The sequence below is a fragment of the Rhopalosiphum maidis genome, chromosome 1 (genome assembly GCF_003676215.2).
Source record: "Rhopalosiphum maidis isolate BTI-1 chromosome 1, ASM367621v3, whole genome shotgun sequence".
Lineage (NCBI taxonomy): Eukaryota > Metazoa > Arthropoda > Insecta > Hemiptera > Aphididae > Rhopalosiphum > Rhopalosiphum maidis.
In genome coordinates this window covers 58,356,697-58,417,644 of record NC_040877.1, presented here as the reverse complement: position 1 = coordinate 58,417,644, position 60,948 = coordinate 58,356,697, and the positions used below count along the sequence as shown (strand labels likewise).

Here is a 60,948-nt window from a genome sequence, read left to right as displayed (position 1 = left end):
CAAGAGACACCATCTCTATTAAGGCACTCTACTAAAAACGACATTGCTGTTCGGAGTGCATTCTGGTGGATGAAACAATTATGGATAATTTTTATCAGCACTTTTATCAGACTTTTGTAGCACTTTTACAATGATAACATTTAAAATACAGAAAACTCAAAACTTACTGTGTTCATGATCAAATGTTTGTAAACATAATATAATTATTTAATATTAATTGAACTACAGATTATATGGAAATTATTAATTGAACATTGATAAATTGATAATAATATTATATACAATCAACTATTCAAGATTCACCAACAATTGTATTTATAATAAATAATAGATCTTAGATATTATTTATTAATTATTTATCAAATATTATAAATAATTGATTACTAATCTAGTGAGTAAACTACTAATTGTATAATATAATTTTAAAGAATTATAATGTGTTATTATAATATTTTACTTAGTTGTTACCAATAAATTATAATTTACACTATACAATACATAATCTAATATTATATATTGCAGACAAAATAAGAAATATTAACAATATTGTCAATTTATATAATTATTGATAAATATCAAATTTAATTTTTGAATCTAAAATTGTTTGCTATGGATCAAGAGAGTATTACAGACCCACGAAAAATTAACTTTCAAAACAACCGGGTAATGATCATATTATTATAACTTAGTTGTAACTCATATAATTAATAAGTATTACATTCATTTTTGGCATGTTAATTATAAGCATATATAATTTGAATATAATCTAAAATATTTAAAGTAAGTAATAAGAAATTTCAAGTATACTATTGGTACATATATTTTGAATTGTTTTTGCATGTATATAGTATATAGTTATTATTTATCAATTTTAATTTATAGATATTAAAAAAATAATTATTATATTTAAGTAAATTTAATTATAATTTTATAACACATTGTTATATATAACATACTTTGCTTATTTTTATTATTTATACATTATAAATATATATTCAATATAAAAGAAAAAATTACAATTACAATTAATTAAATTGGTAAGAATAAAAATGTTTTATTGCATAATTTATTTTAATAGAATTTTAGATTTTATGGTTTCAGCAAATATTCTTAAAAATTTGCATTTTATTTTCCAAAATGATGTGCCTAAACTAAGTATTGTTATAATAATATCTATTTAAAACAATTAAAATTAAAATATTGATACTGAAATGTGTAATCTACTATATTGAAAACTATGTATTATACATAATAGTTAATTTAGATTTTGAGAACTAAAGTTTATTAAATATTGATAATTTAATTTTTATTATAGGATTTTTACATTAAAATTATTATATTATAATAAATCTAATTACTCGAGGCAAACTAGATTCCCTAATTCAAAACATACAATAATATGTGTTCTTTGATTCTTTCTCAATTGCTTCATATCCAAATTTAAGTTATTAATATTATTTTTTTCTATATATTAATTAAGTTAGGAAATAATTAAAAAATATGATTATCTAAGGTAAGTATTGATTTTTAAAAAAAATGATAACAATATACCTAACATCACAAGTAATAATTAATAGTAAATGTGTTTACACTTGAATGGGTTCATTCATACATTGATTATATGTTATAACTACGAAACCTTTTTATTTTGCTACTTATCAAATTACTTGGACACAGTATTTGAATATAACTTTAGGCTGACGTTTTAATGGACTTCCTCAAATTACACTTTTTTACACCAGAGCAATGTAAATTTTCATATGCTTTGACTGTCACAACGGTGCATGAAACTAAAGTTCTATCAAGTAGTAAGAATAAAAAGACTTAAATATATCTTGTAAGTGAAAATTGGGTTTTCCTTCTTATAATACTCAGGTGGAGGTGTTCATGATGAAAGATCTAATGAAGATAAATTATGCAAATATTCCCATCTGTATTATGCTGTTAATAGGGATTCTACTAAGTCCAAATCTCAGGTAACACGAGTAATAAGTACATTACTTAACCTAATCTAAAATTATTATATTTAAATTTAAAATTTGTTGTTGATTAGCAAGACTATATTATTACTAATATCAATTTAATAATGGGTTTAATTAGTTTAATTCTAAATATTGTATGAGTTAAAATTATTTTACTTTTTCATATTTAATATGTTACTGTCTTACTGACAAATATAATATATATTGTAATTGTAGAGTAGAGACATTTGTTGAGACCTTATTAGGTGATTTAATAGTTTACTTTTCTTATTTCCTATACCTAACAATCACTGATAAATAATTTATTAACAACCGTAAAGAATTATTTACTTATATAGTTCCCCAACTTAACAATCTAAATGAAGTGACTCCCTTCATACAAACATTGTATATTGGTTGTCATTACTACATTTTTACTAAATTAAGTGAAGAAATAGTAATATTATATTGATTTTGAATACCATATATTAATTATGTTTAAAACATGTATGTAATATTCACATAACACTAAAATAAAATGAATCCAGAGTTAATATTACAATTGTGATTGTTTTTCAGTTGTGTTATGTTGGCCAAGATGTTACAAGTATTCCAGAAGTACTGGGGAAAATGTATGGATCCAAAGTCAGGTCTTTAGATCTGAGCTTCAATAGTTTGACTACTTTAAATCATTTCGAACTATTTCCTGATTTAGAAGAGCTTGTTTTAGATAACAATAATCTAGATGATACTATTAAATTACCTTATTTACCACATTTACATATACTCTCAATGAATAATAATAAAGTAATATTTTAAAAATTACATATAAATAGTATACTAAAAATATTAAAATTGAATGTATTTTACTTGTTTAGATCACAATTTTAGATAACTTGGTTACCCAGATAAAATATAATATGCCTTCTTTAAGATTTCTCAGTTTGATTGGAAACAAAGCTTGCCCAACACAGTTAATAGATTTTGAAAAAGATGAAAACGATTATAATAGATATAGGTTATTAAAATATTTTATTAGAAATCATAAAATAAATAACACACTGATCCAGTGGTGTACGTAGGGCAAGTGTCAGGGAGATATGACACCTCCCTAAAAAATAAGTATCTGTTCAAATTATGAAACAAGGACTAAAAAAAAAAAGTCAATTTGTGCATATAATTATGATATGACACCCCCCTTAAAAAAATCCTGCGTACGCCACTGCACTGATCAATAATTATTATAGTAAATATATATTTTTGTTTTAGGTATTTTGTTTTACATTATTTACCAGAACTGAGATTTCTTGATTCAAGACCAGTTACTAATGAAGAACTAGATACTGCATTAACTAAAGGCGAATTCACAAAAATCATACGCCCAGTAAGTATGGTAGAATTTTGTCGTCATAGAAAATGAAAAAGTGTACATTTTTATTTATATTTTTTTAAATGTTTTAGCTCATATTAAATAATTGTAAAATTAAACAAATTTAAAAACCTTTACACCTTTATCACTTTTTATATGATGAAGAGAGATAGATAAAAACATTGCAGAAATTACTAATTTTATATTTTTATCTGATATATATATAAGTATTTATGAATTTTAATTAAGTAAAATATCTTTATATATACCATTTAGTATTATAAAATTAGTGTTTTCAATATTTAACTATAAAATTAATAAAAAAATATATAATGTTTAATTTAATTTTAGTGTCTTGAAAATGAACCACTTCGATTTGATTGGAAATTATCTCTTGGATCCCAATCTCGGACAGATACTTCAAGTATTTTTTCCCCGCTTTCTGTTTCACCAACACAAGAAATACATCATCAAGGTATTTTTACAAGAAAAAATATGGTTTATCTATTTGTCTAAAGTACACTTGCAATTTATTTTATTTTATTTACATTTTAATTAGCTGCATATGGTCGACGTCGATACCGTTATGCTGGAAAACATTCAGAGGGCAACCGTTTTATTTTAAATAGAGATTTATAAAGTTTTATAACAAGATTTTAACATTAATTTACAAGATTAAAGATATAATATCAATTTTTATGTATATTAACATAAATAATTTTGTGTAATTGACTTTCAAGACATATTAATTTATTTATAACCTTAATAATTATTATATTTCTACAGAATTATATATTTGAATTAATAATAGTTTGTGTAAAATGATATTGAACTTAAATTGAATTTATTAAAACTGTAAAAACTAAATTTTACCTAATCTATAGTTAATATATATTACATATCATATATTTAATAGTACAGATATGTTTAACTTATGTTTACAAAATCACACTTAATTGTTTTGTTTTGGTTATTTTTATCGTATATAATATATTTTTATTTTTGAGAATTATACATGTAATTGATCTGTAATATTTTTATTTAATACATATTTTAATTTTAAATTCTTTTTTATTTTTGGCTATCATCACGTATTAGAGCAGAACATTGTTTCAATTTTAAAAATTGAGTATGATTACTGGTAGCAAATTAAATCTAGTTGGTGTTTTAGAAAAAGTACTTAAAGTTAAAATCATATTGTCTTATTATCTGCCAAAGTATACCAAGTGCTTCATCCAGTTCAAATGAGAACACTTATTATGTTTAGCATGTTCTATACAAAATAGGGAAATATCTTCAAAATAGGAAATAAACAGTGGTGACAGTGGTGTGTATGTGTTGGTAATCTAATATTAAACATATATTTATTTAGAACAATATGAATGAGTGGCATTATTTGAGTGTATAATTTTTGTTCATAAAATCATATTATTAAATTTTTGAAAATTAATATTACGGGTTATTATATTGATTATGATTACACAAAATTCAACATACTATTTTAGTTTCTAAATTTTTAACATTTGGAGACAACATTTTTTTGTAGGTACCTGCTTATAAAAGTATATGGGTATTTAAATACAAAAAAATATCTTATACTAATAGTATTTACCTATACACATTTTTTACAAACTAAATCTTATATATTAATTATTTTAAATCTGTCTTTAATTTAATTTACACGAGTACATTTAGTGTATATTGAATGCATTTATTTTTGGTCAATTGTAAATAAAAACATAAAATTAATAAATTATAATAATATTATAGGTAATATTTATTCTTAAATCATGTTTTAATTATAATGTCCAAAGTTTATGTATCGTATTTCCGGTCGCTTGTCAACAATTTAATTAGGAACGCTGATTAGAGCGCCCTTTGTTGGCAGGTAAAACTAGGACACACAGTCAAATGCCAGTTGGTTGCCCAAACACACTTAGGTATATGCACATTTTCGGAGTAGCATGACAATTTATTATAAATGGCACAGTTGTTGAATATTTCGTTTAAGAAGAACGACCTTTACTCTTCTTGGGGTTTTCAAGTATGTGGCGGAAGGGACAGTTGGCGACCATTGACCGTGAGAAATGTGAGTAAAAAAATTCTTTTGATTTTAAAATAAAATAATAAAACATGTTGTAATAACATTGTTTAGATACAAAATGGCACTTTAGCGTACAACTATTTGAATGTTGGTGATCGTGTCTTAGAGATCGATGGTATAGACTGTTATTCGTTGACCGAGTCTCAGGCAATCAGTTTTCTTCGAAGACCGAGTAATTCGATTGAATTGTTGATACTAAAACGACGGGGTGAAAATGTCGTACCACCCAAAAGGTCATCGAGTTGTAAAGCTTTACAAAATTTTGTCTTTCCAAAACCACAAAGTATATCAAAACTTAGTACTCCTTCTCACCGCCAAATTATCAATAATAATAATGGTGAAATTTTAGCAAATTCGAAAAACCAATTGCGCGAACTTGAGGATTCGGAAGAATCTCCAAAACTGCATTTTGAAGAACCTAACAAAGCATTTATCTCAGCACCGATTAAGAATGACAATGAAGTATTACAGTTTTCTAACTTTAAACCTAGAAGGAATTCGTTACAAAAAGACGGTGAACCCGTTTGCCTTAGAAGTAGATCGAGTTCACCACAATTCTGGAAATTAAATGTGGAAACTTCGGTCACTGGACTACCTAATGATTGTAAAAGTTTTTGGAAAAAATTAGAAAAATGTTCAATGGAAGACTTGAGCGCCCGTCGCACTCCAAGTCCAATAAGACCAGCAAGTGTGGCTTTCTATCCCAAAACACCAGAACCTATTGTTCAGTCACAAGTTGAAATAGTTTGGCCAAAGAAAAAAGTAATTCATAACAATTAGAAACATATTATATAATTTAATATTTTTTTTTGCTGTACAAATACATTGTCAAACTTATAATATAGGTAACTTTCAGTAATGTATTGTTGGAGAGAAATTATTTGCAAATGGATTTACCAGATTTATCTCCTGGATCAAGAGTCGATGAAGAATTCAATAAAATATACAACAGTTCCAGTCAGGAAGAACAGTAAGTTTTATCAAATCATTAACTAAACATAATAAATTAATACCTATAGTACCTATAACCACGTGTCTATATACATAATATGTATTATATAATTCATATGAAAAATATAAATTATAAATTCAAATTTAGTTATATATCTATCAACTGACATTTTAAGAAAATACGTATCATTGTCGCATAAAATATTATTTTCTATAGACTTTATATCAATATAGCTACTTATTATTAGAAAGCCATTTTTACAATGTTGCTTGTAAAAAAACCTAGTCCCTCTAGACGTAGGGCATAAATTATTTTTGAACGGAATGATTAATAATTGTTTTTATCACAACAAATTTTTACGCTATCATGCATTCTTGCCCGAAGGTAAGCATAGTGGTTAAACTTTTTATATAGTATATAGTATATATCAAGCCGTCCCTGGTATAAAAAAATAATTTAAACACAGCTTATATTTTGCACGGTAGGTGTATAGTTATAGGTCAGTACAAATTTTATCTGCTGCTTTGGAATATAAATAATATAATATAACTAGTTAATAAGTTAATAAGCAAATAATGTAGATATATTCAATTAATATTTAATATAAATAATATAACTAAATTTCATAAAATTTTAATATTTTAATATTTCGTATATTTGTTATAAACAAATTATCTTGTGTCTGTTGTACGAAAATAGCGTTGCAAAAACTACGTATCAGGGCCAAGATGAATATGTTAAAAATAACGCTTTTAAATACACAACTGCCTGGTAGTGAAAACTGTAGTGGTGGTGGTGGTCCATTTTGGCTATTTTCAATGTCCAGTTGCAAGATTAGTCATTTTTATTAAAAAAAAAAAAAACGAGAAGAAAGAATATGTTCAGTGTTAATTTAGTTTAAATTTGTTTGTCCTATTAGACATGAGTTTAGGAGTCTCCGTTCCCTGGAGGTATATATAAAGTTTGTTTTTTTAATTGCTTATTATTCTAATGAATATTAAATTAAATTATCTGTTTTTTACTAATAATAACACATTCCTAACGAAATTTTGTGCGATCGCTATGGATTAAATTTAAATTAAGTCGCTATAGGTATGCTGTATTTATAAGGAATGCCATGTGATATACGATATCTTATGCTATATACAAGTCTTTAAGTTTGTTGTTTTATAATTCATAATATAAATTATATACCTAATATTTAAGTAATAAGACGTATGTGTGATGTTTGAATGATTATGTGTATGTTAAACACTAAAAAGATACAATACCCCACACACGTGTAATTTTGTTCAAGCCCTTTTTAATCTTTAAATAGTTAAATAAATACGATACTACATTTATAATTAAATCATTAATCAATATATTTAGTATTTATACGGATATTATAATATTGTGTGTATATTTTAATAATTCAATCATGGTGTATCTATAGATTGTAATTGTAATAGTTAGTTCTATTTTTACAATATATACTTAGTTCATATCACGTGTGAGACAGTGCCAAGTTTATATTTTATTTCATCTACATTTAAGCTTTTAAATCTGACGTTATTAACAAAAATTGATATTCAAAATAATTGTACAAAAACAATGTGTAGGATAGAAAAGAAAGATTTACAAAGATAATTAAAAAAGAAGTCTTAAAGTTATATATTATATAATATTGAAATATCAGTGGATTACCTAGTTACTATATTTTAGTATTATAATTATATTTACATTTACTACAGTAAACATTAATCATACGTATTTTAAATTAATAATTCAAAATTGGAATGTTAATCTAAGAACTATATAAACTCTGGCGGAATTATCAAATTGATAAAGTAATTAATAATTTAAATTAAAGTAAAATTTAAATTATTTACATTTCAATAATCAGAAGCATAACTACCAAATAACGTTTGCAGAATTGTATAGATAAAATAAAAATATTATATACATAGATGTTCTTATTCTAAAGTCTATACTCTATAGATATATAATATCTGTATATATTATTATATTATTATTATTATCGTGTGGTGATATATAGTATATTATGTTTATATAATATAATAGGTAGATATATATTATATTTATACTATATATAGTGTACAATATTAAAACATTCAAATTAAGAAGTATTAATCCAATAAATTGTTATAGAAAATGAATGAACAAATTAAAAATCTCGAGTATAGGTATTTTTATTAATAAAACATAATATACGTTTATATTAATACTTTTATGGTTGTAATAACTATTTACTAATAACTAATAAGTAATAAACTAATAATATTCTCGGCAGAAGCAAATATTCTTTTAGTTGCTTTTAGTATCTTAATAAATAATAATTATTAATTTAAACTGTGTGAAAACAATTATTCTTTAAAAGTTTTTTTTTTTTTTTAGCAATAATTGAACAATATTTTATTATTTTCCAACCATTGCTATATTAAAAATTCAAACAATTCTATAAGAAGTAAAGCTGATTATAATATTTAATATTATATAGGTATATATTTAGGTTAATTAAATAAATTTTCAGATTTTAATAATTATACAATAGACTGATTAAAAACTTATAAAAACTATGGAATTTTATTCAGATTTTTTATTATTATGGTTAAGTATTAAAAAGCAATGTCTTCAAAAGTATAAATATAAATATATTTCTTTTCAACCGTTAAAAAAATGTTACCTATACTATGAGTATGATAATGACACATATAAGTTGCGAATCAAAGGTGTATTTAGAGATTTTGAAGTATTATATGGAAATATAATTGTTTAGTTGCCTTCTTTACATTATAATAATAAACGTAATAAATTATAGTAAAATCGTATATTTTTAGATTCTGAGAGAAGTTCATATTGTATTAATTTTACAATTATGTGTAGTTTTTTTTTTATATCTGTCATTACCTTTTGAAGTAGCAAAAATATTCTGTCAATTTATATTTGCTAGTTAGTACTTTGAGGGTCAAAAGTAAAATATTCCTAGTATTTATTAGAATGATAGTAATAAAAAAAAATGTATGCAAAACCGATTTTATTTTTTTCATTCAACTCAAAATTTTGAGTCGAAAACAAACAATTGTCGGTAGATTCATTAAATTTTCACTGAATACATTATTAGTTTATCGTTAAAAGACGAAATTCGTTCAAATTACGAAAATTTACTAACTATTTCGTAGTAAAAAGTTTATAAAATTTTAAATGTTTATATCTAGCTAAGATTTGAAAGTTTAATACAAAGTAACTTATGAATAGATCATACTGAAACCAAAAAATTTAAAAAATATATAAGCACAATTTTTTTATAGATATTAAAGCTTAAATGTTGACAAAATTGTATATTTAAACGATGAATAACCTTGTGTTAATTATTTTGTTATAATTTAAAAACATTATTCGTGAGAACTTGAACTTTTAAGTATTTTACGAATTTTACTATTCACATTGATATTTTCAAATTGTATTGACAAACTTGTAGATATAATATATTTTTACAACAGAAAGGCACTCAAGCACTCTATTAAAACAGAGTGGTATCTTTTTGCCAGAATTTAAAAAAAAATAAGTTTTCAAAATTGAATTTTATTTTTTTATGAATACGTTTTTCATTAACCTAATTTATAGATCCTTATTTCTTCTTTTCAGAGCTGTAATAACAATACCTATCCATGATTAAATTAATTTAATTTTTATAAACATTACTAACTTAATAAATAAATACAATTATATATATATATATATTTATATATATATATTATATATTGTTGTTTTAAGTTATTAGTAGGTACCTTATAAAAATAAAAGATATCTGTCGTTAATTCTATGTTATACGACCACGGTCTTAGAATATGACGGTGACGAGTAGTGTATGATGCATCTAGTTATTTTATTTTAAAATCAATATTAATATTTAAGAATATGATTTAGAAAAAATTTAATAATTTAATTCAAGTTATAATTATCGAAAATTACAATATTATAAACAGAATGTTCAAAAATATTGAAAACAGTTATTAGCCTAATTAGGATTGATAAATAATAAATTGATATAATTAATGAAGTTGTTTAATATTTTACATAATAAATGTACAAAAAGTTATCTATTATCATTCTATGTTGAACGTAGATATTAAAATATGCATACAATGTTTTATTACTATAAGGCATACAGTAATTAATTTAGGCGTACGCAGAATTCGTTCATGTAGTGGGTGGTGGGATAAAACCCCTAACCCCCCTTTCAGTACTTCACTGGTAATTAAGAGTTTCCAAAGTTTTTGAAAACCTAGTATATTATATGTATAATATTCCAGGTGAAAATAAGATCAAAAACTTTGTAAACTCTTTTAAATACTATACATTTTACATATTCCTACTTTTAACTCATTTAAAAATTAAAGTATTGTATAAAACAAACAAGAGAACACAGATAATGTTTTTATCTTTAAGTTCGAAAATAGATTTATTCACTCTGATATTACAAAACTAACAACACGACGTTGAAATGGCTGAATTAAAATTTTCTATGTTATAAGTTTGTAAGACGGAGACAACACAGAAAGCAGTGTCTCATAATTTCTATATAAACAATAACATTTTTAAGATGTGTTTCATGCATTAAATATTTCATTATAAATCTATAGATAGTTAATAGTATTTAAAAAAAATATTGTATTAGTTCAAATTGTCGTTATTATTAATTTGTATAACTATGATAAAAATGGTTAAAATATTTATAAGTTTCTTAAATGCTAAATACCTATGTTAATTTTATAATAAGCGTACACGCTCCAGTTGAATAACTTATCGAGATCATAAAAAGTAAAAATATTTTATTCCGCACAATTTTTTCAGTGGATATATATTTAAAAATGTATGAAGAACAAAGAAAATTTCTAATTGTGTTTTTATTATGCTTTAAATTTTTAGAATTATAATAAATTATGTAATATTTAAACAATTAAACGAATTTTTTTAATGTATGAATTATTTTAGTAATATCGATAATTAAACCTTGAGAATATTTATTTTTATTCTGGGCGATATGCAATGACCGGTGAAAGACAAAAAGAATATCAAAAGAAATGCTCTAATGAGTCACCGCCGTACGGACTTCTTGGGTGCATATTATGCATGACCCTCCCACATTCCTATGCGTAAACATCCTAATAAATAACTCTAACATACATAACTGCTGCTCTGGACCAACTGAACCGATAGAAGGTATACATTACAATAATATACCTACTAAATAAAAAAACAGGTTTGTCATTTCGTTTTCGTTGGAATTTACTTTTAATGTAATATTTAATATACTTAGGTAACTAATTTTCCCTATTGATACTTATCGTATTGGTGATTTGTTTTTATCATTTATCGATTAAGTATAAGATTGGTTATACATTTTTCAAAAATAAATAAACAGTAAATTATACGATTTTGACATTAAAAAAAAAAAAAATTTAGTTTTTATGTTTATATCATTATAGATTATAGATATATTATATTGATAAAAAATTCAATTGTTTATGTATTTTATATAATTGTTAATACTTAAGACCAAAAATCTCGATAAAAATACAGTTGAATATTATAGGGTTGATACTTGAAAAGTGTTTTTTACTTGTAGGTATATTTGAAGTGGGATTTTATAAAATAAGTGCAGAGTGATACGCTAAGACTGGAATATTAAAGCATACCTTTTAAAAAGTAAATACTAATACACTTAATATACTAAACATAAAAGTTATTAATTTTTATAACATTATTATTGTGTTGGAATTTTAAAACCATTTTGAATAGTTTATAGGTACTTCTCTCGACCCACACATTTTTCTGAATCTGAACTATTAAGTATAATGATTTCATGTAATTAGTTTTTAATATGCTAAATAATAAGTACTAAATTAATATATTATAATAACTAGAAACCTAAAAAATATTTTTGATTTATGGAACTTCATAATAATAATAATATGCTAACTTTAATTTATCATTTTATGTTTTATTGTATTAGCATTGATATTTTATAATGACTAATATTTTATAGATAATAGGTATAGACAAATTAATATATTATATATTTATTTTTTATATAGGTATGGTATATATATTTTTTATTTATTGATATATTAAGAATTTAACTATAAATGTTTATATAGGTATAACTTGTTATATCCATTTATCAAATATTTAAAATACTATTGTTGTAACTCGCCCGTTTAAGGCCGTTGAGTATATTTAAAAAAGAAAATAGTTTGTTTTTCTTACAGGTGTATTTCAATCATCAACACGATTTGTCAATATATTTTTTAGAAACATTTATTAATTAAATCACTTGTTCACTACTAGAGTTTTAACACGATATATATTTTATTGAAAACTCGCGTACGACTAACTGCTTATACTACACATCTACATACTGTCTTGGCGATGTAGTTGTTTAATAATAAAAATAATATATTGCTTACATTTCTAAATTGTTATACTAAATATGCTCACTAATCTACTTGCAAGCCAAAGGGTTCTCAACGCTATTATTTATAAATATTAAATTATATTAATGATTGTATGATATGTATACAAACTGGTCATCATACTTAAAGTTTCATATATAAATAGTGGAACGGTAATCCATGTTATTTCAAGTTACAATACTTTAATTTAATATATCTTTGTGGGACATTTGGGACACGCATACAGATCAAATATAATTTAACACGGTTTGGCCAAATTTAAAAATTATAATTCATAATTTCGTGTACTTATTACTTACTCTTACCTGTTTAATAAAAGTCAATACTGAATATTAATAAGTAATAACTAATGATATTTAATTTTCATATATATAAAAATTATTAAATAAACAATTTATTTAATTATATTTCATTGTATATAAATACTCATTATTATTATTAAATAGTACATCATTATGCATCATAAATCTGTTGTATTTGTGTTAATTGTAAATATAATGTTTTTGTTGTTATGTATACAAATTTTAAATTATTTATCACACATATTTTATTAATAACAAGTTTAATTTAATGCTAAATTGCTAAACAAACAAAACCTCAGACCTTTAACTTTTTAATTGTTTGAAAATTATAAATTTCAACAAAATATTTTTATATTTCCGTAAAATAAGTTATAAGTTTATAACAATACAAAATACAAATAATAAACAATATAAAATACATTGAATTTTAAATTATTAATTGATAAACAGAGAATTTCAATAATTTTTTTCAATAAGCATTAAACTGTTTAAAGATATTATAACATGCTAGAACATACTTAAGAAAAAGTAAAATATAATACTTAAGTTAAAAATAAAAATGTTTACGAAAATCAGTTTTCTGCGTATCCCCACATAATACCCTTCCACCAAGACCGGTTCTACTATAGTGGGATGTCTCGTGAAGATGCGGAGAATTTCCGTGGCCCGTTTCTCTTGCTTGACAGAGCATAGACGCGTAAAGACTAAGGACGTGCATATAAGTTGTGTGAAAGAAAAGAAAAATTATATTATCGTATATAAAATAACAATAATAATATCAGTTAATCATAAAGTTTAATCGCAGATTTGATTAAACGTAATATATTTTATGGTTTTATTTCTGTGCAGTTGACATATTTCTAAAAATTAAAACAAGAAGCTATCCACTAATTGCTTAAACATGTTTTTGTTATTTAATCGTAAATTATCAAATTTTTAACTAAATAAAATATAAAATATCTGCTATTTTGTTTGTAAAATTATGTTGTTAGCAAATAAAAAATGTTTCGTTGTTTAAAGAAGAATATATCTATTATATAAAATATGCAAGACGGCAAATGTAAGCAGAAATGTGATTGCGAGTGGTTATTTTGTTGAAATTACTTACTTGACCGGTCAAAATTTTTGCCCCTCTATTGAAAACTGAAATTAAGCCACTGTTTGAAATTTACTGTTTAAATTTAAAAAGTACTTAATTGAAGTAATTACTTACATAGTTACATTGTTAAAATAAATCATTAGTTTTTTGATAATTAGTTGTACACTGTATAGATAATGTATATTATAACTAGTTAAAATAATATTATAATAATATTGCTATGCTTCAGTTTGAGTATAGCATTTGATTAAAATCTAATTTAAATTTTTTATGGAATTATTTTGATACTTAAGCAAGACAAGTGTTTGATGAAAAAGTATCCTTCTGATTTTTAAGTTATTTTTACAGCTTTAGAAATAATAACAGAGAAATTAATCTAAATTTAATCTATTTTATAGTCATAATCAAATTTTAATTGAAATAACATGTCGTTCTCAGTGCCGTAATGCACTATTATTATATAAATATATTCTATAGGACTGTAACAACGAACGACGTTACAAATTACAATTAATAAATATATATTAAATAACAATTATATTTATTTTTATTAAATTTAATATTACACAATTATCCATAATACAAAATTTCAAAATAGTTTAAAAAATATTTCTTCACTATGAATGGAAACAACAAACACTAAGTAATACGGGACATTCCAAGTTTTCATAATCTCTGTAGTTCATGTATACACTAAACATGAATTACCTATTATTGTTTTTGAGTTAAATTTACTGACGTCCGTAGAAAATCTTCTATAATTTATATTTATATAAAACCATATAGGTAACAAGCTATCTCTTGTTCGCGTAAACGCACACATGAAATGAAATTTGTTCTATAACAATATTTGCGCGTAATCGTGTTTAGTGCGTCATTAAAAAAACACAATCACTTATACATGTATAGTATAGAATTAGAATACCTATCCGAGTGACCGGTTAGTTATTATACTCTGGAGACCGGACAAATTGCAGACGATAGTCGACGCATCTGACTCGCATTCAGTGCCGCGTCGCCTTAGAGTACGCACGTCTATTATACATGAATTTGTTTTATGACTTTTTTATATCATTGCCGTGTACACGAATGCGTTTATTTTATATTATAATAATCTATATTCTTGCATGTTCCATCGGCCGTTAATATCTATCTGTCCGTATTTATAATTCATACAATTTTCACTCAAATTCATAAATTATGACGACCACAGCTACCGCCGAAGCGTCGAAATTGGATCGAACCGATCCCAGAGTGCGAAAACTTGTGTATAATATGTACAGAAATGTTTTGGGGAATTATAACGATAAAGCCAACGCTATGCTTGACGCGATGCCGGAACACCAAGTTACTCAAGATCAAGGGATTGATCGACAGCTCTCCAGTATATTGTAAGTCTGCTGCGTGGAATGTTTCCTGCAGCCCTATATCAATTGTCGATGTATATATATTTATTAAAAAAAATACGAAATAGAAAAATGATTTATTGATACCACATTACTATATGAGGATAACATAGTTATGTAAAAAAATAAAATAAAATATATATAAAATTAAGAGTTAATAATATTTGCGACTACGATAAACTGATAGCTTGTGGTAAAGTTCTTGATAGACAGTTCGAAAAAACACAACAATACAACATAATACTATTTTATTATCAATAAATTACAATAAAAATTAAAAAATCTTATATCATAAAAATCAAATATATTAATTTTAAGATTTCCTTATGAAAAAATTGTAACTAGAATTAATTATTTGCATTAATATTTTTATTAAATTTAGGAATATCTATATTAATCTTTTCTTTGTAGTTTGTACTTAGTGCAGTATTCATGAGAAGATGCTTGATATCGCATTATGTCTATATTAATTTAAAACAATTATAATATTATTTTAACACAATATACTGATGTTGTTTACTTATAGTTCATGAATTCTATGATATACATAGTTATTACTAAAGTATCTATAGTACCTTGGTTAATTAAACAAAAATATAATTAGAATATTTGCAGTTACTTTTAAGAGATTGGTATAAGAGTAATTTATCTTACCTCATACAATTATTTCATGATTCAAAATTAAATTGGAAGAGTGGTAGAATATATTGCATGTAAAATGTATATAAATATAATTAACTATAATTTACCCTATAGGTACCCATTTTATAAATAATTATATTCGTAAGTATGTAATGTTTTGGTACTTAATTTTCATTTTTTACACTGATCTTTAATTTTGAAATTTTGTTCATACAGCTCTTTACACTTACCAATATCATTTTATATTTCAGATAATTTGATCAGTAGCCAACGCTTGTATTATTGTTGTTCTCTCTACGATTTCATTATTATGACATCATCATTCCTATTCAATCGCAACATATGACGTGTTTAATGATTAAATTATATGTACATATATACAATTTATCTTATTTTTTTATCTTTTTTTTACTGACATAAATTATTATTAGTTCAAATTAAAAATATTAGATTTCGAAGACTACAGGGTTTCTGGAATTATTGTACTGCGATGAGTGCGATGAGCTCTATTTTGAAATAACATTTAAATTTTTATATAAAACAATAAAACACAATATTATATTTATTATATAATTATAATAGGCTTAAATAAATAAGTATACATGTATTTATAATGAAATACAAACTTAACAGATACAATTATATTTATACAAGTGCTTTTATAATATGCAAATTTAAATATTGCTATTATTATTATCATGCACAGAACATTATGTTATTATATAGTATATTATAACATTACCAATATAATTTAAAAAAATATTTTATAATCTTATAATAATATAATATAAATAATATTTGTATATAGTTTTGATTAAAAATATTTGGTTATGTCAGTATCTTTTTTAATGTATAGTATGATTTCTGATATCAAACTTTTAGATTTAATTAACTTTAATTTGAGTTAGAGGTATTCGTAAACAATAATATCATCAATGGTTGTAATAGCTACATTTTAAATAAATTTATTTTTAGTTTAATTAAAATAATTTAGTTTGTATTTCTTTATTAATCTTAATTCATAAATACAAAATATTATAATTGTACAAAATGTGATACACCGATGAGTCATATTGTTTGGCGCATATGTTTGCATGAGTTTATTTTTTGAACTTATCAAGGATAGTGAAGGATGTAGGATGAGATAATTTTTAGGAGGAGGGATTTTACTAATATTATTTCGATCATGTAATACTGTTATATATTATAATTTTCAGTAGTGCATAATATACCTTATGCATATACAAAATATATATAAATTAATTATTATAATATTAATAATACTTAAAAAATAAACCTCTTTTCAAAAATATAGGTAAATAATATAACTTTTTAAACTTTCTCCTTCAAAAATAATCTTTTTTCATTAAGAACATTTTTAAATTATTTTTTTACTCATATTAGTAGCAATAATGAATACTACAGTACAGTTTAAACTATTTATTAAAAAATTAAAAATATATAATTATGCTAATAATATTATAATGAAGGCCACTTGATAGTTAATTGTTTAATCAAATGACTGCCTAATATTGAAATTGAATTGAAGTGATGAAAATGATAGACTGTATAAAATATACCCCTTCCATTAAATATTATAGGTAGCTACAACCTACTTATTTAAAGTTGGATATTGGTGTAATCGTTAATCGTAGTTACAGTTTATAAATAATATATCTTTAATAATTGTATATCTATTAATTGTTACAGTGTGAGAGTAGTAATACAACCAATAACATAGAATTTGATACTCGAAATAATTTTATCATTTATTTTATTTTCAAAAAAATTTAAAATAATGACCATTTTTTTATACTTTCGTGTTAATTATATAAGTTATTTCATAGTAATGAAAAATAATAAAATTATAATCGTATAGGTAATTCAGGTAATTGGTTGTCATTCGTCACATTAAATGAAAGATCATTTTATTGCCCCATTGGTTCATTACCTCCCAATTTTGTGAAGATGATTTTCATCTTCGTTGATTTGCAATTTACTTTAAACATAGTTATATCTAATAATAATTTTCTAATAATATATCTATCATATTCGTATCAATATGTTATACTTATAATAAACAGTTATATAATATAAGGACATAAAACATACCTAATAAACGTATATATTTTGAGATATCTGGAGGTTAAATACATGCATATGACTTGCGTTTATAATTTACTAAATAATATATTATATTTTATTAAATTAAGACTATAGTTTAATATAACTTTTATTTTTGTTTCGGTGTACATAATTTAAATCTCATATTTCCGTGTACGTCGGTGCAGTTTCCGTTTTCCAAAGCAATAGTCATATAGATTATATGGTATAATATAGTATAGTAATCTAATCAAATTACCGTTGACCTTAACGACACACAATAATCGTAAATATAGAAGATATAAACAACCGACAAAAAATTCAACGTGAGAATAGGCAAGGTTGAAAATATATTATGTATTTTCTGTTTGAAGAGTAAAAAACTAAACAGCGGCGCCTGTTCAAGGGCACGTGGGCAAGGCTGATCCTGCAAAACGTTTGTATTAGTACCTATACAACAAGCAGAGATAAATCGTGTAATAGCAGACGGTCGAACGGACTCTCGAGTAGCGTAAATATAATATAGCTCATTTCGATCCAAATATGGTAGCTTGTCCCCCACAATGACAATTTCAAACACTAGTGCATAAAATAATGTACTCGCACGCTATTATTAAACCACTCGATACACAATATAGCATATATAGACTCATATAAAAAAAGCATTGATTTATAGGTTCATATTCTATATAAGTTTCAAAAAATTTTAAAATTTGTTTTATTATATAGTAAGTCATAATTATAAATAATACAGGTACGATCAAATCTTGTTATGTATTATAATATTTATAATTTTATATTTACTTTTTACGTAGACTATTTTTAACCTAACTGAAATTTGTATGAATAAGTGTACATTACATTAATAATTAAATATTACCGTTTGTTTTGATATTATGTAGGCATCAAATAGGAGCGAACGACTTAGCCGATAGAGATATGTCCGCACCACCCCCGCCAGCGCCACCACCACTGCAGTATTCTGGTAATAAAAAAATCTCGCTTATGTAATATATCCATTTATATTTTATACATATGCTCATGTGAGCAATATTTAGGTTTTGTTTACAAAATTTATAATTAAGCCTTATATAAATTAATGTTATTTGTTTACAGGAGGTACAACTCAAGGTGGTCCACCACCACCTCCACCACCACCAATGTTGCACAGTGGACACATTCCAGCTATTAGAATAAAAACTGAGGTAAATATTACTATTGTTTTTTTTTTCTATGTACCTATACTATATTCTAGTATATTACAATCATAATAAATGGTAAAAAATCTAAGTACATTTTAATTATTGTTTGTTTAAGATAAATATAAAATAGCGGCGCTATAACTTTTGAAAATATTTAAATACATTATTCTCGTTTATATTGTTAAGCATTTATTGTTATTGGGTTTAATAAAAACAATTCTTAAAGAAATTAGTAGATTTAAAAACTATAAATTTAATAGTAATAAATTAAAACAACATAGGTCAATTCAATTTGTAATAAAACATTATTAGGTGCTCACGTAAGAGTAAAATTAGGTATGAGTTTATATTGTATGTACCTCGTATATATTAAATATATTTTTGTCCATTGTATTATTTTTACTGTAGGAATAATTATGATTGTAAAATACTATTCAAATTTAGATAAAATATTTTAATTGCATTTATGTGTAATTCATTTATGATTAAAATAAGTATTATGATACAGTTTTTTACACTTTATAGTACGTTTTAACCGCAGTTATATTTTTAAGTCAGAACAATAATAAATATGCGTGCATTTCGAATTTACAAACCACTTAACTTTATTCTAGAATAATGGTTCATAACTCAAATTATTATAATTTCAACAAATTAAATATTGATACTTTTAATCATTTGAAATTAATTATTCTGTTTATTAGAGAAAATTGGTTATTATTAACTATTACAAAAATTAAACCGTTTGTATACCGTTACATATAATACTTATATAACTATAGATATACACTGTGAATACATTATTTTTATTAATAATATTATAATATAATTGTACACTTAACTAATTATTAATAACGATAATGATTTTTTTCAGCTGAATGAGCCTAGGGAAATACCATCAACTATACAAAATGCAATGGCTACTAAAGACAAAAAACCATTTACGTATCTTCCGGGTGGATTAGACTTGAGCGAAATCAGAAGTCCTCGAATGCAAAGGCGCTTAGAAAGAAATGCCCAGACTCCACCTAGCCCGGAACAAGTACCTCAAAAATCTCCAGATTATCAGCAACAACAAGAGATGAATCTAAACGTTGAACAAAAACCAGTGTGTAACGTGCGCTCTGCCGCAGAAAGAGTATGTCTATTGCCTCAAGTTCAGAAACAACCACAATTGAATAAGTCGCCCACACCTTGGATGCAAAAGGCTACGCAAATTCAACCGTCTCCAGCTCCGTGGACTCAAAACAAAAAAGAATATGTTGATCAGGTGATTATTTTTAAGTAGCTACTTTAATATTTTTATGTCATATTAGATTTAATTAATAATTTTACGAATTCGTAAAAATTTAAATAAATTGTTATGAATAATTATTTAGGTTGATAAATCAGAAGAACGAGTTTTACCTGTACGAGTTGAAACTAATAGACAAATACCAACACAACCGTTGAAGAATAATATAAACCATTCATATGATTCTGAACCGATACAAGGACGTTCATTTAAAGTGCTCCAACAAATTACCGAGCCAAAAGGTGACTATTATATACAATTAATTAATATTATAATAATGATTATTATTTTAGATTCTGAGCGAACTTCGAATTTAAAATTTTCACCATGTTTATTTTATAATTGTATATTATTAAAAATATTTTAACTTTTTTCAAGCTATATTTTTAGGCGTGAGAATTTTTTTTATTATTTTTTAGTTCATTTTCTATAAATGTCAATCAAAAATTTTAACTGGGTCAAAATAAGATTTCCACATAAGATTATTCTCTGTATAAAAGTACTTAAAATACATAGACGGAATTTTTTTTTATAAGCTTTTGAAGTTAGAATTTGAATGACTTTAAATGTTCAACTCTTATTAGCTATACAAATTAGTCATTAAATTTTATAAATTTTTAACTAGAAAACAATTTGAAAACTATATCAAACATTTGAACGAATACTTATAAAAAAAATCATGCCTACCTTTATATCTTTAATAAAATCTATGATGAACCTTGTATTGTATTTTTATACTTTTTGCCGAGTGAAATTTTTTTTAACGATATTTATAGAAAAGTAGTTAAAAAATATACACAAAGCACAGACTATTGAAGCCAATTGAACCAAATCCAAAATTATTGATAACCAATTTTTAAAAAAAGGAATTTTACTTTTTTGTTGTAATTCGAAACGAATAACCGAAGATATCTGAAATGTTCAACAAATATCTGTATAAGAATTTTATAAACATGAAGTTATTTTCACAGTGTCAAAATATATATGTTTGTTATACTTATACAGTTATACCTAAATATTTTAAGTAATTTAAATTTTATAAATTTAAATAAACACATATACTTGCATATTTTATATAATAATACACTTGAGTACTTATGATTTGGACACAACTAATATAAATAATAGGTAATATTTTACATATTACCTATTTAGCAGCTATCATTTTCTTAAACATAGTTATTTTTTAATTTTTGCTAATTCAATAAACCATTTCTTTTATTTAAATATTAATTTATAATTTTCAGGAATGCTTTATGATGGTTCTCAGCCCTATAATAGCCAGTCATTACCCTTGTCTGAACTCAGAAAGTTGCAGTTAAGTGATGACGATCGATCTTTCATGAGTAGGGTTAAATCTCAAGGTTTGTATTCTAAAAAAAATTAAATATAGGTATCCAATAAGTAATAAATATTCGCAGAATTTCAATATTTATCATTATAGCTAATAATGTAGATACAGAAAATCCAAGATATAGAGGCGGCTCTATACCTTCCAAGATATTCAAAGTTTTGGAAAATAGTGGTAAAAATTTATTTTATTATTCGGTGGTGGTAAAATACATACCAAGCAACATGCTCGCTTTTCTGTTATCATGACACATTTTAGAATCGGTTAAATTTCTGACTTTTTAATCAAGTATAAAATATTCAAAATTATATACCTTGGTCCTAGGTACCTACTCATTTAACTACTATTTTTTTTATATTAATTTTAGTTGATGTATACATGTATAATTAAACGGGTAATATGAATAATATATTAATTAAGGGAATTATTTTTGTATACGTTTATCAGTTGATGATGATAAATTTTTACACAACGAAACGGATCCTCGTTACAAAGGTGCGTCGATTCCATCTAGAAGCTTTCGAATGTTGCAAACATTAACGAACTCTGCACCGGGTAAAAAAAAATGTTAAATCAAATCCCTATATGTGATTGTTATTCTCAAGATTTTATCTATACTAATGAAATATATTTACCGTGATAGATTTAGGCTACGCGCTAGTGAATTGCTATGCTTTGAGCTTCGCTTTGATACATATTTTATCCATATTTTTGTTTGATTTTGTAAATTTCACATTGGATTTTAAATTTTACAGTTCCAATGGATAACAACTACAAACAATCGGTACCGATTAACAATTACGTATCAGGTAAAAATACATTTTAACAGATTATGATGTATTCATATTATATACTATTATAGTTTAATGCTTTAATGGATACATTTTTAGTTGAACCTATAGAATCCAAAATGTATGTACCACCGTCAGAGAGACCTGTCGGCTCAGAACCCCATAAGTATACAGGTGGTTCTATACCATCTAGATCATTCAGAATGTTACAAGCTATGACTGGCCAAAATAACGGTAACGTTTCATAATTCAAAGTTTTGTATTTGACTAAGTATAGAATTAATGAAAGCAGGCGATCAAATATATGATACAATTTTACTACCTATACGTAATCTTTTAATTTCATTTATTATCTTTACGACACTTAATTAATTATAATTTGCTAACTCATGCAGCGATTATGAGAAAATCGCTTATTTAATTATTAGTGTTTAATACTTTCTTCGTTTTTATCGTGTGTTATTACAAAAATATTTACTCCTTTATTTGGATAATTGATGTATTATTTTTAAGGTTTTATAAATTATATGAGATTAATGTAATTTAAAGTATCAAGTTAATATTTGATAATAACTAATAAGTTATAATTACGTAGATGTAGAAGTAAAAAACTTCGTACTGACATCACTAATCTATATTTTTCATTAATTTACGAACACTAAAAAATAATACCAAAATACAATAATAAACCTAAATATATTTTAATTTTTAATAAGCAGTTATTTAAATGGTTTTTAGTTTCAGAAATATCTAGTTAAATTTAATCTTGTGATTACTAAATACTATTTTAACTATTTTTAGACTATTTTACTGTTTTATTTTTTTTAATAACTTTATTATTTATTTTTAAATTTTAAATATGATAAAATAAAATATTTTATTTTATTATCAACCTGAGGAATCATACCACGTTTTTGAGATATTGGCGTATTTATTAGGTTTAATAAAGTATAAGGGGTCTAATGTATGTCTAAAATAATGCCCTGTAATTCAGTAAATAATCTAATGAGGTGTTTCAGTTATAGGTTTAAACACATTTTTTAAATTTGTATATTTGTATGTTAGTAAAATTTATTAACCTATATTTAATAATATTTGTTGTAGAAATAGTTTAGTTTTATTATTGAAAGATAAAAATATTATTTTTTAAATTTTTGGCTTGTGTGAATTTGTTTAAGTATTTAATTGCTTTTTTTATTTCAAATAATATTTTAATTCAATTTTATATTTGTTTACATTACTTATAAATTTATAATTTATAAAGTTATGTTTCTAAAATGTATTTATTATACTAATATTGATTATATTTGTTTATTTTATTTTAACGCTGTTTATTAAATAATATTAATTAGTAATTACCTTTGTAAGTAACAAAAAACTATAATTAACAATAATGAAAATACTATACCACATCGGTCGTTCTGCAGTTATCATAGAGTTATGTTTTATGTCCAAAGCAAATGTTATATTTTGTACTGTCATTAAGTTGTTTACGCAATACTTTTTAACGATATTTGCATAATAGAGAATACGTATTATTTGCGTGTTCGTAGGCGGTGGACATTATACTGCATAATAATGTACATATACATGCATTTAACATATATCGTTAAATAATGAAACAGTTTATGTATTAATCACATCAAATGTCTATGTAATAGTTAAAACAAATTGTGCAAAAAAAAAAGAAAGTTGAATTGTGGAATTAGCACCAAGGACGACGTTCTACTACTGCGATTAGCAAGCTCGGCCGTTATTTTTGTTTTTTTTATTTTGTTTTGTAGAAGAAGAAGAACAACAAAATGATTTACAAAACCTGCAATCACATACCCCTTACCCTTTTCTTTGTCCCGAATTTTGGGAACATTACAATTATCTAAAAGAATTTCACGATTGGCATTGCACTGGTTCTGCATTTGTGATCAATCAGCAGCAGCAGCAACAACAACAACAACAACAACAATTTACACTCCAACAACCGGTGCAGACCGGCGTCGCGTCAGTGGTAGACAGCACCGTTTATGCTGGCCACGTGTTGAATACTATCGCCGAAGAAGAAGCCGCCGACGACGAGATCGTATGCTCACCATGCTGTGTGCCGGACAGCGACGATAGCGATTCGAGCCAGTGTGAAGTGACGGTAACGGTGACGTTACCGCCGAAGAGAGCTGCCGCCGAGATGACGGTGAGCAGAGAGCTACAGGAAGGAGTATCGGCTAGTTCACCGGTGGACTTTTGGCAGCAAATCAATAACGACGGTGCAGATGGGTCGGCCAACACCGCGTCTACGTCAGATAACGACGGATGTTCAAATGACGAAAAACCGTCGGACGCCGTTTGTCTGCCGGAGAACCTACTGGAGAAATCGTTGGGCGCCAATAATTGTCTGCCCGATGACGATGCGGTCGGTGACTGCCGACAACCATCGGATCGCGACGACGATGCTGACTCGGGCATTATTACAACAACGTCGTCAGCCGACACGGCAAGCCGGCCGACTTCGGACAAAGATACGGTCGGTGGCGGCAGAACCGGAGGCGTCAGCTCGAAGAAATATCAAAGAACGTGCACGCACTCGCGCCTCTTCGACTTTTTGCAGCGCAACGATGATGACGACGATGACGACGTTGATGGCGCAGACTTCAGCAAAGGCGGTACGGACGCGAGAAACAAACCCCCCCCACCGCCGCTGTCGTTGTCTTGCACTTCCGGTTACTCGTCAGCGGCTACCACACCGTCCACGCCGTCCATCGTCGGAAGAAACCGGACTTACGAATCGGACTTGGCCCGGACGGAATATGACAGTTACTACAAGAGCTGGGAGTACGCTTGCCCGTATTTCGGATACGACATACTGCCGTCGAAGGCATTCAAAACTATCGCGACGCAATTGCAGGGCGGCGGCGGTTCTGCGGCAGACTACAAGCTCACGACGACTACCACCACCAAGTTCAAGTGTCCCAAAATTCCTACTGAAAAGGGCGAATCTTGAACACGTCTTTTCTCCCATCCCTATACCCCCGCACTTTTCATTTCTATCGTTTGGGTTTTTTTTACGATTTTATAAGGTATTATATGGTATACGCGTTGTTTGGAGTCTGTGAACGGTTGTTGTTTTCTCTATGCAGTTGATCTCATTCTCTCTTTCTCTATATTTCTATATACACATATTACATAGTCTGTACTACACTTTTACCGCCAACCTCGTTTATATATACACACTCTCACTACACTTACTTGAAATATACGTCATTATTCATAAAATAAGTACCTAAATTGGTCCACATAAAGACGACTTATATCGTGCCTATACGGTTATACGATGTGGCATCTGCACTTTGTCTATACTCTATACCTTACACACACACATATATATATACACCCAACACCGGCTTCCACTGCATGTACGCTTTAAACTACCCCACTTGAGTGGGATTACCTATGATTACGTACGAAACGTATGATACACTTGCAAATAAACGAGGTTGATGTGCGCTGCAATGATGTGTATATATATATTATTAAATAATATTATACAATCGTCCAAATCACGGGCATCAATGATGTGTCCGTGACTGTAATATTATACTCTCCCCTACACGTATTCCGTTTTCTTCTTAGCTCTGTGCTGCGTTAACTTCTTCACAGTTGGAAATAACATTATTATTTTATTAAATAACTCCACCTTTTGGAATATACTGTTATAATGCGTATATATGTGTATATTCATTTTTTATATATAAATATTTAATTATATTATACAGTAGTACAGTTGTTGGTTAAAAGTATCAAATATTTGAACGTCTTCGTTTCATTGCAATATAATAATAATTAATATACATTGAATGAATGTATATTTAGACTTAGTTTTTAATCTATTTAACTAATTATTTTACCGTTATAATATACGAAACAAAAGGTGTAGTTTTTGTATTTGGTTTTCGATTTTTTTGTGTGCTGTTCAGTTAGATTGTTGTATATGTTTTATTGTAGACAGTGTTCCAAATGCCCGGTAGACGTTAGTTCATTTATTCTGCTTATCAGAAATTCCAGTCGAGATATTGGAACAACTTGTTAATCTTATATTCTTATATATTATAATTATATACTTCGTTATTGGCAACATTTGGAACGCTTTGATATTTTGCAAGTAAATTACAAATTTTTTAAAAAGACATTTTTTTTTACAGGTAATTTAGGTGAATCTGATTTCTGATTTGGAATTACGGTAACTACAATCAAACTGCTTTTACGTTAAATGATTTATATTTTTACGGTTTACACATTTTTGCTATATTCATAAATGTATAAATAATTTTAACTATTTAGTATTTTAGGTAAATTGAAGTTATATTAACACATAATTCTAACTTAATATATTTATGTCTATATTATAAATACATATATTGTAATAAAAACGAATAAGTTTTAAATCATGAATAAAAATTTTCTTGGGTTGTTCTTAAGTATTTCGTTGTGGGTGTGCTTGTTATAGGTTATAGCTAGGTGAATGAGCTCGTCGATTTTCAAAATAACTAATAAAAATCCTGAATTGATGTACACTCCATTATTTTTATTATTATTAGGTTAGTGTTAGTCATCGGAAGATCCAAGTCAATAATTGTACAAGACGATTCGACGGCAAATTGGTTGATATTGCACGTAAATAGCATTAGTATCTTCTAAACACTAAATTATATTACTTAGTATTAAAGTATGTAGAAAAACGTATATATACGTTTTATATACGACACGAGTTTTCTCAGCGGGGCCTAGTATTTCATTATATGAAATTAAAATAAAATAAATATATGCAATTGGTTGATTATTATTAACGAAATCAGTTGATGGCACGGACATTTAGGATATCTTAGTCTATGGTTGATGGAGCATTGGAGCCACTTGATTAACATTTTTACATAATATTAACAAATCGTCAATAAAATAATCATACCCACATGCTACTCAACCGTAATTTCTGGTGCGTTGCTCAAGCAACACACGAATATAGCTGACTATATTAAGCGCCACCGCAATACGCCCGCGGTAGACCTACATTAATAACCCATTTAATAATAAAATATTGTTGTCCAAACGGTTTGCAATAATAATACATTGTCGAAATGTATTACAAAAACAACAAGTACTACAAGTAACACAATAAACCACAACAACAATCGTCACAAAAATTTTACGTATATATATTATTTAATTATGTTACCTAATATGCATTAAATATACAATGTAGTGCTATATTACAATGAAACCTAAGGGACAGTGAGTGTCACTAGTTTCAGTGACGCTCACGGAACCATCAAAAGTGTGTTATACATAGTATATATACTATATAATATAATTATTATATCAATGATATTACGTATAGCCATATAGGCTGGTATACGCATAATTAAACATACGTCATACATAATTATGAATATACTATACATATTTTCATACGTTATCAAGGTATGAGAAACAAGAAATATTATTGCTGTCTGTGTCCGTAATAAAGAGGGTTTATTATAGACAGATTGAAAACCGAAATACGCTGGTAAACCTTACCTATATTTTTTTTCCGTGGGACTAGTTTTGTTTATTGAGAAGTCGGATTTTATTCTATAATAAAAAATGTGTCTATATTATACTATACATATACGTATATGTTTAAAATTATTAGACCTGCACGCATGCATAGGACACACACACATTGCACATTCGCCGAAGTCACTGGGTCAAGTCTCTAATACACGATGGCGTGGGCTAAACAGGTATTATTCATTAAGGTGTTTACACCCATGGGGCAGACTTACATAACGACGACGATACGCTGTAGCGTTAAAAGACAGTTGCAAACTGCGTGAAACGAAGAGTCGTCTTGGTGCACGCTGTCGCGTTATTGTCTGCAAATGGTTCTATAACTATAAGTATCTCGTACTTAACAGTGCGACATACTTACACGATACGCAGTATAAGTAACTATCGCTGGTCAGTGCGCAAACATCACAAGTAAAAGTCCCTTATTATCAGATTTGTTTTTTTTTTCACACACGTGCGTTGAAAATGTCTAGGGACCTGTTATAATAATCTTTTGCTCGTCATAGCCTGTACTTGAAGTTGTTAACCACACAGTGAAACTATAATAGCTGGTACTTATAAACGCGGCGATACCTATTGCTGAGGTGATCAATTCATTGCGAGACTGCCACACGAAGATGAAAAATGTGGTAAATATTATATTATATCTCAGACTTCTATTGTCTAAATAAAATATTCCCTTATAGGTACTAACGTTAACAGATGAAGCATTAATATTGCACATAATATAGGTTTACCTATTGAGTAAATGAGTAATATATGAATACTTAGTCCTTTTATACTTTAAAATACTTAAAACTTAAATTCACTTTTTATTTAAATTCTTACATAATTATTATTTAAAAACTAAGTTCATATAAATATAAAATATTACATTAAATTATCACTTAGAAGAATAACATTAAGTAATAAAATAATACATTTAATTTTTTTATTAAAAAGTAAAATTTATAATTATGAGGAAATAAACACACACTGATGATTAAAAATTATTAGAAGTTCGTCAAAATCGCCAAAAATTGCAAACTATTTTGTAGTTGAAAATTCATAAAAACTTTTCTTTTAATATCTAAGTTTTGAAAATGTAATAAAAGATTTCTTATAAGTATATTTCATATTGAAACTATAAAATCTAAAATATACATTAATGCAATTATTTTTCTATGAACATTTTAAGTTCAAACTGTGACGAATTCTATGTGTGATTTCATTATATTTTATGTATACAATGGTATTTTAAAACGCAATACTTTCGGCAAAAATTAATTCAACCTACTTTATTACTAATAATAAAATAAACTATTTTAATAGCGATGTAATAAATACACTTATAAAATATGCTAAATAATTGAGTAAGAATTGTTTTTTTTCTATGCAATAATTTAAATAATTGAATGATTTATTATGGAATTCAAATTTAACACGTTCATAACAGTGACTTACTCGGCAGTTGCTCCTTAATGATGAGATTCACTGGCACTTATATACTGTATAGAAAAGCGATTTCCTACATTGCGCCTTGATACTTTTTTACCTACTCATTTACCATGACTGGCATGATTCGATGGTTTTTTTTTTTTAAATTCCATTACAATTTATGAGTTATTTTCTTATTGTTTTTCATATATATTTAATTGTTATATTTTTGCGTTATTACAGGATTCCCTAACAGTATTGAGCTGAAATTCCTTTAAAAAAATTAAATATATAATCCCAATTTCGATTAACAAATTATAAGTTTCAAATCAAGCACCGTGTACCGAACCATGGTTAGGACTTAAAATAGGTTTAAAGTACACAGTAATTGTACGAAATACAAATTATTGAAGATGGTAGATGATAGATATACATACTTATTATTTAGTGCTCGAATTGGTGGGGGGTGGTGCGCAGGGGGGCGGAGCTCCCCTAATATTTTTAACAGGAACGGGATGGGGGAACGGCACAAACTTATATCCAAAATAATTTTTATTAAAATGTGGATTTAAATTTAAAATATAACAAATTTTACAATTTTTAGTATCAAAATTATTTTTGATAATAGTTTATTAATTTTTTATTATTATTATTATTACTTCTATGGCCCTATATATTTTTTTGTAGTTTGCTTATTAATTAATTATAATATCACACTGTTCTTTGCCTATAATTTATTGTACATACCTATCTATTCTGTGGACTAGTATGAAGGTAGAATTAAAATATCTGTGTAGCTGAAAAGTGGTATTCAAAATATAAGTAAGGTTAGTAAGGTTCCTAGGGGGTGTGAGGGAAAAGCCCCCCACACCCCTGTGTTAAGTAATTGTGCACTTGGAACGCAGTTTTTAAATCGTTGAATTGAGCTCCTCTAGTTAATTTTTCCCAATTCGAGCATTGCTATTATTATATCTATTGTAATTTTACTTTTAGTTACCAATAGTGTTTAAAAATAGTATTACATTTTGCTTCGTGAATATATTAATGTTAACATTGTTATCCAATAACGAATTAATCGAATAATCATGAAAAAACAAATATCGTGAATTATGTAGTTAAAGTAGATAGAAAAAAATGTAACAATATTTTTATAGATGACAAAACTCTCATAATAAATTCTATATAATAATACCTATTATAAAAAAATATACATATATATATTCGTAACTTCGTAAAACAGTTGTTCAAATACCTAATTAGTATTTATACTACTCTAGAGCAGTGGCGGCTCGTGGGGTTCATTGAAGGTGGGGCACAAATATTTCTTTCTTTTTCCATTATGACAACTTTGAATTTACCATCAATTCCTGATGAATTTTAAATAAAATAAAATAAATTTTTTGGTACCTTTTATATTAAAACCTATACGCTTATAAAGTATCTTGCACAACAAATAATTTAAAAAAAAAAATGATGGTTTAAAAATAAATATTAAATATAATTGTTATGCCGTTATAATATTTAATACAATATAATTATAAGTTATAACATAATATTATGCAGTAGTTATATTTTTGAATTCCAAATCGATCCGTCTGTCTTTTTTCTTCATGAATACTTTGATGACTATTAAAATGAACAAATAATGATTAATGATTATCATGTTTTCAAAATATAAATTTTGTTCCACAGAAGACGGTCGCCAATTAACAATACGAAGGCGATAAGACCGACAAAATCTTGTAAGTCGTAATAAAAATATAATTCGGGCACAATCGATTGTGCCCGCAATGCCGTATTTATTCGTGTCGAAAAGTGGGGGGATATCTAGTACTGCTGATCGGGACATCAGGGCACAACGAAGTTGTGCCCGCCGCCCAATGCGTAAATATAGTATGCACTTATTGTATCTAGGAGCACCCGTATTTGATAAAAAAATTTTTTCGATAATATTCGATAATACACCAACTATATTATAATGGAAGAAATACCTATTCAATTTTAATTTTAATAATTTAATATAAATTTTTCTTCTTTCTTCTCAATTTTTTAGGTGGGACACGTGCTCGTGTGCCCTTTAGCACGAGCCGCCACTGCTCTAGAGTCTAGACTCTATTAATTGACTGTTAAGTATACCTATTATATGTATTGTATGTTTATAAACATGTACAGTGCATAGTGCATACACAATTTATATGCATAGTGTATTAAAAATTTGTAAATAAGTATATTCTTAATTAGGTACATATTGAGATAAAAATTGCAAATCGATAAATTATTTAATTTTATTGACTTAATAAATCAGGAGAATATAAGTTTTAACGTAGAATTGTAATGATCCGAATTTAGTGCGTTACCTACCTATTCTGACAATAATATTATAATATTGGTATATCACCTGAAATCGAAATAATTATATAGAAAGCATTAGATGACAGGCGTATCTCGACTCTTAAAAATTTCAGTAACCTATATATTTATTAATATAATCATCAATTAATCGTTCGTTATACTTTATGGTTATATTAAACTAATAATTAAATGCTGCTCAATAATATAATTTTAAAATGTTAAAATGAATATATATTTAGGTATACGATAAAATTATAATTGATGACTAAACCAGTATTGTTTTTTAATAATAATTCTATAGAACGTGTATTATATCTATTATGTATATTCATACACAATAATAATATTATTGTTTCTTTTAAACTAATGACAAACTTCAAAAAACATTGGGTAATCATTATGAAACACGAGAGTTAGCACTATTGCAGACGTTCTTGAAAAAATGAAAATGTTGATTGGTTGAGATCATAAATAATTGAATAGATACATAACTACATCTACGTATAAATTACCTTTTTTACATATTTAAAAAAAATTATCATTCTTTGTCATATAATATAAATAAAACTGTGCAACAACCATTAATTACTAATCAGTTATATAACGCTAGTTAAAAAATGTTTGGTAAGTTTTAATAGGTCAACTAATACACTATTTTAAAAGCTAATGCTAAAAAATAAATAAAAAAATTATATATAACTGACTGTATTATATTAAATGATATCATTTTTTCGATGAAAACCTACAATAGTTTTATGTTCAAATTGTAGAAGGCGCCAGGAGAAAAATTTTTCATAAGTGATTTTATTGAATTTAGGGATATTAAGATTTTGAACACCAAATGTGTTTTTCACTAAGAAATCAACAGATCTACTCATTATTGGTATTAAAAATTTATTAACTTATTCCTACAAGGATAAAACAAAAGTGTGGAAAATTTGATTTAATTATTTCAAGTAGAAAACACGTGTCTTCAAAATCTATATCGCATTATTAAAACGATTGGTATACCTAAATGTTGAAAATTAAATGCTATAACTAAGGTCGAAAATTATCACTTCCGAATGAGAACTTCCAAATCCGGAAAACAGTCCATTTCTTATATCGACATCGGTATTTATCAATATTATATTTTATACGGCACACTTATTATAATATTTGAATGATTCGAGTCAAAATCGCATGCATATAGGATTGATTTCAAATTGTACCGATTTAACTAAATAATATGGTGAGTATTTGTTTTTTCAGTGTCTGCAGTTGGTGGCCTTTTTGTTTGCCACGTGTACAATGGTCATCGTTGTTTCCACGGTAGAGTTCGATCAGAGGCAGCCTTCGTTGTACGGTGACGAATATTATAACTACGGTGGACACACCGCGGCTGCGGTCGATTCAGAGAATGAAGAAGAGTCGCAGCGCACCCATCACGTAAAGCACAAGTTAAAGAAGCTTAAGAAGCGGCTGCTGCTACAGTGCTTGTTGGGACACAGCCGGCAGCGGCGCGACACGTCCGCGGCTTCTGGCCGATTCTTACTTCCGATCGTATTGCAGAGTACCAACGTCAACGTCGGTTCCGACGGACAGCAGCATCAGCAGCAGACACACCACGGCGGCGGATGTATGCAAATGTTTGGCGATGACAGTCACGGTCCCCTGCAGGGCTCGCTACCGTCGTTGGGCTCGTTGGGTTCCCCGTTAGGCTCGCTGGGTTCGGCTCTCGGTTCGCTGGGCTCGTTCGGGCCGTCGGTGACGGAAAACCCGGAGGAGGACGAGAGCGGAAACCGCAACGGTTTGTACTCCCCCAACTGGAACAGATACGCCAGACAGTTCCGCCGCAACTTTGTCAGGCCGCTGTACCGACTGTTCTAGGCACGTATAGTCGTTTCAGTGCGGCAATTATAGCTTCCACCTGGACGTCTAAAATTAAACTAATACCAGTGTATAGGTTATCTCTACAGTTGTTGACTCTTTTCATGCATTTTTCTTTACATAAAATGTCTATTGACTATTGTATTATTGTAAAACTAACCATTTATTGTACATATAACATATATGTATATAGATCGTATTTTTTCAAAAATACGTTTTTTATTTAACTATTATAATCGTGATCGTTTGTAACTTGTAAGTTGTAAGTAATTATTTACATACGCGTAATAAAAATAAACAGTTTACTTTATAAGGGCACGTGGCTGAATTTGGTCCAAAAAGACATCACGAAAAGTTTGGGAACCGCTAGCGCTGGTTTAATATTTAGTACAAAATATACAATTAAGAGTTTATGTCAATACAAATCTATATTAATATAATTTGCAAAACCTAAAGGTATGCGAGTTAAAATTATTAAAATTAATTTAAGTTGAGTTAATCTATAAGTTAAAATTTAACAAATAATACATTTTAATCTAAAAGTTTTAAGATAACAAAATGAAAAAATTACTGAACTCAGTAAAAAAGTCGTACATTTTTTTTTAAATACAACCCAGGCTCACACATAGTGAATGACAAATATACAACTTTCAATGTTGTTTTAAAATAATTGTTTTGTTAAGAATTCGTTTTGCACACTTTAGTTAAGTAATTAGAGAACTATCCAACTAGTTAGATAAAAAATTTGAAACAAAATTAACTTGTAAATTATCATTTTTATTGAGTATTATTATATTGTATAATTAGTGTTAACAGTATTATTTTGATAAATCATCACTTATTATATCATGTATTATAAACTAATAACTAGGGAACAGATTTAAATGATCTGAAAAACAAATCAAAATTATTTTTAACATTGAAAAAATTTGTTTAATTATATACATTTTTATTCTTAGGTATTAATTATTATTCGTATCATTTTCATCATCTTCTAGTTTTCCTATATTCTTTTTACTTTGAAAATTATTTCCAAAAAATGAATATACAATTTAAATAGATATATATTTGTTATATTTTTACCTTGTGTTTCATAATAGCACAGTATAATTAGGTGCTATTTAATTTTAATCAAATTTTATCAATTCCTTTATAAAAATGACTTAAAATCATAAAAAATGCAAAATAAAAGTTATAATTTCTTGATGTATGAAATGAACTTTGTGCTTGGAAAGTGATGTTTTTTTTCAGAAAAATAAATGCAATTTGCATTTAAATCCGTTCTCTAGTTATAGGTAACACATATACAATTAATATTAAAAAAAAATAATAAAGTTATATTATAATATATCTAACTGTGTTGTAGTTTAACTTGTTATAATGAAATAATAAATTATGATTATTATTTTTTTAAATTTACTTGTACTGATTTTTTTCACTATACAATTTCAAATAAACAACCTATGAGTTTTTGTCATTTATATTTTACTTGTCCATCTTATAAAGGCAGGAAAATGATTTTATTTCAGATCAGAGTAAAATGTAGAAATATTATGAAAATATGAAATTAATAATAACACAATAGATTTTTATTATTGTTATTATTTATTAATATGCAATTTAACATTACCATGACCGAAATAATTGACGTTTGACCCATTCACCATTGGTAAATTAATATAAATAAAAACAAAAATTGCTATACCAAAGCCCCTCAGATAATTTAAGAACTTTACATATTACATAGAAATGCAATAGATTTATTTTAAAATATATAATTTCACATGATCAGTGTTCAAGCATGCTTGTTTAACTTTGTTCTTAATAGTGTAAAATAATGACTATCAGAAAATCTGTCATTTATAAATTTTAAATAGGTATAACATAAACATTAAAATGATATAATAACAATAGAAACATTATTCTCAACATAATATATTCCTCTGTGTAAAATAATTTATGAAATACATATAATGAATAATAATATTAAACATCTAATAATAATAATAATATATAATTAATGAGAGTAAAGTGATTAGTAATGCACAATTCCTTCATAATAGTAAAATCAAATTATATTTTGTAAGGATATAATAAAATGTTAAAATATAGTCAATAATTATATAAAATTTGTCTTTATAAATTGTTCACAGTATTTTAAGTTAATAAGGAATGTAATTTAATTATTTCAACAATATTAATTTTACAACAATTATGCTATTGGAAGCCGACAAAACACAAACGGGTGTTTTAATATGCATTAATTAAACACACTTTAACACTAAACAAATAATTGTACAGTTAATTTTTTTCTGAATAGACTTTTTTAATAAAAATAATTGTCATGTAAATGTGACCAGAATACTGATAATATCTAAGTAAATTTAGTAAATCATTAAATAGTATACACTGCAATTGAGACTAGATAAAAGTAGTTGGTGAAATGGGTAATTTTGTTTTTTAAATAAAATAAAATAAAATACTATTTGTTATAATGGTAAACCATAGTCCAATAATATACTAATTTATAAAATAATGCTTAATCAAATTAAAAATTAAAAAAGTTTCAGAAACATGGAAAAAAATAATTTTTTATTTATTTATTTAAATATTATGCTAATATTTTGACATAAATACACATTATTCTTAATACTTATTTACAGAAAACATAACTTCACTAACTTGATTTAGCATCAAATTCTGACCAAGCATTGTTTAGTTCCACAAAAATTAGTTTTGCTATGTTTTCATTACAAGTTCCGGTTTGCTAAAAAGTAAAAAATTATTAAATCCTTTTATTTTTATTTTTTTGTAACAATTAGTCAACTCAAATGTTTACCTTATCAGGATGTACAGCAAGACATGCTTTTCTATATGCTTTCTTTACATCAGCATAAGTTACCAAATTACTAAGATTGCAGTTCCATCCAGAGCCTTCCCATAATACTGTATGCAGTGTGCCAAGCAAAGCTCTAATATTTCCTTTTTTTCCTTCTACCCATTCCATAACCTGAGAAAATAAAATATTTTAATAAGAAACATTAATAAATATTAATTATTATTTAAATATTTTTTTACTTTTAGCTTTTCTGGGTCAATTTCTTTAACCAAATCTACTCGCCGCATTTCATTTATGGTTTTTGGACCGGAATTAAGTTTTGAACTGAATGTGTATCCTTGGCTCCCTAAAAGGTCTCCAAAAATATCTCCACCAGATTTGGGAGGAGCTTTTGTTGTTTCTGATTCAATGTTTATACCGCTATAATTAGGTTCAGCTGGTGTTTTAACAGATTTTGTAGGGCTACCTAAAATTATAATATATTAAAATATTAAATAGGTAAATTATAATAGAATAAAATAACTTGTTTGTGAATGGCTTGAAAAATTCATCCAGTTATCAGTTTTTAAAAAATCAAAATCATCAACATTGGATTTTGTAGAAGTAAAACTGCCATTTGAAATGTTTCTTCCATTCACAGCTGTAATATATAAAAAAATGTTAATACCTAAAATATTATAAACTCTCCAAAATAGGAACTACTTACAATTAGGCATCGTAATGTCTTGTGGAACTGATTGGTTAAGCCAGGAATTGTTTGTTTTATGAATGTTAGGATCATTTAAATTTAACAAATCGCCATCCTATTTTAATAAAAAAAAATATATATATACATACATACATATTATATTGTAAATTTAGTGCTTACATTTAAATTTGTTTTTGAAACAAATGGATCAAAAAAAATATCATTGTTTGTATTTGAAGCATTTACAAATCCTCCAAATAAGTCTTTAGATTCAGTCTTCTTAGACTCAGATCCTAATAAATCAAATAAATTATCCGATTTCAATGTTTCTGGTTCATCGTCTATTGAAATTGATGATAAATTTAATAATAGGCCTTCGTTAGGTTTATTTAATTGAACTTCGACTTTTGGAGGTAATTGTGGTCTTGGAGGTGCTACTCGAATAGGAACATTTGCTGGTTCCTAAAAAAACGAAAGTTATGATATTTGTTATAGATAAAGGATATTATTTTTTATACTTTTGGCTGAACAACTGGTAATGTCTGATTTTTTTTACTTCCCTGGGGAAACAAATTTTGAAACTGAGTGTTTTCAATGGAAGTTGAGAATAATAAATCAGGTTTTTTAGTATTATCTCTAGTTTTGTATTGTAATGAGATTCCATTTTTATGTTGTTCCATTTCAATTTTTACATGAAACATATTACTTTGATAGTGTTCAGAACTAGCTAAGAAATCTAATTCATTCCTAAAATATAAATGTATTGTACTTTTACTTAAGCTTAAATTTAAGATTTTCATATTATTAAATTATATCAGAACATTATACTTACTTAGTAAAATCTACTACAATATCTTCACCATCAGGGAATATTAAAAAATCAGAATGGAATTGTAATTGAAATATTTTAATGGGCACTGTTCGCCCAAGAACTTGTCTAGAATGGTATACAATAATTGTGATATCATTTCGAATTCCAGCAGGTAATGATTTCAATGCAAGTGATACCTATAAAAGATAATTTTTTATATTTATATACATTACATGATAAATTAATAATTACTTTTCCATGGGAAATATCATACAAAGTCAATCGATCATATTCCTGTTCTGTAGTTAAAATTTTATTGTAACCTTCAAAAATTTCTACAAATGGACGACAGCCATCACTAAACCAGTTACAAAAAATGTATTCAAAATAAATATAATTTAAAAATTTGAGTTTAGTTACACAACATATACAATATATTGTATTGTATTATATATTATATTTACATTAAGAGGTCAACATTAAATATTTCAGTTAGATGATCTAGTATTGAAATGAGGTTTTTAGGGAATCAAAGGGAGTACCCAAATACATATTTCAGATAAATTTCAAACTTTAAAAACCTTTTTGATACGTGCATGTGTAATACAACTTACTTTGTTTTAAAAGTAGTACTGTTTTTTCTTTACAGATTCGAATAGAATAGTTATTTCTAAACAAAATTGATAAAGTTATAGTATGTTGAAACTTTATACTTATGAATAATCTTTTTATAATGAAATTTTAACTATACTCAAATTACATTCAAAAATAGAAATATTATCTTTTCGATATTGTTAAATACCAGTTTATAGACAAAGAAAACATAAATAAACACTTATTTAATTCATAATTTAACCTAGTTTATCAGTATCCAGCTAGGTTTCACCCAAATCATAATTATATCCTTAAAATGGTTAATTTTCTAGCAATCAAAATAGATAATGGTAATCTGTAGTGGTTCCCAATTGGTGGTCCGGGGACCCCCAGGGATCCATGTGTTGATACTTGATGTTAGGGGTTCCGTGGTTATGTAGTACTGAAGTGATATTTTTATTTTATTTTAGTGGAATTATTAAATACATAAATCGTAAATAATAAATAGTGGTTTGAAATTACAAGTATAATAAATAAATTGATTGATAGATAAATTTGATTATCGCGAAAAAGGTCGACAATTAATGATATAATTAAACAAAATTGAAAAGTAATCACAAATAAGGGGTCCCTCATCCAATTTAAGTTTTAGCTAGGGGTCTATGGCTCAATGCTAATTGGGAACCACTGTCCTGGATAAAATAATTTTGATGAAGACACTGAATTTCAGATAACTTATATTTGTGTTTTTCCACTTAGTATGTATATTGTATGCGCGTAGTATCAAAAGAGTTAAAGAAATTTAAATTTGGGTACTCTCTTTCACTCCCTGAAAACTCTATTTCAATATAAGGTCATATAACTGATATAATTAGTGGTAACTCTTAGTGTGAACACACTGAGTACCTATGTATACTAAAACAAGTATATTCATACCGATTTTTATTAAAAAGAGGAACTGGCTCCATAATGAGTCTTCTTATGTTAATTGAGTCAATATTATGTGTTTGCTCAGTCGCTATATAATTTAAATACCTATTAAAAGTAAATCATTTTTATAACATTATTATATATCAGTAATAACATAATTGACGTAATAATCAAGTATTTGGCAAAATATTATATTTTTCCATATTGCTAACATAGTAAATGATATACCATGTGAATTAAAGTTAATTACCTATTTTCTGAGGGCTGAAAAATAGGCGCAGACTTTTTAACAGCATATATTGTACAAACATTTTCAGCAGTATCTGATGCATTTATATATAATAAAAATGCGCAAACTATTAATGCAGAAGTACCAGAGTTTTCCTACAACCAAAAAATTGTAATTAAAATATAAATAAGATTAAACACAATTTAAAAAAAATATTACTGTTGATTGAACAATAACACAAAGATTTGTAGAATTTTTTGTCAAAAAATTATACATGTCATCGCAAACTGCATATATTTCATGTAAAGTAGGACATGTTATTGTTTTTGAATGAACTTCTATCACCTTAACATTAAAGAAACACACAGTTAAGAATACTACATTTTCACCAATATAAAATTAATATGTATTGACATACAGTTGAACGTCCAATAGTACGAGGATAAGATTGTCCTGTCATGTTATACAATCGACATTGTCTATTATCTAAGCACGAAGAAATGTTTTCTGTGTTTGCGTCTTGAGTAACAGTTAACACAGCTAATTTTGATGTTATGAACACCATGTCTATACCAGCTTTCACATTGACAGAACTAATTACAGATTACAAAATATGAAAAGTTTTTTCTATTTTCCGTGTTATAACATATGAGTACTCACGATTGGACTGTTTGCATTACTCGGTTAGATGTATCTTTTAAATTTTTTAAAAAACTCCCTGCTCCACCACGTATTTGAGAAAATAGACCTGAATTAGGCATATTTACTGCTGATTGTCTACAAATCATCCATGTACAAATATTATTTTAATTCAAATTACATAAAACTTATTTATACATTAAAAATTACTTTGCTACTTCTGGCTGTTGTGGAATACTAGAAATATTAGATCCAATAAGTTCCAATGGTTTTCCTTCAGATTTCAATTTGTTGACATCTAATGAATCAATACTAACTTTATACATTTCTTTAATGCGCTCGATAAGCTTTAATGATTCAAAAACTGACATTCTTAAGGAAGGATCTGGTTGTAAACATCCCTCTAAAAATAAAAAAGAATATATTAATATACTTACATCTGTTTAAAATAAATTGTGCATACTTATTATAGTGATAAAATCACTATATGAACTTTCTAATTGCGAAAATGAAAATCTTGCATTCAATATTGCTAGTTTATTGGAATCTTCAAATGGATGCCGGTTACAACATAAAGCATAGCAAATGCAACCTAAAGCCCATACATCAACAGCTGTACCAATTTCATGGTTAGACCAAGTATCAATCATTTCAGGAGCTCGATACATTGGAGTTGTACATTGATTAAGCTAAGAAAAATATATATACTTTTCAAACATTCAAAATTATGGTTAACAATACATCTATATTAATAATATATTATGGTAAGTATATATTAAAATAATATTTTATTTTTGTATATTTAAAAATAATTTTATAATAATTTTTACTTAACATGTTTGTATTCAATAGCATATTTATGGGGGGGGAAATTAGGGAGATATATAGGAACATAAATATCTCCTCTTAACCCCCCCCCATTTTTACTTATATTTATATAGTTACAGTAGTGTTTTTTTCATTTATCACTTTATCAATAGGCAATAAAACACTAGGACATTTGAAATCATTCGTTTAGTCAAATCTCTCCCCCTCAAAGAAATCTTAAATGCAACACTATTTGTATTAAAAACGGTTTATCCATACTATATGTAAAAGTATATTTTGTCTGTTACATTTATAATAAATAAATACATAATGCATTTATACTGCAATTATCAGTTAGTATTATAATTGTATTCAAATTGATTTTAGTAGCTATTCATAAAATAACATATAATATAATATAAATATAAAAATATTGTATCTAATTTTTAATATAATAATTTACTTTATCTTCTAAGACGGCTCGTTGCTGTGATGTCCAATTTTCATCGGGCTTGTAAACTTTTGTTGTACAACTTCCAAAGTCACATAATTTAATTTTACCATCATCACTGATCAAAAAGTTTTCAATCTAATATTTATAAATGAGAAAAAAAATGTAAACAATTGTAATCCCATAGACTTTGAAACTATTAATAAATATAGTACTGTAGAATTAAATGAATTCAAATAAATAATATGTAATGGAAATGCAAAAGGTAATATTTTTGAACTAAGCATAACATAGGTAAATTAACCATATTAAAAATAATATAATGAAACAATTGAAATAGGAGACAACTAGAACTGTTAGAACATTAAGATTATAAGATTAGTGTTTGTGATAAAAATTGTAAATTACAACAGTTTACGTTGTTTATATAACTGCTATCAGACTTAATTAGTTACATGGGTCAAATAAAAAAAGGTTAATGGCATCGGAGCCCAAATATTAGTAGTTTTTTAAAATTACTTGGATATTGGAGTTTACCACAAAACACAGACCTTTAAATCTCTATGAATAATAGGTGGACTTTGACAGTGCATATGTCGTGTGGCTGAACACATTTGGTAAAATACTGAAGTGACAATGTTTCTATGTAAAGGTTTTTCTCTAGCTGATAATAACTCTGCGACATTTCCTCCTAAACAATATATTAATAATATATTTTAGTAACAACAAAGTAGATATTTTATGTAATACTGACCTGGACAAAATTCTGTTAGAATAAGATACTCATTTGATCCTCGAGGTGAATCAATTTTACTAGTAAATGCTGCTGACATAAAATGTATTATGTTTGGATGACCACATAGCTTTTTCTAAACAGAAAAGTTGTAAATTATACATATACATATAATAAAACAGTTATAAAATACAATATTCTTACAAGTACATCAATTTCGTTAAGAATAACTTTATCAGCAGCATCATCTACTGCAAGTAATTTCTAAAAAATAAAAAATAAATCTAGTATTATTCACTTACCACAAACCTATATACTATAATAATCAATAATAGAGAAAAAATCATTAAGAAAAATTAAGTCTTAAAATTATTCTAAAAATAATTGTAGAGCTATATTAAATTATGCATTATATAAAAATTAATTATACTACCCCCTCTCAATGATACTTTCATACATATAATTCATTATTTACGCATAAATTAAGAAAATAAAACATTATCTCACCTTTAATGCATACTCTTTACCAGTATCTTGAGCCTGGGCAACAAACACCATACCAGATCCACCTGAACAATATTACAAAATATTTAAAAAAAATGTTTAATGGACTAAAATGGCTGAACAAATTTGGTTCATACTACCTTCGGCAATCAGTCTTTTTATCTTCAACTTAACATTGCCCAATTCTACGTTAGAACCAACATAATCGTTGTTTTCGGCAGAGAAGCTACTACTAAAGTAGTCTAAAGCAGACTTGAAAATATCAGACATATTCTACAAATAATTAAAAATATTACCGATATCAAATTACATCTATCTTTATTAAAAATCCAAAACTAATTCATAATAAATAAAATAGATTACACCCAATTTCAAACGTGAACAGTGTAATATTTAGAATTAATATAATAACAAACAACAGCTAATGAGTAACAACAAAAATAAAACATGATTAATTATAATTTTAGTAATTTGTAACAAATTTGTTCTTATAGGTAGTATTTATTTATAAAGAACTTATTTTTTCTTCCGAGTTATGTTTTTTTATCTTGATAGTGTTATCATTATCAATAGTTTTCTTTGTATTCGATTAACTGGGTTCTTTTTAACTCAAAATTATAGACATTTTCCGAGCAGAACTGGGGTTTCGCCACAAGTACGACTAAAGATTAAACCACAGATATATTAAACCTAACATATATTCTTCGTGTTTACAAATTTACAAAATCCAGTCCCGAGTTTTATAGTAATTTTAGATTATTATCGTATGACAACAATAGTAATATTATAAAATTTTATTTGTCTATTGGTCATAACGTAGAAACAACTATAGATATATAACAAGATAATAATCGAGGTAAAGTATCCTGTCGATTCGAACATCATTTTGGTAAACAAAATGTTTATGTGAGATTTAGCACGTAGTCTTATAATATTGTTTAGTATATACTTATCAATGCCCTATGGTCCAAATAATAAATAATTATAATTTATCTCCATAACAGTATTTTTATGATTTTTTTAAACGGTAAAGTTGAATTACTTGAATTTAAAATAATTTTTTTTTTTCATCTGTCTAGTGTCCAACAACGATAACGTTGTTACTGCTGTCCGGTTTGATCCTTTTTAATTTGTTCGCCAGATTTACCCTACATTCTACAGTCTATAATGGCTGGGTGGAACGAAAGTCAGTTACGAAGATATAACATAAAAATGGAAAAAATACCTATCCTACAGTATGATGATCCAAAAGTAGATTCTCTTCTCATCAATAATGTAAGGAACAAACTATAATAATTTGATTATTATGTAAGGGTAATACAATGCAAGTCCCAACTCCCAAATTATGTTTTTTAATCGTTAAATAATTTTAGAATCACTGACTATGTACTTAGTATAAAAATGTCACATACATTTTCTTAAACTTGCATAGTAATATTTCATATTGGTGAACTTAACCAATATTTATTTTTATCTTGATGAATCGTTAATAAATTTCAATCAATACAATATTTAACTTTGAAATTAGGATTAAGTTTAGTTGGTACTCAAGTACCCTAATAAATACAAACGTATTGTCTCTATCATTCTCCCATACATTATAGCAAATACTAAACATTTTCACGAGTCTATTAGTGAAACATGTTCATAAGACATGAGATAGAATACTTTTATTAATTTAATTTTAGTTGTTTAAAAAAAAAAAATTACATTATCAAATCAAATTTTTAGAAACTAGAGAGTATAATTCAAAATAGTGGCTGATCAATTTCATTTACATTTCACCCTATATTAAATCTGATTAAAACAGAGACGAGGGACAACAAATATTGGTACTTAATTCCCTTTACGTTATCAATTTATTTATTTGAACTTTTAATTACATTTTGATGTATTATATTTTTTTGGAACCTTATTTAATTGTCTTTTATTAATTAATTATTTAGAAACCAGTATTAATCAAAGGATCTAAATTAGTTTCTCGTGTGTTAAAATGGGATCTGGATTATTTGACGGAGCACATGAATTCAACATGCTGTAATGTATTGACATCAAAAAATCATAAATTCAAGTATTATGACCAAAAGAAAATCACCCCTAATATGACATTCAAACCAATCAGCCGACCAAGTCCTATGATATTTTCAGAATTTAGTAAAAAAATAAAAGATTGGAAAAAAGGAGACTCCAGGTAGATAATACTTTATAAATAGAAAAAAGATAAACACTTTTGTTTTAAAAATAGTTCATTAGTTTTATGTGGTGTAAATAGAATTAGTTATATTTAAGAATTAATTTTAAAATGGCTTCAATTTTTAAGACACTTAAGTAATTAAAAGTATACATACATAAAAAAAAATATATTACAAGGAATATTAAAATGTACACAATTACAGTTGTGTATGTATATTATTAATCTTCTTATAATCTTATTCATTATATATGTACAAGAATACAATATAAACATCATACATTTATTGATATTTTGTAAATCACAACAGGTGTTTGTTGAGGCTGTTAGCTACTTTTGGTTTTTTTTTCAATGGTGGTGAAGAAACACATGGATTGTACATATTATGGTTATATATATATTCTACCTAAAATTTTATTTGAATCAGTAAGTATACATAAAAAACAGAAAAATATTATTATTTTATGGTTAACCAAAAAATCAATAGGATCCTCAGGCATATTTTTCATAATTTCCAATATTCCATTTATCAATAAAGGATTAACACATTTGATTAGAAAATGTATTATTTTAATATTTTCTAATGAAAAATTGTCTTCTTTTTTAATAGTAGGTTCTTTTAACAGTTGAGCTAGCTGTTTTAACATAATAATATTACATAAAACAGTCATATTATGTACACAGATATCAATAACGATATTATATAAGGTCATTTAGATTAATAATTCTAATAATTTTAGCATATTTACATTTTTTTCATAAATATCTTCTTCCATTCCTAAATCTTTATTTTCAATTATTGTTGAATGAGTGGCATATATTTGATTAATCGTAGCTTTTATGAAACTTAGTTTGTCTTCGGCTTCATTAACTAATTAATGTTTATTATTTAAATTTATATTTGAATAATATGTAACTTAAAATCCTTACCTTTTAATTTTACCGGCATGCTTATTAAAAGTGAATCATACAGTTTATCAAATTCTCTTTGATTAACAACTATGTTATTACTTTGAGTTATTAATAAATACTCTTTATACATTTTTGGTTTAAACAAAACTTCTAAGTAATTGACTAAATTACGATTTTTTCTTATTTCTATGTCACTAAAATTTTTATTAAAATGTATATAATATTATAAATTAGATAATATTACTCATTTTCCATAATATGTTTCATAATTTCGCTTTCTGTGTATTTAAAATCTAGTGAAGGCCAATTAAGTAATTTATCTAATTCATCATCACAAACTAGTTTTGAATTTAAGTTCGATTTTTTTGTTTCTGAATTATACATGATTTTTCTCATAACATTTTTTCCAACCATAATTACATCAATGATGATTGCTAAATTCATTTAAAACTTAATTTTTTTTATATTTTATATAATTTCATAAATAATACTTGGATGTATTCCATTTTCATCTAATTGTAAACTGTTTTCTTTATTGGTTTCAAAGTGCTTCAAATCAAAAAGATTTTGAGCTTGGTCAATATTCTCAAGAAAATTACCAATTATATAACCACATTTATTCACTTTATTTTTTAATATCTTATTTTTTATAAATCTATAGAAATTATGACAATTAAACTTTAATATTTGTCTTAGTTTAATTAACTTATAGATAAATCACTTTTAACTTACGGTAATAAATACTTATCAGAAATTCTACCATGGTCTTTAAAATGTTTTTTTTGCTCTTCCAATAATTGTTTATTACCTAGTGTTAGTAGATTATTTGAATTTTTTTCTTTAAAGTCACTATTAGACTCATTATGTTGTATATCTAATTTATGCAGTAATAATGTATTATTAAATGTTGAAAATTTTTGATTAATTAATTTATTTATTATTACTTAAATTTTGTAACCAATATGAATCAATATCATAGACACTATTTTCCTAAAATGTATTGAATTAAATAATTAAATGTCGATAATATGATTAAAAGCTTAAAAAAACTTAAAATTGTTACAAATATATTAAATAGTTCTTCGCTGATTGTTACTAGATCGACAAAGTAAAGATTATATGTATGTGCTAACTTTTTGGCAAAATTTATAATTTCAAGTGGTCCATTGATGATAATGTTTTTCTTCTAAAAATAAATATATGTTTTTTAACTGTGGTCATTATTTATTAATTATTCATACTTAAATTATGGTTAAATTAAGTTTATATACTTATGGAATAAAGTAAAGATCTAGGAGGGGTTATTGAAATGAATTGTCTTAAGTTGTTTATTTTTTTTTATAGATTGAACTACGATTAATTTTATTAATAATTTTTTTTTGAATTTACTTACTTTAGAATATTTGTTATGATATTCAGAGATTAATGTTTCGGTTTCGACAAAAATCCGGGGAATAGATCTATCTAATCCCATAAACTGTGTTATATAATTATCAATAACAGGAACTATTTGAATGGACATAGTTATCATGTCATAGACAGTTTGCTATAAAAAGAAATATTAAAAATCTAATAATTTGATGAATTTAACTAAATGCTTATAAATGACTAATAATTTTATAAATCTTTAAATGTATAATCATTAGAAACAAATTTTAAATCATCAAAACACGCATATAAATATGCTGTTAAAAAATTAAAAAATTGTATGAATAATTTTTAAAACTGCATAGATATAAAATAAATACTAATTATTGTATAGTGTTAATCCAATTTTGTTTACACTGCCCTTCTGTTTAATGTTTTTCTGTTTTTAAATGTTTTGTGACAATAAATCACCTATCAACACCTACTTTTGTTTTCACAACTTAAAGAATAAATTAACTCCATCAGTTTCTTCAACTCCAAACTTAGTATTTACTTATACTTCTATTATTTAATTTTTTAGACATTTTTAAACTCGCAAAATAAAACATTGTAATTAAAAAATACTCTAAATTATGTAAGTGTAAATTTATCAATAGTAATACAGCATAAACAATAATCACAATACACATACTGATTTGGTCAAGATATTATTAAGCAATTGTAATTTTGTCCCAATAAATAACAATAGTCATTTTTCGATAACAAAACTTTCAATTACTGATGAATAAAGATAAAATTTATCATAAATTTATAATCGTTTATTGTCATGTCATGATGATAAAGATTTATTTTAGAAAATTTTTTGAATATTATACAAACACAATATTAGCTAACAAAATAGTTTATAAGTTAAGAAATATGAAAAATGTTAAAAATGTACTAATATACTATCTCTTTAAAATATAACAAATTATGCAAAAATAACATTTTGTATTTAAATTAGTTACATTACGAAAATAATTTTCATCTTACCTAAAGTATTTTACAAGCATTACAAAAAAAAAAAATGCAAAACGTTCTGAACCCTAATAATTAATAACATTTAATTACAAATTTATCAGTAAAACTTAATTTTATGGAAGAAACTTACAGTAACCCTTGAATTTAGGCATAAACTTATGTAATCACAGTATACATAATTTTTCTTTTGAGTTTGCTTTATAATACACTTGGTTATACTCCGTAGACTATTCTTAGCAGTTTCAATTCCGACTATATATGGTTTTGTCACTTTATCATAATATACAACCAGATTTTTAACAATTCTAGAATGTATAAATTATATTAAAAATAATTTAAATTATTATTAAAACTATATTTAACTTTGCAAGATTTTCTACGTGTATTATAGGTAAATTATTGTCTTCTTTTGGAACTAATAGTTGTTCTGTTTCACTAAAAACCATTTTATATATGTACTTTAATATATGCTCACCTTGACCATAGACTAAACCAGGTGCTAAGATTATCCCATAAAAATATCCACTATACTATAAAATATAAATTAGATTATATGTCTATCAAATATTTTATTAAATTCTTAAGTCTTTTTTGCATACTTTATCATTTAATGATAAAATACAATTTTCCATGTCATAAAATGATTGATAATTTGGGTGACAAATACGATTATTATAATCATCTTGAGTAATTGTACTTGCATTCTTTTTCAAAATTTAAAAGAAGTTGAAATTATTTATATTTTTTCAATTCAAAACATAGATGATTACTTTGTTTTTAGTCAAAGCCCATGTTTGTATACTTGATATAAGTATAAAAACTCTAACCCCACTTTGTTTCGCTACAATACTTTTTGGATGACATTTCAGATATTTAATTTCTTCTATTATACCTTGATAAGAAGATAAATATGTTATTGTTGAATTTAATTTTATATTTGAATGAATTATTTTACTGTGTAATGCTATACTAGCTTCAGTTATTTGATTGTTAGCTAATGATATATCATACACAACTACTGCACATTTTTGTATTTCTTTCATTAATAATTGTTTGTTATTTGAAATAATTATTTTTTTCACATGTTTCAGATATTTATACTGGAACAAAAATTAATTATTTTTTCAAAAAATTGTATTTAAATTCTGTACATACCCTTTCATTATTGATGTTCAGTTTATTTTTTACTGTAGTTACTATATCATATTTTTTTGATTCGGTATCTTCCTTATTTACTTTTATAGTAGGTTTTTGTATATTATACATTGGTAGGACATCAATGTTTTTTATGTATTTAAATTGTATTTCTGGAATATCATTATCTACTTCCTCATTAATAAATGTATTGTCCGAGACTTTATTCACTTGAAAATCTCTATCAACAGATACTGATTTAATACTGTTAATGGCTTTATTTAATATTGAATTTTGACTTTTTGGTATGTCTTGATAAGTATTATTTAACTCTTGTTCTTTATATTTCTCATTAAGTATATTTTTTTCAGTTAATTCAGTATCTAGATTTATGTACTCAATGTCTGTAAATAGTGCTTGGCTTATTTCCTATAATTAAACTTAATATGAAGTATGTAAATATTCTTAAATATTTTAGATTTTTACTGATGTTATTTTTTAAATCTCATTAAATGTGTATATTATTTATATTGCTATAAATATAATTTCAATACTCTTTCAAGATTTGATTTACATTAAAATTTAGTCAACTTCAATATTTTAGGCTGAATAAAATGTTATAATTTGTTTTCCTATTCCAGTTGAATATTATAGTATTATAAGTATTATATATGGTCTATGGTCTATTGGAAATAATGATAACCAAAAGTATCATGGCAAATATTTGATACTAGTATCATTTTAGAATTATTTAATAAAATGTAATTGCAAATTCATTTAGTTTATTATTATCATTTTTTTTAAATTTTGATAATCATACAATCAATTTACAATTGATGCTTATTTTTAAGCTTTTTTATACTTATTAACAATAAGCATAAGGGAATAAAAATTTTATTAGTAGATATTGCAGTTTTTTTTTAACTCCTACTTGGGGCATTCTGCAGGCATTAACAAAAATGGAAGTAGTTTGTAGTTTCAATTACTGTAGGAATATAGAGTGTGATTTGAAATGTATTAGGGAGCAATAGTTATGAGTGAGGATTTTGATTGAAATAATCTAAATCTTAAATTGACTTATTACATTTTTCAGTTGTATCTAGCTTTTATTAAGTATAATATGATTTATTGATATCCATATTTAAAATTGTTGTTTATTAATTCTATTAAATGATAAAATGAAAAAGATTCATAATCTCAATTAATTAATTAAAATAAAATTGTAACTTATAATTTCTAATATCATTAATAAACCAGCAATTTACCAGCATTCAATTATTTAATTTGTGTAATTTAATTTCTGATATCATTTTATCATAAATATATGCTTACAAATGTGTTGCTAAAGCTAGAGAAGTTTACTTGTATAATGTATTTTCCATGATAAGAATCACCATTGTTTACAAATACCCTATTTGCAGCATACTTAATTTGAGCTTCTAAATCAGAAATTCTATTATTTTCTTGGATAATATGAACCTTTCTTTTAGATGCTTCAAAACCAAATAAATCATTTTTTTCTTCAAATTTTGAAAAATAAATATTGTTAATAATTTCATCTTCATTAATCATATTTTATTTTAGAAAAAGTTAACAAAATCATTAATAAATAATATGTGAATTACCTAAAACTTTTTATAATGAATTGTTTTTTTTGTGGTAACATTAAAAAAAATAATTTTTTTTATATAATTTTGTTTCTATAGGAACACCGATGAATTAAAAATAAATATCTATGCATTATGTTTATGTTTACATTAATTAAGAAATTATAATATTTATATTGTGGTTTTCCAGATTATACATGCAACAAGTGTTGAACAACTCAATTAGCCAACGTATTGTTAGTGACTTTGTTATGTTTAATTGGGATTGGATTATTTCAAAACAAAATGTGTGTAAATGGGGTTCTCTGACATCTAATCTTCTTCTAATAGCACAAGAAGGTATAACTTTATTATATTAGTTAATAACACATTATAATATAATGCATTTATTTTAGCGTCAAGTCTTCCCAAATAACTTAGGCTATAATTGCTTTGAAGTCTAATTAGTTTTGTAGTACTGCATGTCTAATGAAGTATTTTAATTGTTTTATTATTAGAATTTCTATTTATTTTGCTCAAAATATGTTTTTAAAATTTTATATAATTTCATACTTAGCCATATGAGACTTTAGTAAGGTCCGATGCTACAGTAATATAAAAATTGTAAATGCATAAAAATATGCATTAAAGTTAGAGTTACTTGAGTAATTGTATTAAATACTGTTTAGAATAAATATAATGATAAAATCGATAATAGAAATTAATTATATTTTTCGTTGTAGGTAATGTTACTCCATGTCATTATGATGAACAACAAAATATGTTTGCCAGCATTCGAGGATATAAAAGATTCATTTTATTTCCTCCTAGTGAATTTGAGTGTTTATATCCACACCCAGTTCATCATCCTTATGATAGACAAACTCAAGTAATGATAAATAATTTCATAGAAAATAATACTTATATAACTTGTTATGTTGTTTTTTAGGTAGACTTTGATAATCCAGATTATATAAAATTTCCAAAATTCAAAGAAGCTTGTGGATATGAAGTTATTGTTGGACCTGAAGATGTCTTATATATACCTATGTATTGGTTTCATCATGTTGAATCACTGATGCATGGTGGCTATACAGTTTCAATAAACTTTTGGTTCAAAGTAAAATAATTTAATTTTAATTATATGTTAAGAGCGCAGGTATATGAAATACAGTGGAACCTCTATAAGTCGAATTTTTGATAACTCAAATTTTTTTTCCACCCCCAACCGATTCCAGTTATCAAAGTTCCAATGTATAGGAACAATTGTGATTGGGCGGTGGTAAACTTTCCGATTTTTAAAAATAGTAAACTCTCCCATGTCAACATTGTGTTTATGTGAGAGAAATGTGTAAACTCTTTTTTGAGTTGTTTTAAATGTTATTGCTACACTATGAATTAATGAACCAGATTTTTTTTACTAAAATGTACATAAAAATCCAAAATTATAATAAACAAAATAAAATAAGTAAAAACAGTCATACCAAAAGTTAAGAAAATACCATTTCATAAAAAATAATAGACTATAAAGACCAAAAATTAAAAAAGAGTGATATGAAAGTAATTGGTGTGCATGTATGAGAAGTAGGAGATTGAACCATATGGAGTTGTGGCTAACTTTATATAGCCAGAATTTTGAAGTTTAAAGTGAGGTAAAGGAAGAATAAGAATAATAATTATTTATAAAGAATAATCATAATTTTTTTTAGGCAGGATCTGTTGAAAAAATTGAATATCCTTTGCTAGACCACCAAAAAATAGTTATCATGAGAAATGTGGAAAAAATGCTAGCTGAAGCATTACATGATCCGAGTGAAGTTGGAACTATGCTGAAGACAATTGTTTTAGGCCGATACACGTCTGAAACCAACTAATAATCCACCTTAAAATATGTTTATTATTTTAAAAAAAAAAAGATCTGATTGAATAATATTTATTCAAATAATAAGATTATTTAATATTTTTAGTTTATACAGTATGAGAAAAATTATAACATTTTCATTTTTGTTTCTTATTTCCCCCTTTTTTTAAATATTAAATTTTTTTATAAAATTTTTAGTTTTTTAAAATTAAATTATAGCCTGTTTTAAGTTGTTTGGCTTTAACAATCACCAATAGATACTTCGAAACATATTGTTTTTATATATATAAACTTTAGATAATTTACACTGAATATATCTATTAACCAATATTATAGCACGAGTATACTAAGTATTAACTGCATGAACTTTAAATGTTCGAGTACCAAATAGTGTACCAACCTATGATTCAGGTTATGCTTTAACAGTTCCTACTACTTATGAGATTCCTTTAAATTTTGGTTAAAATGCAAATGAAATTAACAAATTATGATGATGCTTCTCTATGCTTTATATGTGTTTACTATGAATGGTATGTACTATAGCTCTATCTAGTGTACATGATCAATCTATTTCACAGATATGTTAAACTTAAATCATATTTACTAGTCATTCATTCACTATTATGATTACAATAATCATTTTTATTATTGTTATTTTATTGTATTTATTATAGTATAAATAATTAAAATTCACATTATCCATATTTGTACGCCCTATTATGAAAATTATAACATTTATATAAGCCTGACAGTTTGATACTAATAAAAATATATACATTTTGTACGTGGCTTGTATTTACAAATATTTTAAAAATGATTTAAAGGCTGATCTTAAAAAATAACTATGTGACTAAATGGATTATGGATACAAATAACTACAAAAGATTAATAATGAAATATATTATTTACTATTTAAAGTAAAAAAAGTTATACTTCTTTTAAGGACTAATTTATTATTACTATATTTTTCTAAACTTTATTTTTTTTTTAATACTATTATTAAATATTACCATATTATGAAATATTTCTGATTTTTTATTCATCACAAATACTACAAATTCAAAGTTCTATGATTTAATTTTATGAAATTTCTTATTTTAAGATAGTATTAAACTTTTTATTGACTTGTGTATATTATATAACATTTGTACATAATTTAAGCTATTATTTTTAGTTCCTATAATGTATTGATACATAATTTTTTGTTTGCTAGCTAGTCTTACTGTAATATTTTAACTTATTTATCAAATTTAATTATTTTTTTTAAGTACTTATTTTTGTTTGATACTAATTTTAAATTGTATTCTTGACTATTTCATTCAATAAAACACAAAAATAAACTAAAATGGTACTTTATTTAAATATGTTATAACTTATAAGTTGACGGAAACTAATAATTGTACAACAGTATTTATAAAACTATTAAAATAACAAATTATTTTTAACAAAAAGTAATTATTAATTTGTTACATCAACAACTAACAAAAAAAACATTTTTATTTTAAATGTGATAATTGAAAAGTGTGTGCTATCATGTAAATTTTAAGGTTCAATAAGTTTTTAATTCATTATGTTAAGTTAATATAGAAAACAAGGTATGCTCAGCTGTATGGTAGATATCGAGTGGGTTACCTTAATGAGTATTGAATTGTAAGGTACTTATTCTATAAGTTTGTATAAAACGTTCCAGTTGATAACATAGGATTCGAACTTAGCTTTCACGCTCGTACGTCTATAGACATTAGACATAAATTCAATCTTAGCCCATAGGTATATATATATATATCATATATATCGTATATATATATTTTAATCATAAATTATTAAACAATAAAAGTCATCCTTAAAAACTTGAAAAAATAATCTGACACGTTTCTGTTTATAATACTCGTTTTACGACTAATTTTTATGGGCCTCTTCATTCAAAATTTAAATGTTATACTATTTTATATCCTCTTTTTGGCCGAATGGACAATAGTTAATTAAATAATTAAAAATATATTATTGCGCCATTCTCAATCATATAGTGTTGACAAATAAAACAATCGTATGATCTATGTCTTATTGTAGTTAGTATTGTTTCAAATCAGAGCTCGTTGAATTGTCTATTGTTGAATTGCATATCTCCACTTAAATCTTTGGTACTTTCCTGTTATACGAGAATACGGCTATTTTCGCGACTACCTCCGTTATATAAGACTACCAAAATTTGCACATTTTCCTATTATCACAGACTACCTTAGTTTTATTTAATATTTATATTTGTATAATGCACCTGCATATTTAATTCTTTGATATTTTTTTAATAAGTAGGTATTGTCGGTATGGCTATATCCGAATTATGTATAAAAAAAAAAGGATTTAAATACCTAGTAATCATTTGTAATGTATTACACAACACACGCTACATATGTGGCGTACGGTCACTAAAAACAATAAAATAATAATTATGATAAATACAAAAATAATAATGGTAAAAAATGGTAAATCCACAAATAAAATAATGAATAATGATGGCCACATTTACGAATTATATATAAAAAAAAATGTAATAATATTAATGTCGTATAATAATTTTAAGCGTTTCTACATCAAAAAACTTTTGTATCATAAATTGTTCTCTATTTTGAATATCGATGTGTTAAAATGGCTGTAACATAAATTTTGAATCACCTGTATAAATATATAATAATATAATAGATAATATAACAATTGTGAATTGATACACTAGAATGCAGCACGTGGACAGCTAATTGTGGTAGTCGCGATAAAGGAGGTAGTCTTGGCCTCTTGGGTGATAGTCACGAAAATAACTATAGTCTCGTATAACAGGAAAGTACCAAATCTTTTGTTATAAATCGTGGAAAATATGATCAGATTTAAAAAGTACTCTATGGGGTAAAAACGAGAAAACGCTCAATCAACAAAAATGGCAGAAATCTCGGAAAATACAGGTATTCTTTTATTACCAAACCACATTTTGCATCAATGCCGAACATCAAAATTGCGTCAGTCGGCGATGATCGAACTGTCGAAACGCAAGAGAATTCAAACATCTCCGAATGCTGTCCGTCGCCTATTCTGTTGGCCAACTATGCTGGGCCACAGATGCGACGGATGATAGCCATCATAAATGCGGCTATGATGGCATCAGCCACTGAAGCAAAGGCTTAAGGCATTATCAACGACTCCATCATCGACTGGACGTCATCAGTACATTGATGCATCTAAAGAACCGTCAGCATTAGATGAGTTGAACGTCGAATTCACTGGTCCGTCAGAATGGCGGTGGGTTATCAATGCCACATTCATATTAGCGTGACATCTATCGAAATAGGGACGCGAATAATTATGGTGAATGATTTGGATGACGTGCCAGTGCCGTCATCCCATTAAATATAAATGTGCTTCGTTCTGGAAGCGCACCAAACGGTTTTTTAGGTGTAGAATAATTAGCTGCGCTTGACAAAGTATACTTTTGTTAATAAAATAGCTACTAAAAACTATGTTTTGCGTGAATAAAGTTTTTTGTTATGGTATTTGATTGATTATTTTATTTCATAAGATTCTATTATTAATTATCGCCAAAATGAAATTGGGTAAACTAGGTATACGGCCATAGGCGCAAATAGGCAGATGCTTAGGGGGTATTAGCACTCTTAAATACTTTTTTATAATATCACAATTAGTAGCTATTTAATGCTATGCCCGGAAAATGAAGAGCTTAAGCACTCAGTTTTTTTATTGAAATTGTGTCTATGTATACGGCTTGTGAAAATTGTGACTAATCAGACTAATGACTTATATCATTTACATCATATTGGTTAGGGGTGATCAACCTCAAAGTTTTCCCATGTTAATGTGACCGACAAAAATAAAAGGTTGTCAAAAACATAGACATTTAATATCTATAATATATTTATAATAATTACGTCTATGGCACGGTTTAAGATATCTTAAACCGTGGTCTATGGTAATAATAGAATGAAGCTTGGAAGAATTGATATAATAATATTTTATAATCCATGATACCCTTTAGTATTATCCATAAACATTAGAGATTCTAAGGTTCATGGTATTACCCTTAAGTCTGTCTCTCTCATTATGTACTATTGTAGTCTTTCTCACTGAATAGTTGATTTGCCTTTATGGTCATGGGTGGGGGTTGGTGGTGAGGAAAGCTCAGTCCATCTCTTTATATGTCTATATTTAGAACGTAGATGGCAGTTAATAGTTATTAAATATATTAGAAATTTCAAAGAACTATAATACATATTATAAAGACAATCATTGTCCGTTGATGACGTTTATGTTGATCCTACCGTTGATTTGTTCCGTTATGGACGTTATAGTTAATCTCATACTCTCATACACTCATTAGTTCACTTTTTCGTTCGACCTTGCGTACTGCGGTCTTGCACTGGATTTTTCACTCGACCGAAGTACAAAGAATATAGTGAGTTTGTAAGTTTTTTTTCTTATTATTTTGGGAAATTAAATGAACATTTAAAACTAATGAAATATTTACTGTCACTGTTATTCTGTTTACCGGATGACGTAAAAACGCATATTTAATTTCGAGCTTGCAATGAATAAAATATTTAAGACGTATAGAGTAATTACTAATTATATATATATATATATATATATATTTACTTATGTTAACAGTTCTACACATTTTTAATCAACCCGTTAGAACAATAAGAAGTTGACATGGCATTTATATTTCCACTATTATTGTATAGACAAATTAAATATATACAATAGTATAGTATAACCACTCAATAAACAATTAAGGATCAGAACGTTATTATTAATGCTGTCTTTTTCCACGTCAAAATAAGTATTTATTATTATTCATTTACAAATAATTTTTTTAACCGAAACAACTCAATTACCTCAAACCGGTGTTTCATCGTCAGATAGCTCATCATACATTTTTCTTCTGATATTGCTAGTAACAGGTAAAGAAGTTGATACTAATAAATCATCAGGAAGATTCATACTGTTAAGTAAGTCATTCATATTGTTCAAAAAATGTATAAAATTTTCTAAAATACTGTCAAAATGTATTTGTCCAATTTCTAGTTTAACAGAATCTATCATACTCTAAGATGTTAATAAATCCATACCTCTTGTCTGAAGATAACGTGACGTTTGTCCTATAATTTTAAAGGTTTTCAAAAATATATGAGCTATGAGAATTATTTTAAAATTGCATAAATTATCTAATAAAGAAGATGCTTCTGAACAAACTTTAGGTTCAAAGTTTTTAGAAATAGAAATATAATGTAAGCACTAATAACTCTAAGAAAAAGACATATCACCATCAAAATTCCTAAACAGAGCTTTTTCTCGAGACCACCATCACGTATTGTTTTCTCCTATTTTTTTGAAGCTTTTTCAATTTATTTGATCCCATCACACTTGAATCAATTTCATGTAACCATATGCGCATACGTTTGTAAGATTCACTAAAAAATGTTGATAATCGATTCAAAAATCCAAACCGTTTTTTAGCTTCTATACGTGTATCACATACACATAAGTTTAAGCACATGACTGTAGCACTATATATAAATGCAGTTTTGGTTTTCTTGACTTTTAATTTAATATTGTAAACTTAAATATTCCCCTCTCATATTTGCTGCTCCGTCAAATGATTCACCAATAATCTGATTGAACTTAATGGAATGTTCAGAAAAAAGTATTTTTAACATACCATAATAGCCTTTCCCTGGGAAAGGTCAGACGTCAGAAAGTAATACAGGTTGTCGACGCCCGCTGCATAGAACAAATACGATTTGTTGACATCATCAGTCAAAGTTTTAAAGCCTAATCGCCATTTTATTAATCCATTACTATAATATTATAAGAAAATCTGGTCCATTCATAAGGAGTGGGAGAAATGCCATAGGGCAGCGCTTCTCAACCTATGGTACGCGAAAAAAATCTTCCTTTATAAAAAAATTGGAATAATTCATTATTAACATTAAATATTTGGTGGTGTGGAGGTCGTTTATAATCGTAATAATAAATAATAATAATTGTACATATATTTTATTTAATTTAATTTATTTTTATACATTAAATACTTAATTCCTATCATTTTGTAATTCCTAATAAAATAAAATTCTATACATGTAATATAAACGTATACACTATTAAGTAAAAAAAATGGTCAGGTGGTACGTAAAAATTTTCAAACTGAGTAGGTGGTACGCGAGTATAGAAAGGTTGAGAACCGCTGCCCTAGAGCGCCAAAAGTATTATGAATTTAATCTAACCTAACCTATTAAATTGTATATTATATATGACTTCAATAATATATCAATATCAATATTATTTGTGATTGATTGTAAATTATGATGACTATTATTAGTTAATTACCCAAAGATATATGTATAGGTATCATTGATTATAAATCCTTATATTATCAATTTCAATAATTGGTTTTAGATTCTGAACGGAGTGATTTTTGTGACTGTCATCACGTTTTGGAGAAGTAATAATGCTTTGATTTTTGACTTTAGCCCCTCTTTGTGAAGGAAAATTCATCTAGTTGGTTGGTACTTTAGGGGTCAAAAGTAAAATAATGGAAAAACTGGAATTTTTACGCATAACCACTTTTTGACAAAATCGATTTTTTGATTTTGCTGTAATTTGAAAACAAATCATTGTAAATACTTGAAATTTTCACCAAATGTTTATATTTAGTGTTATCTATTTACGATTAAATTTTCAAAATATTTAGAATTTTTTTAAACTATTTATAAACCATTAAAATTTTCGATTTTTCTAAATTTTTTTTCTTGATATGCCGATAAAAAAAATTTGGTTTTTGCAAAAAATTGTTAAAATTTAATACAAGGTTTATTTAAAGTTGTACTTATCGTAGTAAAAAAAAAAATTAAAAATCGTTTGTCACGATTTTTGTTTATTTTGAAGTTGAAAATTCATAAAATTGTTGAGATTTATACCTAAGGTTAAAAAACCTAATACAAGATTATCCATAAATTTTCTTTCAAGCAGCTGTAAATAAAAAATTCTAGCGTCAATATAGAAAAAATTTTATGAGCGTATTAAATATAATTTTTTACGAAATCGCGTAAAATAACGATATATTACAATTTCAAAATAGGTAATAATATATCTTACTAATTATCATTGACTGACAAATTATCTCCGTTCAGAATCGTTTTTCGTATACGTTAATACCTGTCATTGCATTCAAATTTAACACATCCATTGTAGTGACCAGTGTGACCTACTTTCCATCTCTACTATACAGCAGAGCGATAGTAATTAGATGAAAAAAAATCAATTTTTATAGAAGGAGATGACCTATGTAAATGTGAATAAAA

At 26.0% G+C, this 60,948-nt stretch overlaps 6 protein-coding genes across 17 annotated transcripts; 4 read left to right on the top strand and 2 right to left on the bottom strand.

Annotated features, from left to right (window-relative positions):
• Positions 1–246: 246 nt before the first annotated feature.
• LOC113560440 (leucine-rich melanocyte differentiation-associated protein-like) lies at positions 247–4,067 on the top strand. Of its 3 annotated transcripts, none has more exons than XM_026966313.1 (7): positions 247–391; positions 523–663; positions 2,541–2,768; positions 2,840–2,979; positions 3,231–3,345; positions 3,682–3,805; positions 3,890–4,067. In XM_026966313.1, the coding sequence occupies exons 2-7, from the start codon at positions 610–612 to the stop codon at positions 3,967–3,969; spliced, it is 741 nt and encodes a 246-aa protein (XP_026822114.1). In that variant the 5' UTR covers positions 247–391; positions 523–609; the 3' UTR covers positions 3,970–4,067. The 3 variants fall into 3 exon arrangements, with proteins under 3 accessions (XP_026822114.1, XP_026822112.1, XP_026822111.1); XM_026966311.1 differs by lacking the exons at positions 247–391; positions 523–663 and adding exons at positions 1,540–1,805; positions 1,876–1,976; XM_026966310.1 differs by lacking the exons at positions 247–391; positions 523–663 and adding exons at positions 1,540–1,808; positions 1,876–1,976.
• Positions 4,068–5,267: 1,200 nt separating this feature from the next.
• On the top strand, positions 5,268–27,445 carry LOC113560436. 5 transcript variants are annotated; one of them, XM_026966305.1, is made up of 14 exons: positions 5,268–5,419; positions 5,486–5,717; positions 5,784–6,196; positions 6,280–6,404; positions 19,320–19,402; positions 19,534–19,622; positions 20,494–20,889; positions 20,999–21,155; positions 22,161–22,277; positions 22,712–22,819; positions 23,020–23,073; positions 23,155–23,289; positions 24,840–26,123; positions 27,246–27,441. In XM_026966305.1, exons 1-13 carry the CDS (start codon positions 5,312–5,314, stop codon positions 26,045–26,047), a joined length of 3,225 nt encoding a protein of 1,074 aa, XP_026822106.1. In that variant the 5' UTR covers positions 5,268–5,311; the 3' UTR covers positions 26,048–26,123; positions 27,246–27,441. The 5 variants fall into 5 exon arrangements, with proteins under 5 accessions (XP_026822106.1, XP_026822105.1, XP_026822104.1 ...); XM_026966304.1 differs by lacking the exon at positions 22,712–22,819 and adding an exon at positions 22,358–22,438 and having other exon boundaries at positions 5,486–6,196; positions 27,246–27,444; XM_026966303.1 differs by having other exon boundaries at positions 5,486–6,196; positions 27,246–27,442.
• A 1,448-nt stretch (positions 27,446–28,893) lies between these two features.
• LOC113560579 lies at positions 28,894–35,145 on the top strand. Of its 3 annotated transcripts, XM_026966544.1 has the most exons (3): positions 28,900–29,061; positions 29,124–29,279; positions 33,670–35,143. In XM_026966544.1, the coding sequence occupies exons 2-3, from the start codon at positions 29,268–29,270 to the stop codon at positions 34,285–34,287; spliced, it is 630 nt and encodes a 209-aa protein (XP_026822345.1). In that variant the 5' UTR covers positions 28,900–29,061; positions 29,124–29,267; the 3' UTR covers positions 34,288–35,143. The 3 variants fall into 3 exon arrangements, with proteins under 3 accessions (XP_026822344.1, XP_026822345.1, XP_026822346.1); XM_026966543.1 differs by having other exon boundaries at positions 28,894–29,279; XM_026966545.1 differs by lacking the exons at positions 28,900–29,061; positions 29,124–29,279 and adding an exon at positions 33,186–33,531 and having other exon boundaries at positions 33,670–35,145.
• On the bottom strand, positions 34,224–43,918 carry LOC113560572 (cyclin-G-associated kinase). The gene is made up of 23 exons (XM_026966528.1): positions 43,653–43,918; positions 43,516–43,577; positions 43,213–43,272; positions 43,030–43,144; positions 42,827–42,966; positions 42,288–42,413; positions 41,481–41,706; positions 41,228–41,420; positions 41,039–41,155; positions 40,797–40,971; positions 40,598–40,723; positions 40,400–40,533; positions 40,156–40,254; positions 38,878–38,983; positions 38,647–38,822; positions 38,333–38,561; positions 37,995–38,276; positions 37,833–37,929; positions 37,650–37,766; positions 37,366–37,592; positions 37,127–37,297; positions 36,970–37,054; positions 34,224–34,346 (listed from the first exon to the last, which is right to left on the bottom strand). The coding sequence occupies exons 1-23, from the start codon at positions 43,780–43,782 to the stop codon at positions 34,342–34,344; spliced, it is 3,198 nt and encodes a 1,065-aa protein (XP_026822329.1). The 5' UTR covers positions 43,783–43,918; the 3' UTR covers positions 34,224–34,341.
• Positions 43,919–44,093: 175 nt separating this feature from the next.
• LOC113560576 (hypoxia-inducible factor 1-alpha inhibitor-like) lies at positions 44,094–54,450 on the top strand. 4 transcript variants are annotated; one of them, XM_026966540.1, is made up of 7 exons: positions 44,094–44,368; positions 44,592–44,787; positions 45,459–45,703; positions 51,935–52,083; positions 52,467–52,612; positions 52,673–52,843; positions 53,433–54,450. In XM_026966540.1, the coding sequence occupies exons 2-7, from the start codon at positions 44,680–44,682 to the stop codon at positions 53,595–53,597; spliced, it is 984 nt and encodes a 327-aa protein (XP_026822341.1). In that variant the 5' UTR covers positions 44,094–44,368; positions 44,592–44,679; the 3' UTR covers positions 53,598–54,450. The 4 variants fall into 4 exon arrangements, 2 of the variants coding, with proteins under 2 accessions (XP_026822341.1, XP_026822342.1); XM_026966541.1 differs by lacking the exon at positions 44,094–44,368 and having other exon boundaries at positions 44,455–44,787; positions 53,437–53,613; XR_003406124.1 differs by lacking the exon at positions 44,094–44,368 and having other exon boundaries at positions 44,457–44,787; positions 52,673–53,375; positions 53,433–53,573.
• Positions 46,005–47,029, bottom strand: LOC113560577. Its single transcript, XM_026966542.1, has 5 exons — positions 46,860–47,029; positions 46,634–46,809; positions 46,453–46,574; positions 46,177–46,338; positions 46,005–46,109 (listed from the first exon to the last, which is right to left on the bottom strand). Exons 1-5 carry the CDS (start codon positions 47,027–47,029, stop codon positions 46,005–46,007), a joined length of 735 nt encoding a protein of 244 aa, XP_026822343.1.
• Positions 54,451–60,948: the final 6,498 nt, after the last annotated feature.

Bases quoted from the DNA above. Each gene is read 5' to 3' on its own strand.
- LOC113560440 (XM_026966310.1), top strand. From the start codon at position 1,709: ATGGACTTCCTCAAATTACACTTTTTTACACCAGAGCAATGTAAATTT. The intron at 2,769-2,839 runs GTAATATTTTAA...TTACTTGTTTAG, and splicing joins TCTCAATGAATAATAATAAA to ATCACAATTTTAGATAACTT. The intron at 2,980-3,230 runs GTTATTAAAATA...TTTTTGTTTTAG, and splicing joins AACGATTATAATAGATATAG to GTATTTTGTTTTACATTATT.
- LOC113560436 (XM_026966303.1), top strand. From the start codon at position 5,312: ATGGCACAGTTGTTGAATATTTCGTTTAAGAAGAACGACCTTTACTCT. The intron at 19,623-20,493 runs GTAAATATTACT...GATTTTTTTCAG, and splicing joins CTATTAGAATAAAAACTGAG to CTGAATGAGCCTAGGGAAAT. The intron at 23,074-23,154 runs GTAAAAATACAT...ATACATTTTTAG, and splicing joins GATTAACAATTACGTATCAG to TTGAACCTATAGAATCCAAA.
- LOC113560572 (XM_026966528.1), bottom strand. From the start codon at position 43,782: ATGTCTGATATTTTCAAGTCTGCTTTAGACTACTTTAGTAGTAGCTTC. The intron at 43,273-43,515 runs GTGAGATAATGT...TTTATTTTTTAG, and splicing joins GTAAAGAGTATGCATTAAAG to AAATTACTTGCAGTAGATGA. The intron at 40,724-40,796 runs GTATGTCAATAC...TTTAATGTTAAG, and splicing joins GTACTATTGGACGTTCAACT to GTGATAGAAGTTCATTCAAA.
- LOC113560576 (XM_026966540.1), top strand. From the start codon at position 44,680: ATGGCTGGGTGGAACGAAAGTCAGTTACGAAGATATAACATAAAAATG. The intron at 52,084-52,466 runs GTATAACTTTAT...TTTTCGTTGTAG, and splicing joins TCTTCTAATAGCACAAGAAG to GTAATGTTACTCCATGTCAT. The intron at 52,844-53,432 runs GTAAAATAATTT...AATTTTTTTTAG, and splicing joins CAATAAACTTTTGGTTCAAA to GCAGGATCTGTTGAAAAAAT.
- LOC113560577 (XM_026966542.1), bottom strand. From the start codon at position 47,029: ATGGTTGGAAAAAATGTTATGAGAAAAATCATGTATAATTCAGAAACA. The intron at 46,575-46,633 runs GTAAGGATTTTA...AACATTAATTAG, and splicing joins CATGCCGGTAAAATTAAAAG to TTAATGAAGCCGAAGACAAA. The intron at 46,339-46,452 runs GTAAATATGCTA...ATGTTAAAACAG, and splicing joins AAGATATTTATGAAAAAAAT to CTAGCTCAACTGTTAAAAGA.